General features: G+C 39.5%; 1 protein-coding gene and 1 long non-coding RNA gene across 3 annotated transcripts; one reads left to right on the top strand and one right to left on the bottom strand.

The window, feature by feature from the left end:
* Window positions 1–19,152: 19,152 nt before the first annotated feature.
* On the bottom strand, window positions 19,153–69,247 carry LOC147325218 (chemokine-like protein TAFA-5). 2 transcript variants are annotated; one of them, XM_086299625.1, is made up of 4 exons: window positions 62,024–62,683; window positions 46,254–46,403; window positions 39,054–39,181; window positions 19,153–25,766 (listed from the first exon to the last, which is right to left on the bottom strand). In XM_086299625.1, exons 1-4 carry the CDS (start codon window positions 62,115–62,117, stop codon window positions 25,758–25,760), a joined length of 381 nt encoding a protein of 126 aa, XP_086155751.1. In that variant the 5' UTR covers window positions 62,118–62,683; the 3' UTR covers window positions 19,153–25,757. The 2 variants fall into 2 exon arrangements, with proteins under 2 accessions (XP_086155751.1, XP_086155750.1); XM_086299624.1 differs by lacking the exons at window positions 19,153–25,766; window positions 62,024–62,683 and adding an exon at window positions 68,621–69,247 and having other exon boundaries at window positions 39,036–39,181.
* Window positions 21,945–26,276, top strand: LOC147325219 (uncharacterized). The gene is made up of 3 exons (XR_015130297.1): window positions 21,945–22,249; window positions 24,426–25,728; window positions 25,811–26,276. It is a non-coding gene; the product is annotated as an uncharacterized LOC147325219 (long non-coding RNA).
* Window positions 69,248–72,089: the final 2,842 nt, after the last annotated feature.

Below are 72,089 nucleotides of genomic sequence, written 5' to 3'. Positions count from 1 at the left end.
ATTAATAAATGGATAAATTTCTCAGGAAGCTGAGGATAAACAGTACTCAGTACAGAGCAAATTCAACAACACTTGTTTCTGATAGTTGATGGAAGTATATGAAAAGGGCACTGCCTATGTTTACGTCTGCATTTGGGGTTCTCATCCACAACTCATAACATAATGCACTGGCAAATAAAATAGACTACTCAGACTATCAAGTTTTTGAAGATGTTCTTTCCCTTTCACAGAAGAATATTGAAGTTAAGACAAGGCTCATGCCATGATCCTTGGAGGACTTGCATGGTGCATGAGGACCCCCACTGGAAGCTGTGATCCCAGGGCATGCCAGTGCATGCAGGAGGTGTACACATTGCATGCCCTTTTTTCACCTGAGGTCAAAAAGGGTTTGTTAAACATACAGCCAGCTAGCCACCCACCTGGTGCAGTGACTGCTAGCCACCTGCCAGAGCCCACTTCCTCTCTTTTGACATTGTCAGTGTTTGCAGCAGCTCAACACCCAAGCCTCGTCACTACAGCCCCACCCTCCAGAGTTGACTATGCAATCTACATTGCACCAGCCTGAGTATCCTGAGCAACCTGAGTGGCCTGGGATGCCCAGGCAACATGTGCAGCGGCAACCATCCACTCCACCAGTATATACCATATATTCGTGCATTCGAGCCAGCCCAGTATAAGCCGGAAGATCCTGAACCTGCAGAGTTTCAGAGCCAACAGAACCCAAGTCTCTGTGCCCTGCTGAGGATAATTGGAGGTGAGCTTCCCTTCCTCCAGGACATCTACAGGAAGCGGTGCCTGAGGAAAGCAGGGAGGATCATCAAAGACTCCAGTCACCCCAGTCACAAACTGTTCAAACTACTTCCATTAGGCAGGAGTTACTGCAGTATCCGGTCTCGAACCAGCAGACTGAGGGACACCTTTTTCCATCTTAGAAGGTCTTAGAGTGTCTTAGAATTTGTTATATCTTTGTAGTCCAAGGTTATATTCTGGCTCTGGGTTTTGTAACATTTTAATGTAACAGTTTTGTAATCTCTTTGTTTCCCTCAGTCAAGCCACAGTGTCTGTCTGTTCTGTGTTTTTTCTCTGTATATATCTTCTGCCTTAGTTTAGTTACGTTTCCTGTTTCATTGTGATAGTCTATTGTGTGTGCACTGTGTTGAGTCTAACTTCCCCTTTATGTATATTAATGAATGGTTCCCACTTTGTTTCCCTTGTGTCTCCACTTCCCCTAATTGTCTCAGTCTCCCCTTGTCCTTTATCAGAGTGCAGTTCCTCAGTTTTTGTTCCCTAGTGGTTCCTTGAGCAGAGTTAGTTTAGTTAGTTTTTATTTCCTGTTGGATTTGTATTTTGCCTATAGCTAGGTTTTTTGTATCACCCCCAAATGAGTTGTGGAATCACAGTTTTAAATGTTAGAAATAAATATTTCTAACAAGCGGCACGGTGGTTAGCACCGTTGCCGCACAGCAAGAAGGTCCTGAGTTCAATTCCAACATCAGGCCGGGGTCTTTCTGTGTGGAGTTTGCATGTTCTCTCCATGTTTGCGTGGGTTCCTTCCGGGTACTCCGGCTTCCTCCCACTGTCCAAAGACATGCAGCTTGTGGGGATGGTTGATTGGATAATCCAAATTGTCACTAGGTGTGAATGAATGTGAGTACGAATGGTTGTCTGTCCCTGTGTGTTAGCCTTGCAACAGACTGGTGACCTGTCCAGGGTGTACCCCGCCTCTCGCCCTATGACAGCTGGGATAGGCTCCAGCACCCCCCGCGACCCTGAAAAGGATAAGCGGAAGCGAATGGATGGATGGAAATAAATATTTGATTTGTTCCCCTCATTTACTTATTTCTCTTTGTTAAATTGTATTTTGAAGATCTGTTTTTTAATTTGGAATTCAAAATTGATTTTTGAAATGCATTACTAAATCCATAAATGAATTCAGTAATGCATGTTTAGTTGCACAATTCTTTATTTTGATGCATGTGGCTCTTTTGGTCCTCTATAATTGGTCCTCCCGATGTCTGCATGGAATATGAAAATATGATGTTTGTGCATCATATCCTGCAAACATGAAGCTCCCAATGTCACAGTACGGCTGTGTGCAGGCAAAAGTAGGACCCAAACGCAAACTCACAGAGACAAAAGGTAAACTCAAAAAACACAGCTTTATTGCTGGCGTGGAGTGGGACACGAAAAACAATACAAAATAAACTAAACTGGGAAAACTAAAGCACAAGGAGCCACAGGGAAAAAAAAAATCACACAGCTATGATGGAGACTACGACACTGACAAAGAGAAACACAGGGCTTAAATACACAGAGGGATAACGAGGGAATGAGACACAGAAGGAGGGCACAGCTGGGAGAAATCAGGACTGGACGAGACAGAGACGCAAAACTAGAAACACTCACATGAGGCATGGACCTTCAAAGTAAAACAGGAAGTATCACACAGAGACGCGAACTAGACACAGTGGAGACAGCAACTAAGAAACAGAGACAAACCATAAGGCAGAGGTCTAAGAACCAAAATACACAGAGGGAAATACTCAGCTTTGAACACAAGAGACTAGACTAGAGGGAGTAACAAAAGACCAACCATGAGAACATAATGCACAATGCAGGGTGACAGAAAACAAGAAACTCAAACATGCAAAGACACACCATAAACAGAACAGAGGGGGCACAGAGAGACATGAAGGGCAGGGGAGACTTAACATGGGTTGAAACACAAGGGGGAACTAATAAGCAAATCAACATAGGAGGCCTGATGAGCTAAACATACTATAAACATCAAAATGAACTAAAACTCAAAACACTGGGTCCTAAGACCCAGGATCGTGACACCCAAGTCTTAATGATTTAAAATTAAAATTCTCTGAAACACACAAACTCACACACACTCTGTCATGGTCCCCACGTTTTTGTTTTTGTTCTCTCCCTCTCCCCCCTGCCGTGGCGGTTCTCATTGTGGGCTCCCGCCCCTGGCCCACGCACCTGTGCTCATCATCACACCTATCGCTGATTGCTACAATCAAAGGAGCTTCTTAAGATGGCAGACCTATGCTACTCGTCGCTGGAATGTTGAGCCACCAGCGTCATTCTGTATTCAGCAAGTCTGAGCCTGTAAGTCTTCGTGCGATCTTGTACTAATTAGATTTTCTGTGTGTGTAGATCTTCACTGGACCCGTCCCTGTATCTTTGAGTGATTGAGTGAGCTAGAGGAGCGTTGGAGGAAAAGGAGTGGGATTGTTGCTGAGAGAGTGGAGTGTGTTTTCGGACCCTTCCCCTCGGACCCTGGAGCCCCGGACCCCTCTCCCGAACACTTTGTATGTATTATCAACTGGTGAAATCACTGTAAATAAATGCACTGCCAGCTTTTGCAAAGGTCTCCTGGTCTGCGCCTGAGTCCATCTACAAAACCATGTCACACTCCCTCACAGAGACCCACATGAATTTAGTGCATAATTCAATTCATGTTAATATGTATTCTCCAATGAGAAGCCTGCATTATGTTTGATAAAGTGTGTAGGTATGTATTTCATCATGTTAGCGCTACATGGAGGATGAGAGTTTTGGGAGAAGCTGTTGCATTTTTCATGCCTTTTGCATTCATATAGCCCTCAGCTTTAAGGCCTATACAGTAACCATCTGTTATTAGCAATCGGGACCTAAGGCTAGTATCTGCAGATTGAATGTGTCCAGCAGATCCAGTTTCAAATGCATAAGGATAGGCTGAAAAACAGAGTTAATTTGCTGATTCAGTCAGGTCAATAATTTATTAGATAGACATATTTTTTTAGTAACTGATTATAACAAATATATGGTATATCCACAATATTTGTAGCTGCTTTTGTTTTAATTTCTAGTTGAATGTAATCACTAGGCTAAATGTAAATTGCTAGAACTCTCAAGGAAGGAAAATTTGTTCCCTTACAACTGAGCCAGAATTCTGACTTTCACAGATAGGAACAGTCAGTTAAAGATACTTCTGATCTCAACTCATTACATGTATACAGCAGTCTACAGAATCACTTTCTTCATTCCAACCTCTGGAGCTTGGAAAGACAAGCACCTGGACATCTTTAAGTTTCTTGAAGACGTTTCTGTGTCAAATACTGAGCTTCAGTGAAGATTCAAGTTCCAGTTATTTATATTTCCTATCACCTTAAATCCTCACTCAAAGACAAGTATCTTTGACAGTGTATATATAGGTGTATCATATATAAGAGACATATTGTTTGTTTAATTTGTTGGCAGCACTAAATTTGGCTCAATGCTTACATATATGTGTAAAAAGCAAATGTACGAGCTGTGAAAACTGTTTCTGATAGAATGAAGAGTAGACTGATATATTAAATATTCCTTTATTGGGTGAGAAAATCAGACCATGTCATAACTGCTTTAAGTCATACAGAATAGATATCAGAGCCTTAAACAGGCTGACGTCTGCTAAATGGGTCAAACTGGGCAGAAAGTATCCAAACACATAACATCCTTATAGAATATGATGTAACACTATAGATCAACTTACCTCAGAATATATAAAGCATATAAACAATTACAGCAATATGATGCAACAAACACAGCAGTGCTACTGATCCAAAATACTCAAAGCTTCATAGAACTGAAACAAACATTTATTTTTAGCTCCATTCTGCTGCTGATACATACTTTAGGTTTCTAAACATTAAACTTGTTGCTGCCTTTCATAGTGTGTAACTTGAAGGCCCTGAGTACTTTCTCCCACACTGAAAACACTGGAATGATCAAATTATTTGAACATTACCTAATAAGACAGTCTGTCTATTCTCTCCATCTGTCAGCTGCTGCAGGCTCTTCCTCCTCCTCTTCCTCACACACTGCTGAGGTTTTTTTTTTTTTTTTTTAAATAAGTTGACTTATGTAAGTTAGACTAAAGTGTTTTGGGTTATGGTAGTTTGGAGCATCTCTAGAGCTGAAATAATATTATTTAATATAAATAATTATTTTACTAAAACCTTATAGTAAACCCCAAGTGTGTGACTAATCAGTGATAATTGTTATGACTAAGTTTAGCAAGTGTCAGACGTTAGGAAGTGTGCAAAGCTTTTGTTATAAACATAAAAGGTATAGTTCGGTCAAAAGCATTTTTTATTGTTAAAAAAGTTAAAAAACAATACATAGATGAGTATAATTTTAATATCTGATTTCAAATTTCTTGCATAAACACAGACGTTTGTAATGGTTACAAGTATGGCTGCAGACATACAGCAGGTCATCCACCAATTACAAGGTTGGTAGTTCATTCTCTGGCTCTTCCAGTCTGTATGCCAAAGTATCCTTTGGCAAGATACTGAGCCCCAACTTTCTCTCTGATGCATCCATCAAACTATGAAAATGTGAATGATGGCTAGAAAGCACTTAGGCACAGAAAAAAGTGCTTGTATGAATGGGTGTGAATGTTGTATAAAATGCTTTGAGTGCTCAAGTAGATTGGAAAAACACTGTAAGAGAGACAATCCATTAACCATATTATATTTACATAAAACTTAATGTCGAGATCTGTAAAGGGAGACCCAAATACAAATATGAGAAGCAAAATATCAAAATAAAAAGATGTACTTTATTCAAAAAGTTGATAAGCAAAAGTCCAAATAAAAGGACAAAGAAAAAGGGAACATGGAGTAGAAGAACTCAGACAACCATTTGGAAGGACCACAGGGTAAACAACTAGAATGGAGAGAAAGACAAGACTGTATTTACACAGGGGGCTGATCATAAAATGTAAGAAGTGAAGAATCAAACAGAGGGGAAATTAATGAAGAATAATCACAAAGCATAGGAAAGAAACAAATCCTTAAAAAAAACAAAACATGAAACAACCCAAAGAAATAAATCCATGACATGGAAACTATACATGATGAGAAATAGGAGAATGTCAAAAGCATGGGAAGAAAAAAAGAGTTAGAATTAATTAATTAATTTGTTAATTAATAAAATTAAAAACTCATAGAAAATCATGGCGCCAAGACCACTAAACTAAAAATTAATAGTAGATGTGAATAACCATTTTAGTAAACCAAAATTAAACTAAAAGGAAAAAATAAAAACCACACAAGGAAAGAAAAGTGAAACTAAATACAAAATAACTTAAAACTTTGGAACTAACTTAGGAATATAATGTGCATACAATGTATTTAGTCTTTGCCAAACTGATCGAATTTGTGATCAAAAACCACTACACACTTCTGCATACATGTTTACTGGAGACCGAGATCTCATCATTGGCAATCATGTTTTATCTGACTAAAGATATACGGAAAATAAACCTAAAAGTATATACTCATTCATTAATAATATAAAAAAGCAAAAGTACATTCTTTTAATTCTTTAAAATGATCTGAAATTTAAAATATATATACCGGGTATATGAAATCAAATTTTTATAAAGGATGAAAAATGCAAAACCACAAATATGTCTGAAAATAGTGTATTACATATATAATGCAATTAAAGGACCCTCAAGCAAACAAAATGAATGTGGAAAACAATATTTAATTATGCCATTGTACTTGCTGCAGCTTTATCTTTGACAAGGCTACCATGCAGGTATGTAAAAATGTGCTCGAAAAATATGTGTGTGGATGTATATTTTTACATGTCTATGACAAAAATAAACTAGGGCACAAGTCCTTTCTGAGATTTCAGCAGATCCAAACACCCCACTGAAGTCTCAAAAAGGGCAAAACACAGCACAGTGTGAGGTGTTTAAACCAATAAAGTGATTACAAACACTAGATTCCTGAAGATGATGATAGTACAGAATCACTGAGATTTTTTTTTTTTTTTGATGGGGTCAAATTCAATGAGGGGTGGCAGCGGCACTCTATGCTTTAATCACAGCTGACAGGATGGAAATAGGCTTTTGAAGGACCTGGCAGAGGAGGTGAATCTTCTCATTTAGGTGTCAGATGAACAGTCAGAGGCTGCAGCTGTTCACTATCACAAAGAAGCAAAGGGGAGAAATGCATCATAGTGATGTCACATTGCAGCAGGATCGAGCTAACTGATGAGATCTACTCCCAACTCAGCCTTACTTAAATAAAGGGTGAACACGAGTTTTAACTCACTGTCTGCTCACCAACTTGTTCATGCTAGCATGCCAACATTTGCTTAATACCATCCAGTCATCTAATTCAATATTAGTAGAGTGGCTGAACAGAGTTATTGTAATTTTATATTTTCTAATTACCGGTAGATTTTTTTAATGCCACTTTTTCTTTTTGGTTTTTAATTCAGTTTAGTTTCAGTTAGTTTCCAGAGTGAAGTTTCTCCTTTCAGTTTAGTTTTTTCTTTGAAAATATGTAGTATTAGGGTAGTTTTATTAGTTTCATTGTTAGTTTTAGTCTTTTACTCTTTATGGTATGGAGGTTTTGTATGGAGATTTAGGAAAATCAGTACGGGAAAAACGTAGATTTTTTTAAACAGTTGACTCAGTCAAAGAGACATCCAGGTTCTCAATAAAAATGCTCATCAATGCCCAGCTAGACAAGTTGTAATAGAACAGACACGGAGACATGACAGACTGGGGAGACTAAGGGACAAAACACAGGTACAGGACTACAAATGTATTCACAAAGACTGAACACAGAGAGACTAGACAGACAAAGGGATGTGATGACAGGACGCAGAGACTAGACAGAGACAGATTGGACATGAAGGTGAACAAATATAAACAAACCAGAAATCAAGACCCATACCTACCTACCTTAGTTTGATTTTGTCCCCAAAATCTAGTTTAAATGTTAATTAACTAAAATGTTTCCAAGTATCTGGATTTGAGTTCTCTACTCTGCAATACTTTAAGTTCAATCTATTTTGGCCTCTTACTTGACAAGCTTATTTCAAAAATGTATTTGTACTTTAGAGTTTAATATTTTCATTTAAAACCTGGCTCAGGACTTTTTCACAGGATGTAATGCCCAACAATTGCATTTTTTCTAATTCTTCTAGACTGCAGACCTCCTGGCTCTCCTTTGACTTTTCTTGTCACAGCCAGCTGGACATGGCTTTCATGTGCCCTGAGGAAGAACGTCACATAGTTAATCGGTTTGTGATCGCTAGATAACAATAATGTCTGCCACAGCCATGTCCATGTTTGTGAGTGTCATATAATTAAAATACCATTGCATGTTGAACAGCCACAAAATCCCTCCTTTGGCAAATCTGATCACGCCGCCATCTTCCTCATCCCAAAATACAAACAAAGGCTGAAACAGGAAGTTCCGGTTCAGAGGAAGGTCGCGCGCTGGACGGATCAATCGGTGGCCGCGTTACAGGACGCACTCGATGACGCAGACTGGGGCATGTTCAGAAACAGGGGCCCGTTCTTCGTACCTCGCTAAGTAGGTTAGCCGGATTAGATTGTTGACGATTTCGCGTGATCCTGGATCAGTCGGTTCCCCGAAGCTCATCCGGGACTTGCTGTCATAGCAACAGAGCCGTAAGCGTAAACCTGCTCGGGAGCAGGTTTACTTTATGTAAACAGGATTAGATCGCGGCCACGCAGGTATGTCCGCTTCATTTATACGAAAGCAACAGCGATATTTTTCCACTGTTTCACCATAAATAAATATTATCAATGTAACTAAAGATAATGCAGCACTTGATCCTTTTATTGATGTCACACAGATACATACAGGTCATTTCCTAAAAAAGGGAAATGTACTATTAGCATTCTATTACATGTATGTGATTATTACAGATGTAATTCATATTTCAGAGTAGTAATTGTAAATTACTTCGTGTAATCAAGATGAGAGACCACGGCTATAAAAGCGAAGGTGGATTTGGGAAGCCTGTCGCAGCCATGTCCTGTCCGTATACGCGACCAACCCATTGCGGAAGGTGCAAGATTGATAAGGAGAGTCCTCAGAATTCAGCGTATATTGCGGGACAGACAGGATCCTTTAGCTCAGCGCGACAGTGTGCTCATAGAGAGATATCGATATTCCCGTGAGGGTATTATTTACTTAACCAACTTGTTGACGAGGGGGTGCAGGACCACCACCTGTCTTTTTTTCCTCTGCCCTTTTCTTGGTTGCTGTTATGAACAAACTAACAGAGTATTACAGGCCAGTATTACCTTGCCAAGAGACGCAAAGCAATCTAAGAGATAAATATTACCATTCTGTAGAATACTCCTGTATTCCACTTTTACTTGTTCCCATGTTCTTGTGGGTCCTGTTGTGGCTCTAATGTGAAAGGGGATATAATATAACATATTATAATATAATATAATGCCATATGATATTGGACAATATAGTGTCATATGATAGATCTACCCTACCGCCTACTGGTGTTGGCCAGAGGGGCCGATGGCGCGATATGGCAGCCTGGCTACAACTGTAGCTGCCTCCACCAGTGTGTGAATGTGGGAGTGAATGAATAGTGGTATCGTAAAGCGCTTTGGGTGCCTTGGAAAGCGCTATATAAACCCAATCCATTATTATTATTATTATTAAATTACCTACGAGTTTGATTTGTCAGCAACTTTCTGCCAGCCCTCTCTCCTTGCTTTTGCAGCCTTTGCAGTGTTCTCTTGCGTTTTAATTAAACTCTGAAACTCCTGAAATCCCTCACTCATGAGTTCTTGCTCTGCTGCCGGAAAATACCGAGCACGCCCCTTGGACATTTTCGCCGACCAATCAGCGGGTTGCCGATCAATGTTTCTATTATCGATGCGTAGCCCCTTTTACGACACCCAGTGATGTCACATTCCTGCGTCCAGCTGTAGTAATCGTCAACAGCAGGTGTGTTCGGGGAACCGGATTAGCGAGCTCACGGTTAGCGCGATGATTTGATCTTGGATGTGTCATTTGATCTTGGATGTAGTAAGCGACGTACGAAGAACGGGCCCCAGCTCCGATGATGATGTCAACGTGTTTACGGAAGCGGTTGTGGGATTCATCGGGAAACTAGCGGATGATACCGTGGAGACAAAGACTATCACAACGTTTCCCAACCAGAAGCCATGGGTGGATAAAACCATCCGCGACGCTGCCTACAACACGGGACTCAAGACGGGGGACATGGACCCGTACAAAGCCGCGTCATATAACGTGCGGAGGGCGGTGAAAGAGGCGAAGCAGCGCTACGGGAGGAAACTAGAGTCACAACTCCAACAGAGTGACTCTAGGAGCCTGTGGTGGGGACTAAGGACAATAACGGACTATAAAGCACCAACAACCGGTATGACGAACGCGGCCGTGACTCTGGCAGACGAGCTGAACACTTTCTATGCTCGCTTCGAGGCTGCAGCTAAGGACTCCAATGATGCTAGTGTTAGCGGCGCTAACGGCTGCAGACAGGAAGATACTGCCAGCACCGGAAACGTGCTCGTCATCTCCGAGCATGAAGTAAGGAGAGCCTTCAAGAGAGGGAACACCAGGAAAGCAGCAGGACCAGACGGCATCCCAGGTCGTATCCTAAGAGACTGCGCATACCAGCTAGCTCCTGTGTTCACTGAGATATTCAACATCTCTTTATCTCAGTCGGTGATCCCCACATGCTTCAAAGAGTCCATCATTGTTCCTGTCCCGAAGAAACCCCACCCTGCTTCTCTCAATGACTATCGCCCTGTAGCCCTCACCTCAGTAGTGATGAAGTGCTTTGAACGCCTGGTCAGAGACTTCATCATTTCTTCACTACCAGACACACTGGACCCACTACAGTTCACTTACCGTCCAAATCGTTCCACAGACGATGCCATCTCTCATCTCCTCCACACATCACTCACTCACTTGGACACTAGAAGGGGGAATTATGTTAAAATGCTCTTCATAGACTACAGCTCTGCATTTAACACCATAATTCCCTCCACACTCACCACCAAGCTGGAGCATCTGGGACTCAGCTCATCTATGTGTCTGTGGATCTCCAACTTCCTAACTGGCAGACCACAGGCAGTAAGGATGGGCGGACATGTCTCAGCCTCCACCACTCTCAGCACTGGAGCCCCCCAGGGGTGTGTTCTGAGCCCCCTGCTGTACTCTTTGTACACATATGACTGTGTGGCCACTACCAGCTCCACCACATCATCAAGTTTGCTGACGACACCGTCGTGGTGGGCCTGATCTCTGATAACAACGAGACGGCCTACCTGAAGGAGATTAGGAATCTGGAGAACTGGTGCCAGAGGAACAACCTCCTTCTAAACGTCAGTAAGACAAAGGAGCTGATAGTGGACTTCAGCACTAAGCAGGAGAGGAACTACCAGACCCCCGTCATCAACGAGTGCCCAGTGGAGAGAGTGGACAGCTTCAAATACCTCGGAGTTCACATCACGCAGGACCTGTCATGGTCCTGTCACATCAACACCGTGGTGAAAAAGGCCCGTCAGCGTCTCTACCACCTCAGACGCTTGAGAGACTTCCAACTGCCCTCCAAGGTGCTCAGGAACTTTTACTCCTGCACCATAGAGAGCATCCTGACGGGAAACATCTTAACCTGGTTCGGGAACAGCACCATGCAGGACAGACGAGCTCTACAGAGGGTTGTGCGGTCAGCTGAGTGCACCATCCGCTCTGAGCTCCCTGACCTGCACTCAATCTACAGCAGGCGGTGCTGGACCAAGGCCAGGAAGATCGTGAAGGACCTCAGCCATCCCAACAACAGACTGTTCTCTCTGTTGAGGTCAGGAAAGCGATTCCGCTCCCTGAAGACCAACACAGAGAGACTGAGGAGGAGCTTCTTCCCGCAGGCGATACGGTCTCTCAATCACACCACCACACAGTACTGACCCACACATACAGTTCTTACACACACTGGACATTCTGGACTTTGTTTTCACTTCATTACTTAAATCACGCTGCTGTTATTGTGTATATATTTATTTATATTTCTTCATACATTCTTACATAGTTCTATATTGTGTATTTTGTTGTACAGTTATTTTATTTTCAACTTTAATTTATATATTTTATCTTATTCTTCCCAGTTAAATTTACCCTTCATTCTAATTTGTGTTGTACAGTTATTTCATTTTTAACCTTAATTTATATTTTATTCCTTCCTAGTTAAATTTACCCTTTTTAATTTTCATATTTATTTCCTATCTTATTCATAGCCTTTTCCTTTTTTGTTTTCTTTAGGTCACGAGCAGTTGTCCAAGCATTTCACTACATATCGTACTGTGTATGACTGTGTACGTGACAAATAAAATTTGAATTTTGATTTGATTCTGTGAGAACAAGTCCCACTAAAGGACTGGAAGTGTCTGTTCTGTACCTCATTGCACTGAGACCATTGGTCCTTGGCTCAGTTGATGCCTTTCTACGGTCCCATCATGTCCTACTTTTCTCATTTAATAGCTTGTCCTCTGGCATATCTACCACACTCTTTTGACTGTGCTTGGAGATAAAGGAAACCTTCTTGCAACCACACATACAGATGTGGCGTCCTGGTAGAGCTAGACTGCCCGTGCACTGTTTTACAGTGAACTTAGACTGTATCTGTTGTCAACTGCACCTAGATTGAAACATCATTGAAACAACTAATAATACACTTACCAAAAAAATCACACCATTTTATATAAAATTGTTCATTAATTTCACAATCGACAGGACCCAAAATCTACATCATTGGGGACAGCTACATCCGCCTTGGAGAAGCACAGGCAAGGGAGACCATTGGGACCAACCTAGGTCTGGATGCCCAGGTCCAGTGGTTTGGCTGGGGTGGGATGGTTTGGAAAAACCTGATCCCTTTTCTTCTTCAATGCCTTGGAAGAAGAGCTTTTCCAGGTGTCCTGTTGATCCACTTTGATGACCTTGGCAACATCAAGAGCATCAGACTTGTGTCAGAAGGACTTTCATGATCTCCACTGACAGTTCCCGCAGATTCAAATGATTTTCTCTGCCATCACCCAGCGATGCCAGTAAAGAAATGCCCATTAAAAGAAGATGGACAAGGCTTGACTCTTTGTCAAAAGTGTGATGGCTACCTTCATTCTGTCTGTATGTGGTTGTATTGTACAGCATCCACAGATAAAGCGTAGAAATCCTGACCTGAATCCTGAATAATATTGCCCTGTGTGTGAAAGGCCAAATCCAGTAAGGTGACGCTGGCTTTGGCCTTCCACTAAGCTTTTGGCAGTAAAATATAAATCAGGAATTTTATTTTTTATACTGTTTTTGCTTGTTCTTAAAAAATGATTTTACATGTCAAAATATTTTTTGGATTATTAATCAATCAATCAATCAAAGCTTTATTTGCCACATGCAGGTTGCCCTGCAGTGAAATAGGACCCCCCCGACTTTACACACACAACACAGACATTACATGGGGATACAAGTCAGAGATCGGTAGCGTTACAGAAGAAACACTGAAATATACACTACGATGGGAAAGTACAAGAGTAAAAAAAAGAGACCTCTACTCATGCTGTGCTTCCATGGTAGGACAGCATGAGAACAGGAAACAAAAAAAAAACAACAACAAAAAAACAACAACAAAACACTTGAGTAAAATGTAAAATGTACTCGTTCACTGTAAAAGATAAAAGAGCGGATAGTCCTATATTAAAATCACAGTAAATACTGGAAATACTAATCTAAAATTTTTAATTAGCTAGTAAAAGGTTTTTAACTTTTGAACAATTTCAAGAAAATACAGACATCAAAGATCTGAAGGGGAAAAGCAATGAAGACATGAATTTTTCACTGCATCTGAACAAGGTTATCGCTCAGTCGGAAATAAATCAGACGACTGAGGCGACTCTTTACTTGTCGTAGCTCTTCAATTAATAAAAAGATGAGAAAGAGAGCCATTAAAATTTCGGCATCCATCATTTCCCGCTGTCACCAAAGGGAAAAGTGGTAGGGGCGGGAACAGCTGGTGACGCAAATCTGAAGGCTAGACCTGGCCTGCGTGGTATTTGCCGTCTTCAAAGGGCCGGGTCCTTTAAAGGATGCAGCCTATGAATTGGGACACAGCTAAGATTCCTCTGCTGATGCTGAAGGATGAGGAGCATGTTTGGCCATGTGCACCGCAAGGCACAGTAATTAAACAGGTCACCTATACTGCCTGTTGACCTCATATTACGTTTGTTGTAAATTAAGGCTTTATTTGTTTTGTTTCCAGTTTCACTTTGATCTGTGACAAATTAAAGCGATTAGCACCTCTCCTTTATTAGGCTGTGGAGCAGCGAGCTTTCTTTAAATAGGTCCAATCGCTGTTGCCTCAGAAATAAATAGCCTCACTGTGCACTCACTCTGCCATAAAATATTTTACTTGAATAAAAAAATATATTTTACTGCTTTGTGTGCTAAATTACGGAGCCCCGCAGGGGACATGGGAGAAAAAAAAATTAAGACGGACTTTTGCGAGATCTCGCATGATGATCTGTTAGATATTGCCAACACCATGTCTTTCATGCGAGCATGCAGGTGAAACGTGGGTTAACTTAGGAAGTTAATAAACCACACCTAACCCTTAATTATTATAATTCATCATAAATCAAGTAATATTGATTTTACATTTCCCAGTTGTGGTACAATACAATGAAAGGTCAGATTAAGAAAACACAAGGGGTACTGTAGCAACTGTCTTCTGTCCTAGATCAGATCATCTAGCAGGAAGTAGTATGATGAAGATGTATTATGATATGATAAACGACCCATATAGAACCAGTGAATGAAAAGTCCATTGTGTGAGCTGATCAGTTTGTAGAAATATGATGATTATTAATCTAATGATTTTGGATCTGATTCTGAAGTGTATGGGTGTGGAAACAAATAAGCAAAGTAAGGATGTAGGCAAGAAAAAGGTGTGCTAGTGTGTGCAATTCATTTATCTGTTATAAATACTAATACCTCTGTTTGGGCTTAATTATCTTTTCCCCAAAATGTCTGTGTAAGGCTCTGTTTCTGAGAAACTGTGATTAGAATATGAAAAGCAAAGATCTGGAAAAGATGGCCGTGACACAAATAAAGCCTCTCACAACACAGGTCACATTTTAATTTCATCATGGCAGTGAGGCTGCCTGAGTTTAATAGAGCTCTTTTGAACTTGCCAGATTAAACATTCAGACTCATTTATAGAGAAAGGGAGTTAAATGAAGACATTGGGCATTAAAAGGATATGTCATGTGAAACAGAGCATGTGGGAGGCAGGGAGTGGACCCAAAATGCAGCTGACAGATGAATAATTTAAAATCACAGCTTTATTGCTCGCAAAACGGTGACAAAAAGAAGCAAGATGGAAACACATAAACTAAGCAAGTCCGAGACAGGCAAACTGACAGATGGACAGAGGCTACATGCACCACGAAGGAGGATGAGAACAGAGGGAGACACAGACAATATACAGTGGTGTAAAAAAGTGGTTGCCCCATTCCTGATATCCTATAATGTTTCTGATCATCAAACAAATGTAAATATTAGACAAAGATAAGACAAGTAAACAATGCAGTTTCTAAATGAGGGTGTTTATTATTAACGGGGAAAAAATCCAAACCTACACTGCCCTGTGTAAAAAAGTGATTGCACCTCCTGTTATAACATAAATTAACTGTGGTGTATCACATCTTTGGAAAGCTGAGTTCAATTTCTGCAGCCACACCCAGACCTGATTACTGCCACACCTGTTCTCAATCAAGAAATCACTTAAGTAGGACCCACCTCACAAAGTGGAAGAGACCAAAACATCCTCAAATGGCTCCTCAGTTTCATTGGATCGTGGCATGATGTCTGGCCATAATGCCGCAATCCAAGGAAATTCGGGAACAAATGAGAAATAAAGTAATTGAGATCTCTCAGTCTGGAAAGGACTATAAAGATATTTCTAAAGCTCTGGGACTCCAGCAAACCAAGAGTGCAGTGATGAGGTCACAAAAGGCCCCAGAAGAAGATCAGAAGAACTGCAGGCCTTAGTCGCTCAGTTAAGGTCAGTGTTCACGACTCCACCATAAGAAAGAGACCATTAAACATCTTGATGAGCCTCAAGACTTTTGGGAAAATACTCTGTGGACTGATGAGACAAAAGTTTAACATTTTTGAAGGTGTGTGTCCCACAAATGGGAAATATATTTACACTGCCATACACATAGTAAGGGAAAAAAATATTTGAACCCCAGCTGATTTAGTAAATTTGCACACTAACAAAGAAATGATCAGTCTGTAATTTCATATAATTTCAGTGGTAGGTTTATTTGAACAGTGAGAGACAGAACAATAACAAAAAAAATCCAGAAAAATGCATTTCAAAAAAGTTATAAATTAATTTTCATTTTCATGAAGGAAATAAGTATTTGATCCCTTTGCAAAGTGTGCTTTAGTACTTGGTGGAAAAACCTTGTTGTCTTGGTGTGTCTTGTAGTTGGTCGCATTGGGGGATATACCCACCCACAACTCATTTTCAATGGCCTGCTGAGGGAAGAAGGTTCTCAGCCAAGATTTTCCCATCTTCCCTTTGATGCAGTACAGCTGTCCTGTTCCCTTGGCAGAAAACCCCCCCCCAAAGAATAATGCCTCCACCTCCATGTTTGACGGTGGGGACGGTGTTCTTGGAGCCATAGTTCACATTCCTCCTCCTCCAAGCACAGCAAGTTGAGTTAATGCCAGATAGCTCGATTTTGGTCTCACCTCACCACAACATTTTCACCCAGTCCTCCTCTGAATCGTTGCGATGTTCAGTGGCAAACCTCAAACGGGCCTGTACATGTGCTTTCTTGAGTGTATGACCTTCGGTCCTTCACAGCTTAGTGTGTTACCAACTGTTTTCTCGGTGACTATGTTTCCAGCTGCTTTGGGATCATTGACAAGTTCCTCTGGAGTAGTTTTGGGCTGGTTCTACAAACATTGGTCTCATTATCATTAAAACTCCACGAGGTGAGATCTTGCATGGAACACCAGACCGAAGGAGACTGGCAGTTATTTTATGGTTCTTCCATTTGCGAATAACTGCACCAACTGTTGCCACTTTCTCACCCAGCTGCTTGGCGATGCTCTTGTAGCCCATTTCAGCCTTGTGTAGGCCCACAGTCTTGTCCCTGACATCCTTGGAAAGCTCTTTGGTCTTGGCCATGGTGCAGAGTTAGGAATCTGGATGGACCGATTGCTTCTATGGACATCTGTCTTTTATACGTGTGTGTGTATATAATACATATTAAAATTTTTAAGCAGTGCACCTTAATACCAATTATATTTTCTTTGCTTTTTTGCTTTTCAAATTTGCGTTACACTGGGATGGAAATCTGTTACCAGCTATTACAAGTTAATATTAAATGACACATAATTCAATTAATAACAAATGGCAAAATATTTTTCTCCCTCATTTTTTGTTGACTGATTATTATAAGAAAACTTGCAATAAGGATTCACTATTGACATTGTTCTGAAGTCTGCACACCTGCGAAAGTCCTCAGAAAATAAATTGAGGTTGTTTGCAGACTCAGACTTGCTAGAAATGTGCCTGTGAAGGTCACAAGTCTGCAAGGGCAGCAAAGTCTAGACAGCAGTATTCAGCTCTTGTATGAGATAAAACCCAAGATTTACTGGCTTAATGTTTACAGTTTTCTCCAGCTGCTGCTCCACATAAATACCATCCAGTGATAACTTCCCACCAGCCCTCCCTTTACTTTATTTCACCAAACAGTTAATAAAGAGAATCATCTTTCTGATTATTTTCTGTTCTGTGTATAAAAGTGGGTTATTACTGCTGAGGAGTTGAAGTAGGGCAGAATATAGAGTTAATAAATAAAGGATAATCTAAGAGCAGTGAGGCCTCGGAGAGCTCACCCTACATTCTGCTCAGTATTTTTAGTTCATCTGAACTCTGAAAGTTGCATTCACTCCATGTATTCAGCAGTAAGGCTGCTTTTTGACAGAAACACAGCTAAGCTTGTTTCTGTCAAAAAACAAGCTTAGCTGTGTTTTGCCTGTCAGTCTGAGGGATGAAGGAGGGATCTGTGGATACAAATCTGTATACAAACTAATACGTTACTGGCTTTGTGAAGGTATTTCAAGGTTTTTCTTTGAATATTGGTGGCTTTTACACTCATTTTTAGCCCTTGTACCTGATGATTTTAATAGGAATAAAAAAAACCCAACCCAAAAACCTTTCAGCTGAAAACTTAGTGTACAGTGTTTCCTTGAAATGAGGAAACTAGAAGTCAGAAGTGGCAGGCAAAATCATGTCCTTGAGAAAAATCCTTAGAGATGATTGTAGCCCTTATATCGTGGTTATTGTCATGTCATAACAGAAGTAGTTTGGTACAGACAAGTACTGTTGGATTTTTAATCAATCTGGAAAACACCTGATTGGGAACCGCTTCATTTTTCAGCATGACACGGACCCAAACACACTGAAAATGCAGTAGAACAATATCTGGAGAGAAAAACTTACTTCCATCGATCCATTTTCCTCTTCCCAACTCTGAGATATATTCCCTTCAGCTTCACTCTGCAGCAAAGTTCAGGTTGTTTCTTCCACTTCTACTATTTCTACAGTAACCGTAACAGTAACTGTAATTGTTGTAATTGATGTAATTGGAGTCCACATATGTGGACATCACATTTTGGGTTGTCTAGACCAAAATATGGGTGAACAGCTACCCTGAGGTACCCCTGAGCAAGGTACCGTCCCTACACACTGCTCCCTGGGCGCCCAATAGCTGCCCACTGCTTCACTGAGTGAATGGGTTAAATGGGAGAGAGGAATTTCCCCATGGGGATCAATAAAGTACACTTTCTTTCTTTTCTAAAATACTAAATTTTTTTGCTCTTCAAGGGCCTGATATCCACTTACGAGGACATTATACTGTCAGTGTTCTATCAAAATTTAAAACGAATGTCCCTTATATGTGGATCTCATTTTTCTCAGAAGTAATTTTCACATCTGAAGACAGTATGTTTGAATGCAAAGTAGAAGGCCAGTTGCAATTATAGGTTTAAAATGGTGATAATGACTCCCATTTTCAGACAGACACTCGTGGAAATATTGTGATAGTGTAACATAAAAGTGCCATGACACAGAGTAAACGAATGAATAAAGACCTGGAAAGAAGCTCCTGTCTCACCTCCAAGCACCTGGTAAGTCCCAGTAGAAATTTGATTTGAATATCAGATTTAGTATTGCATTTGATTCATGCAGCATTATACACCCACTACAATTCTAGTTGCTGATTGTGAACATTAGTGCTAGTAATGTGCAGCTCTTCATACAGAAGGAGAGAGGAGGGAGACAGAGAGACACATGAGAGATTATATCCCATTTCCAGCATGAAGAGAAAACAACATAAACCAGAGAACTGAATAACAGCTGACCTCATTCATATACATACAATCATTTAACAAGCCTTAATTAATGGACATAAGTGGATGTTTATCAGCTGTTTTATATGTTTGAAAATGGAAACAGTAATAACATAATAGCAAACTTATTGGTTGTTGTTATTCTGTATATTAAATAAATAACTACTTACATACATAGATAAAAATGCAAGAGCTTATGCTGGAAACAATTAGAAACAATACCATCATCCTGAGAATTCAAGTAAACCCTGTTAAAGGATAAATTCTATTTCAGCCAGGAGTTTCCTTTTTTTTTTTTTACTCTTTGGAGAAATGAGTTGGACAGTATATACTGAAAAACAGAAGCTCATCTCTGAAAAGAAAAACACATTTTTATTTTATTTTGACCCAAAGAAAACAGAGGATAGTCATAAGCTTCCCACATTCATCTTTGCACACTGGTTTGTTGTCCCACATAGGTATTATTGTCAGGGTGCTGGGTCACTGACCCAGCATTTTTGTTTATTTTGCAATCATGATTCTTTTGCTGAGTATTCGCCCTCTGTGCGTGTTAGTCGTGTTGCTGTGATTTGTCTCCTGTGCACGCCTTGTTCCCATGTCTGTTTCTTCCCTGACCCCAGTGTCAAGCCTGTCTGTCTCAGTCTCAGTGTGTTTCCTGTTTTATTTTGACGGTCTCCTGTCCTGTGTTCAATGTGTTCAGTTTTGCTTACCTCGTCTCATTATGTTCGTTCACCTCAGCTATGTTCCCATGCTGAGATGAACAGCCTTTCCCTATTCACCCTTGTGTGTGTTTGTGCCATGTATCTTTTTTACCTTGTTGGATTGTCTGTCCATCTTCCTACCATCTTTCAGGTTTTCCATGCCTCTTGTTTGGTGTTGTATGCCTTATGTGCCATGTTCTTAGTGTTTAGCTTTCTGTTCAGTTTAGTGTCTTAACCTCCTTTTTCCCGTGTGTGTGTGTGTGTGTGTGTGTGTGTGTGTGTGTTTGTCCTGCCTTTAATAAACTGCTTGCCTTTAGTTAAGCTCTGCCCTGCCTTGAGTGTCTGCTTTTGGATCCTCTCTGCAAATACTGTCTGAAGCCACAGCCCGTGACAATTATCCCTATTACCATGTAAATTTTGATAACACTGAAAGGCAAAGACAGAATTCCCTTGTTCTTTCATCTGCAATTAAAGTTTAAAATGAGAAACCTGAAGCTAACATTATTCCCACCTCATGTCAAGACCAATGTTCCCTCTAATTTTTTATTTGTCTGAGCGAACACACAAACTCCCTGAGCGATCCCGTGGACCACTGTGAGCAACATTAGACGTGTGCACTGTGGTCACGCCAGCATCGAATCCATCCAAGTTACATGGTTTATTAAAATAATCAAATTACAGCATTTACATTTCTGTTAGACTACTTTTAATTAACTGCTTTAGCCCACTTACAATGAAAATTAAAAAAAAATCTTGTTCATGTGGCAGGATGAACATTATTCCTCGGTTCAACCCACTTTCAGCCTGGCACGTTAGGGGGCGCTAGTATAAATAGTGGCCATTTGAGCATTCCTGGATCGCTTACCTGTGATCTCCTTTTTGGTCACCTGACTTCCCTTTGGTGTTGTAGAGATCATTCTGAAGCCTCCATCGTGGCTGGTAGGTGTTCACTCATTGTAGTGTGTACATTACCTTACTTGGTGGTAAACAGATATTGTTTTTAGGTCATAGCTGTAGAAGCCTCCTATGAGCCACTCTGCTCATGTTTCATGACGCGGTTTACTCGGTACGTAATTCAATTTTGTTACAATCTCTGCCTTTTATTCTTTTATAGTAATAACTTATTATGCTTTGCAGGAAGTGTGGGCCTTAGTTTTACGCAATGCCACGCTAACTGAAGTGCTGCTGCTTTGCTTTGCTTTTACCGTCTGTTCCCGTTGCGAACAGTATTTACTTTATTCTCACCTCGTGCTGCCACATTCATGACCTGTGTAGTATGTTAACATTATTAGAAGTAAAAATAACTTGAACTCCAATTTTGAAAACACAACTTTTTTTTTTTTTTTTTTTAAATAGAGCTCTGACTTGTATTATGAGTCTGTGGTCTGGGAGAGAGTCCTGTAACCCTGTCTGCCAAATAAAGTATATAATGACCAATGTTGGGCAATTAATTATATAGTTCTTCAAAAAAGTTACTGAGTTTTGGAAACAAAGTTTTTTGCAGCTGTTTACCTAAAAATGCAGCCAAGGTGTTTTTTTTGTTTTTTTTTAAATAAACATTTCGAACTATTTACAGAACAATCAGCTGTTCTGCATCAAATTTGATGCCACACAAATTCTTTGTGCCACTCCAAAAAATTTCTGTCCACTATGAGATAAAGGAGAACAACATGATACCTGCAGGCCTGCAGTGTTGGGGAGTAACGGAATACATGTACCGCCGTTACGTATTTAAAATACAAAATATGAGTAACTGTATTCCGTTACAGTTACCGTTTAAAAAGGTGGTATTCAGAATACAGTTACTTTGTTGAAATAAATGGATTACACTGCGGTACTTTCCTGTTTCATTTTGTCGCGGGTCAGGACTGTTTGGGTTTTGTTTGACAGCTACGTTCTGTTGTTCCAGGCGGCAGCGTTACGGTTGCCATGGTTACAGGGCGACGCTCGCTCTCTCTCTGCGACTGTGTGTTTCCTGGGTGAGAGAGCGCCTTTTCGTTGTTGTTGTTGTTGTTGTGCTAAGCTAACAGGCAGAATGCTACAAGCATAGCTCTAAAGAATGTAGCATCATGGGCAGTGTAGTCCGTGCTGCAGGGAGAATGGACTGCCATACGCGTTATGTGTCTGTGAGCGCGAGGAGGGAGAGAGAAAAAGGGGAGTGGAAAGGTACGAGTTGTCATCGAGGAAAAACGGGAGCTGGAAGCATGTAAATATAATAATAACCACTTCAGCCAAGAAGAGTGCCTGACGAGCCCAGTTGTAAGTAAGCTATTAAGACTCGACTGTACACCGTGTTCGTGTTTTCATCCGAAAACAATAAGTTCCGTTGGAGCAGTCTTTCAACGCCTCTCTCTGTCTCTCGCAAGAAAAGTTGACCCACACAACAAAGTAAAGCTATTTTTCGGCTACGAGCCGACAGGGACCCCGCCGTATTAGTCAGAGGTCCCTTTACTACAGTTCGGAGTCGCGGACCTTCAGTAATAGTAATAAATCACACAGCAATAGTACATTCACGTTGTTGTAAAAAGCATGATAATATATTAAGTAATCCAAAGTATTCAGAATACGTTACTGTCATTCAGTAACGTAACGGAATACGTTACAGAATACATTTTGGGGCATGTATTCTGTATTCTGTAATGGAATACATTTTAAAAGTAACCTTCCCAACACTGCAGGCCTGACAGCAGGAGATGTATCACTCCTGTAACACCTGTAACATTCAGCAGTCGCCTCATTGTTCTGACACACACAACAAAACTATTGACTACACTACACGCTAACTACACAAGATTTGCGCTAAACGTTGCAAATCTCTCACAACTCAAAACACCGCTGTCACTCCTAAAACTTCATTTTTCGACCAATGGGAAAGGGTGGGGTGTTTTGGTTTCGTCTTTGCTCACAGGTGGAGAGCGCTTTCGAGCGTTTTCCTTATAAAACGCCGTTTTTACCGTTTCTCCCCGCAATAAATATAAAGAACGATAGTATTCAGGAAGAAAACCAAACATTGCATTTTTTTTTTATCATAACTCTGGTTTTACGTGGCCTATCAACACAATTTAAAAGCTGGTATAAAGTCCACACACTCCGTCAATTGTTCCGTCTGTCCTGCTCACATCTCCAATGGTTGTACACATTGTCATTAACGTGGCTTCACTCCACATCAGCCACGCCGCTTTGCTAGCTAAAACACTAGCACATATTTACTTTAATTTCAATTCAGGTTAGAATTCTTTTTGTGTGCGTAACACAGACTTTCTCTGCGCAGAGATCGTGCAAACAGTGCGCAATTGCACACGTGCGCAGCTTAGAGGGAACATTGGTCAAGACCCTAAAAATAGTGAATATTGAGATAGTTGCGAATTTGTTCCCTGCACTTGTTATTTTCCATATAAAAGTATTTAATTTGTCACCAGAAGAAAACATTTGGGAAGATAGGCAATTAAACTGCATTTTCTATTTAGTGAAAAAATGGTTCCATAAGGACAGAACAAGGGAACAACAACTTAATTTCCCATTGCTGAATAAGAGTGAGATAAGGCGATGACCTACAGAAACATGGAATTGTTAGAGTTGGTATACATTTAGCTGTTGAAGGGGGAAAATAAATCAATGTCACTTTTTTGTTTATTTTTTGTTTTTGCTTTTTTCTTTTTTTTACTTAGTGTATAGTTGTATAATAACTGATTTTAATTCCTATAAATTAGCTTGCCCAGGTTTGAAACATCTCTTTCACATAACACTTCATATTTGTCTTCTGCTATCTGTAAAGAGCTGGTGTCAACCAGTTTTTGTTTACTACTGTAGATTTATTGGCTTAATGCACAACTTGATTTTTAATGACAGTACGTGGAAAAATGTAGGTAATATTTCATAACTGATGTAAACAAATGATCAGTTATTACTTTAAGTATTACTTATGATATGTAAGTATTTGAAAGGTAACCCATCAGAAAGTGGTCAAAATGAAAACACCTTCTCAGTCCCAGCTTAAAAATAATATAACTGTCAGACCAAGCTTTGAATAACAACAGGTTTCAAACATGAGTCAAGCATGGCTTTCTACTAACATACAATGTATAAAACTGTTAACTTTGGAACTTGAAAATCTATTGTGTTCTTATGTGTTCTGCTCTCAAACAGAAATAGTGTGTGGTATGAAATTCCTTGCTTAACTGAAATCGTCATTGCAAATTGCATGTTGGCCAAATATAGAAAAATGTAGAAGAATATACAATGTAGTCTGGTGGAATGGCCAGGAATCCTCTATAAATCTGTAGTTTGATGGGGTTTTTTAATGAGGGATAGTGACCTGTAACCATCGGGAGCTACTACACTGCATTGTTTTATCTGAAGAGACAATATTATGTTCCTGAAATATCTGATGTTACTTATCCATCCCATCCATTCACTTCCGCTTATCCTTTTTCAGGGTCGCGGGGGGCGCTGGAGCCTATCCCAGCTGTCATAGGGCGAGAGGCGGGGTACACTCTGGACAGGTCGCCAGTCTGTCGCAAGTCTAACACACAGGGACAAACAACCATTCGCACTCACATTCATTTGCACATTCACACCTAGTGACAATTTGGGTTATCCAATTAACCTATCCCCACAAGCTGCATGTCTTTGGACGGTGGGAGGAAGCCGGAGTACCCGGAGGGAACCCACGCAAACACGGGGAGAACATGCAAACTCCACACAGAAAGACCCCGGCCTGATGTTGGAATTGAACTCAGGACCTTCTTGCTGTGCGGCAACAGTGCTAACCACCATGCCACCGTGCTGCCTAATTTAAATTAGGCTAATCACCTAATTTATGTCTAAATTAAATTAGGTGAGTTCACATTGCTGAAGTTCCATGCATTTATCAGCATCACTGCCTCAGTTGTTACCTGCACAATAAAACTGAAATCTTTGACAATTGTAATGTCTGATATAACATAAAAGTGAACCCAAAGAGGTTCAAAATCAAGTACTATAAAAACTGTCTGAGGTTCACTTAGTTCCATTGTTTTAAGTATGCGCATCAGTTTGAACAGTTACTGTATATTTTTCTACTTGTTACCACACTCAAAGTGTTCCTGCCTGGTCGATGGAAATTTCTATCTGGAAAACAACATTTCAAATGTCGACATAAAGTGCAAGTCTTGATGTTTCTATCATAAAAATGTCAGATATGATTTTTTATCCTCTCTACCAGACTGATGTCCAGCACATAGCCAGAGTGTCTCAACAGAAACAACAGCTTCATCTCTCTTCATCCAGAAACACATTTTTTTTTTTAAATAACTCTTTATAACTTTTTTTAAAAACTTTTCTTAGTTAAGCCATGTAGTAGATAATTATACAATATTTTCATTTCTATGCAAAGATATAGTAGGTATAGTGGCATTCTGAATGTCTCATCCCCTCCAAAAACATGTCTTCGTGGGCTCTGTTCATCTTTGGTATGTAAAAATGAAACAGAGTTTTGTGCCACAAAAAAGATATCCATCCAATGCACTAAAATTGCTTTTCAAATCTCTTGGAAAATGAACACAGTCACTGTTTTTCCCCAAAAGAAGTTTAAGCTTCAGTTTCCAGAGTTCACCGATGCATCAAACAGGAAGTGCTGGTGCTTTGACCTGCGACTCTGAAGGCTGCGGTGTTCTGTGATTGGTCTTCAGCAACTGAAGCTGGAGAGGATGGTCCGCTAGCTGATGATGGGTAATGGATGATGGGAACCTGTCTTTCTGGTGAGTTGTAGTTGTTGTAGTTGTCAGTGTCAGGAGACCTAGAGGACAGATTTAAGCAACATTAGGAATATTTCTCTTTTAGGAGACATAAAGAGGGGCCATTGATCAAGAAAGAAATTCCAAGTCTCCAAGTCAACAGACATTCAGAAGTTCTCTGAAGAGATGAGAGAACCTGATTAAAGGATCTCAACAGCAATTCTTGCCACCACAGGGAGAGGACTTGTTAGTAAAACGATATGGCAGCTTGTCAAATTGCTTTTTAAAAAACTACGAGGAACTATGAGCATGAGGAAGACATTATCTGATCTGATGAGCCCAAGACTGAACTGTGAGGGTGGAATTCCAAGATTCCAAGATTTCAATATTATGTTATTACATTACGTTATTTCTGTAATCTATAATCCCAAATTTTGGCGTAGCTTTCATGGGTACCTTTTATCATAACTCTTCAATGTCTGGATTGAAAGAGCCTACTGAGAACCAGATCACAATCTTTTCCTTACCCTTACCTAATCATTACCAAGCAGTTATGGTGTTTAAACCTAACAAAACAGTCAATGAAAATAAAACCAAATACAGCATGAAATCAGCAACTGAATTCCTTATTGCCTGTATAAGAATCGCTGTAACTCCTAAACATTTAATGCAATTCAATACTTTTGTTAGATCATTTCATTGATACTTTTTGCCCTTTTAGTAGATTTTCTGACAGTAAGAAAAGCAGCATCACTAGAATTATGAACTGCTTATAATGCTGAACATTACCAGAATAAATCTCATACAGCAGGCATGCCCCCCCCAAATAAAGGAGAACATGAAACTTAGTGAAAATAGATATTTACTTTGGAAAAGAAGCCCTTTTGTAATTGCTTCTAGCTGAAGCCTCACAACGAAGTGACGATGAAGTAGCAGCGGCACTACTTCTGAACAGCTCTTCTCTGAATTATTCATGTCCATCCTGTTTGACTGCCGCTGGAATTCTAAAAGAGCTGGAGGAATCAGATTACACTGAGAATGATGTATAACTTTGAAATGACGTCAACATTCAAACTGCTCTTAAAATGCTCTGCTCACAGTTGATTACCATCAAGTGAAGGTGCATTTAGAGCATCTGTTGCCTGCACTCAGAGTAAGCATGGCAGATTTCTTGTAGGTGGAGGAGGCAACTGAGCTCAGAAAGTCGTCCTTGTGCACTCAGCAACTGGATTTTCTTGCGTTAGGCCAAAATACACTGCTGACACAATAGCCTTATTACAACCAACTCTTTCCATGAAATTCATCATTTCTGATGGCCAATGAGAAAAAAGCTGCAGTAAAAACTTTAAATGCTGTCTCTTTATCACTGTCTGAAACCAAACAGGGCTACTGGATTATCGCAAAAGTAATAATCAAATGTAAAGGGTGTTATAATTCACAATTCAAAATTGAATGTGGCAAAATGATCATTTTATCTCAGTCATTTTGTTTGCATAATGATGATGATAAACTTCAATATGCTTCTCATAAAAATATTAATTTCAAATTAAAGTTGCAAACAGCATTTATCAGGCCCTCGCTTCTCTGTGCACATCCACTCATGCTGCACTCTATCCATATTACAGGTCGGTTGGGTTGTAGGCGAGGAGTTTCATGTTGTCATGTGAGTGTTTTAAGCCCAACACTAGGTGTTGCTGGAGAATATCTACTAATTATATGCCATGCCACAGTATATCATCTGTGGAACCACCAATGAAAATTTGATGTACATGGGATGATTATCGCCTTCTGCTGATTTCCTGTACCACTACATGGTGCCATAAGTGTTACCTAATATTGGCACATAGACATCTCCAGACTTGGACTTCCGTCAAGCATGTCAAGTTTGGGACAGACTGGATAATGTGCACTTGAGATATAGAATTTTCTATATCTACCTTTGTAAGTTAATCCCTGTAAGTGTCTACTGCTGATAAGCTAAAAACAAGCAGCTGTATTATTTTATGTTTGAAAGAGAAAAGGGGAGAAAAACCCCATAATATTCAGTTTCTAAATTGCATTGTGTCACTTTCACATCCTAAGTAAATGGATTCCCTTCTCTCCAAGGAGAACTGGATTTTTCTCTGAGTGAGTAGACTGTGATTTACTCCTGTCATTTTCTCCCTGTGTGACTGAAAATAGATAAATCCCCCTGCAGGTTGCCACCACATGACTGCCTTCAATACAACACTTAAGGAAACATAAAGGTATATATATATATATATATATATATATATATATATATATATATATATATATATATATATATAATAAACACCCAGCACGCCCCTGCGGGCGGTTTATCCTTCAAGCTCGGGTCCTCTACCAGAGGCCTGGGAGCTTGAGGGTCCTGCGCAGTATCTTAGCTGTTCCCAGGACTGCGCTCTTCTGGACAGAGATCTCCGATGTTGTTCCCGGGATCTGCTGGAGCCACTCGCCTAGCTTGGGAGTCACCGCACCTAGTGCTCCGATTACCACGGGGACCACCGTTACCTTCACCCTCCACATCCTCTCGAGCTCTTCTCTGAGCCCTTGGTATTTCTCCAGCTTCTCGTGTTCCTTCTTCCTGATATTGCTGTCATTCGGAACCGCTACATCGATCACTACGGCCGTCTTCTTCTGTTTGTCTACCACCATTATGTCCGGTTGGTTAGCCACCACCATTTTGTCCGTCTGTATCTGGAAGTCCCACAGGATCTTAGCTCGGTCATTCTTCACCACCCTTGGGGGCATCTCCCATTTTGACCTCGGGACTTCCAGGTTATACTCGGCACAGATGTTCCTGTACACTATGCCGGCCACTTGGTTATGGCGTTCCATGTATGCCTTGCCTGCTAGCATCTTGCACCCTGCTGTTATGTGCTGGATTGTCTCTGGGGCATCTTTACACAGCCTACACCTGGGGTCTTGCCTGGTGTGATAGACCCCGGCCTCTATGGATCTTGTGCTCAGAGCTTGTTCTTGTGCTGCCATGATTAGTGCCTCTGTGCTGTCTTTCAGTCCAGCTTTGTCCAGCCACTGGTAGGATTTCTGGATATCAGCCACCTCCTCTATCTGCCGGTGGTATATATATATATATATATATATATATATATATATATATATATATATATATATATATATATATATACCATATATACATATACACAATTAACAGAAAAGAAATAAAATCCGCCATTCACTGAGAACACGGTGATCCAGGCAGTTGACATAATATAAGTAGAAGCTGAGATGGAGACCTTTACTACGCTTCTTAGATCCAATGAAACAAATACAGACAAATTTTAGAAAGCAGAGTTCTCAGAAATATAAAACTTTCTAAAAAAACCCTCTAAAAATAATCATTAAAACAATCTTGTACTGTTTAGTAGACTTGCAGGTTAGTTATACTTCATTCCTTATTGACTTACAGTGGTCATCTAACATACAACACTAAGTGCAATAATCTTTTCTGGCATCGTTGTATTTTTACTCAGTTGTATATAGCATTCGTATTCTATTTTTATCTTATTGTATATTTTTATTCTATTTTATTCTACTGTATATAGTATATTATTTTATTCTATTCTGTACAGCTGTGTACTGTATTTATTCTTATTGTATTCTAATTTTTGCGTCATAACTTTTGCACTGTCCACTTCCTGCTGTGACAAAACAAATTTCCCACGTGTGGGACTAATAAAGGTTATCTTATCTTATCTTATCTTATCTTATCTTATCTTATACATTACTTCAGCAAACTGTAACCACATATCCTTACATTCAAATGCTCCGACTATAATGTGAAATCTGTATATTGTTTCTTGTGTGTGCCCCTGCAATTTAAACTTGTTTTATTACAAGATGCAATAAAACAAGATTAAATCTACAATCTTCATGTCTTAATAACATAACAGTGTCATCTGTAGCTTGCACCTGTAAGTGACAGAGATGACAGATATGAGCTTAACTATGTTACACGCTAGTTTAAAATACATTACTGCTCTACAATGTCATATACCGGCTCCCGTCATTAGTGTCTGTGTGTTTTATCTGCCATTTCCATGATAAACACCACAGCTGAGAGTAAACTGGAAAGCAGGCAGCTTTTTTCCCAACATAATTGCTTTATGATGAATTGTGGCTGGTGATGACAAATAATGAGCTCTGTTTCTATTTATTTCACCTCTAAAGCAAACACAAATCACAACTTATCCCATTAATATTGAATAACTTATAGCATCTTAATTCACCCAACCAACATATGTTTAAATCCTGCTGAGATACAGTGGGGCAAAAAAGTATTTAGTCAGCCACCGATTGTGCAAGTTCCCCCACTTAAAATGATGACAGAGGTCAGTAATTTGCACCAGAGGTACACTTCAACTGTGAGAGACAGAATGTGAAAAAAAAATCCATGAATTCACATGGTAGGATTTGTAAAGAATTTATTCGTAAATTAGGGTGGAAAATAAGTATTTGGTCACCTCAAACAAGGAAAATCTCTGGCTCTCACAGACCTGTAACGTCTTCTGTAAGAAGCTTTTCTGTCCCCCACTCGTTACCTGTATGAATGGCACCTGTTTGAACTCATCATCTGTATAAAAGACACCTGTCCACAGCCTCAAACAGTCAGACTCCAAACTCCGCCATGGCCAAGACCAAAGAGCTTTCGAAGGACACCAGGAAAAGTATTGTAGACCTGCACCAGACTGGGAAGAGTGAATCTACAATAGGCAAGCAGCTTGGTGTGAAAAAATCAACTGTGGGAGCAATCATCAGAAAATGGAAGACATACAAGACCACTGATAATGTCCCTCGATCTGGGGCTCCACGCAAGATCTCATCCCGTGGGGTCAAAATGATCATGAGAACGGTGAGCAAAGATCCCAGAACCACACGGGGGGACCTGGTGAATGACCTGCAGAGAGCTGGGACCAAAGTAACAAAGGTCACCATCAGTAACACACTACAACGGCAGGGAATCAAATCCCGCAGTGCCAGACGTGTTCCGCTGCTGAAGCCAGTGCATGTCCAGGCCCGTCTGAAGTTTGCCAGAGAGCACATGGATGATACAGCAGAGGATTGGGAGAATGTCATGTGGTCAGATGAAACCAAAGTAGAACTTTTTGGTATAAACTCAACTCGTCGTGTTTGGAGGAAGAAGAATACTGAGTTGCATCCCAAGAACACCATACCTACTGTGAAGCATGGGGGTGGAAACATCATGCTATGGGGCTGTTTTTCTGCCAAGGGGACAGGACGACTGATCCGTGTTAAGGACAGAATGAATGGGGCCATGTATCGTGAGATTTTGAGCCAAAACCTCCTTCCATCAGTGAGAACTTTGAAGATGAAACGAGGCTGGGTCTTCCAACATGACAATGATCCAAAACACACCGCCCGGGCAACAAAGGAGTGGCTCCGTAAGAAGCATTTGAAAGTCCTGGAGTGGCCTAGCCAGTCTCCAGACCTCAACCCCATAGAAAATCTGTGGCGGGAGTTGAAAGTCCGTGTTGCTCGGCGACAGCCCCAAAACATCACTGCTCTCGAGAAGATCTGCATGGAGGAATGGGCCAAAATACCAGCTACTGTGTGTGCGAACCTGGTAGAGACCTATAGTAAACGTTTGATCTCTGTTATTGCCAACAAAGGTTATGTTACAAAGTATTGAGTTGTATTTTTGTTATTGACCAAATACTTATTTTCCACCCTGATTTACGAATAAATTCTTTACAAATCCTACCATGTGGATTCATGGATTTTTTTTTTTTCACATTCTGTCTCTCACAGTTGAAGTGTACCTCTGGTGCAAATTACTGACCTCTGTCATCATTTTAGGTGGGGGAACTTGCACAATCGGTGGCTGACTAAATACTTTTTTGCCCCACTGTACATCAGTCCAGCTACCCTATATGGACACAGGTATTGGGCTACAACTCTGAATCTTTGAATTCTGCTCTTTTTAGACCCATTGGCACATAAAATGCCACCCTTGCAACAAGTCAGTTTCCTTCCTCCTACATACTCTGAAATCACCTATTAGTGGTATTATTGCAAAGTGGAAGTCTGTTGGACCATCTCAGCCATGAAGTGACAGACCATTAAAATTTACAAAATAGGATCAAAGAGTGCTGAGACCCAAAGTGCATAAAAGTCACCCACATTCTGTTGACTCAATAGTTGCAGAGTTCAAAACCTTATCTGGCATTAACTAGAGATGGACCGATCCGATATTACATATCGGTATTAGTCCGATACTGACCTAAATTACTGGATCGGATATCAGAGAGAAATAAAAAATGTAATCCGATCCATTAAATATCAGGAAAGCACCTCACAAAACTTGCAACACGCTGTAGCTCGCCTCATAACCTTAGCACTTCGGAGCAGTATGCATCACGTGATAGAGCGGCTGTGGCCTGCCAGACCTGTCAGTGGTCTGGTTGAGCATTTGGAGCTTCGCTAGCAACCCGGCATTTCATCTCCGACAAAGTTATCCCCGAGAGAAGTAAAGCAAGTGTGTAAGTCCATCTCTGAATGTTTGTACAGCATTCCCACGTTAAGCTTAACAACCGATTTATGGAGCTACTGCCTCTTCTCTCTTTCTCCCTCTCCAATCATGAAACTGCTTAATGATCAGCTGATCGGCTTTTCTGTCGCGAGTCCATCTCTCTTGTTTGTTTTTGGCCCACTTTGCACCAGAAAGAGGAAACCAGCGGCTGAACAACAGCAGCACGTTTAAGCTTGATAAGCTGTTGTTAGAATATATTTAATATTACTTTCTACACCAGGATCCTTTTCTACTAGGGGTGCAACGATACTCGTATGGATATTGAACCGTTCGATACAGTGCTTTCGGTTCGGTACGCATATGTATCGAACAATACAAAATTTGTAATTTATTTTATCAACTTTCCTTCTGATGATGCTGTCTGTGTTGAGCGCTCAGTGAATCTGCGTTCGACTACTCTGCCTAGGCTGCACTGTCAAGCGCAGATCCACTGAGCGCTCAACACAGACAGCATCGTCAGAAGGAAGAGCGCAGGGCAAGCTAGCGAGACAGAAGTTAAGCTCTCCTTGCAACATGGAAAATTGAACCTCCCCCACCCTCATTCAGATCTGGCGTTTGGAATTATTTTGGTTTTCATGTGACGTATGACCCTGAAGGTAGGCGCGTCATTGACTAAAGTAAAACAGTATGTTGTCATGGTCGCTGTGTGGCAGGCAGGATGAGGACCCAAAATGCAAACTCACGGACTCAGGGGATAAACTCAAAATGCAGCTTTATTGCTGACAAAAGATAATAGGAAAAACGAATCTGGGAAAAACTAACATAAAGCTCACCAGGAAACACAGGGGGAATCACACACAGCATGAGGGAGAACGCGACACAGAACTGAGGAAGACGCAGACATAAATACACAGAGGGTTAACGATGGAAGTGGGAGCACACGGGGAACACAGGTGACACTGATAATCATAACAAGACACGGCAGGAGTGAACGCAACACTAACGGGAGACGGGCAAAGTAAAACAGGAAGTACAGAGGTTCAGACAGGAGGAGAGAGAGCACGGGGAAAACACCGGGCTGGGGAAAACATAGAATAAAACACAAAGAGAGACGAGGGCTCATAAATACACAGAGGGGCACACAGGGGGTAAGAGTCACGAAGGGAAAACACTTAGGGAACAACACAACAGGGCAACTCAGGAAACATGGCCTAAATAAGGAACGAAATACAAAAATACATGAAAACTAAGAATACTGGGCCCACATGGCCCAGGACCATGGCATATGTTGGATGTGCCACGCACTAGTGTGTTAGCGCAGTTAGCTCGTTAATGTGTTGGCCGTTTAGCCCCACGCACTGAGATTTGCCGTGTTGTGGCGTTAACGTCATTTCAACGAGATTAACGCTGACAGCGCTAGTGGGAACACAACGAATATGACTGCACATTTACACCGACATCATCCTAGTGCAAAGACAAGTGGAAGAAGACAAAAACAACAAGCATGCATGCTACAAACTTTACCCGAGTCATTTAGACAGCCGTTAGCACATGATTCTCCTTATGGGGACCTGATATGTTTAATATTGTGGCGAGCTCAGACAAGGTGGAGACGGAGGTGTCGTTTAGTCTTGCTTCCCGTGAGCTAGCCTGGGAGCACAGCCCTTTATTGACATCTGCAGAAGAACACTGCCGCTAGCTAACTGCTCAGCACGGCAACCGCACAGCAACAACAATACACAGGGCGCCCTCTGACCCCGGAAGGACACACCGTCGCAGCGAGAGGGCATCACCCGTCACTATGGCAACATAAACAAAACATAACTGTGCAAACAGAACCCCGAACAGCCCTGACCCGCTACATAGCCCCCAACTAAGGGGTCAGTCGTCCCCGACGACCCCATTACCCCACACAAAGTCCTGCAAATGTCCAGGTGCCTTCTTCTGGCGCACCGGCCGGTCACGACCGGCGGGGAAAAGTCACTAGGGTCAGAACATGGGGTGCCACCATCATCCCACTTCTGACACCAATGTGGCGAGCTCAGACAAGGAGGAGACGGAGGTGTCGTTTGGTATTGCTTCCCGTGAGCTAGCCAGGGAGCACAGCCGTTTATTGACATCTGTAGAAGAACACTGCCGCTAGCTAACTACTCAGCGCAGCAACCGCACAGCAACAACAACAACACACAGGGCGCCCTCTGCCCCTGGAAGGACACACCGTCGCAGCGAGAGGGCGTCACCCGTCACTATGGCAACATAAACAAAACATAACTGTACAAACAGAACCCCGAACAGCCCTGACCCGCTACATACAATATGCTGCTGAGAATATAGCCCAGAAGAAGCGTATAGTATAGCTTTTATTTTGGAAAGAGCCATTTCTCTGTAATAAACTCTCTTTTCCAAAGATGAGTGATTCCTCAATCAGATACAGGGCTTGCAAAATCGCTAGCCCGACGTCTGTTTTACAAATTTGGAAGATCCCAAGAAGTTTCTCTAGGTATGTTTGTTTTTTGTAAGCATGTTTGAGATAAATTAGATAAAAAAAAAGCTTTCCGTCTTTCTCCAAAAGTCCATGATAATATAATATAATATAATATAATATAATATAATATAATATAATATAATATAATAAAGATATATTAGGTAGTTTTCCCCTCACTCACATTCCTCCAGTTCAAAAAGTCTACATCTGTTGGCTTAAAAAAAAAAAAAAACCTTGTTAGAAAGAAAACTTTTTCCTCTGTGATCTGAGGGTAAAATTATGGCTGTAAAGTAAAAGTTCCTCAATGGAAAAGGTTAGAAATGAGAATATTAGAGGGGCAGCTCAGGTTGAGCAGTTAGGACTCAAACTTAGAAAGGCAGGGTTGAGACGGTCTGGGCATGTGCAGAGGGCTGGATGTTGAATATGCAGCTGGTAAGGAGGAGGAAGGTTTATGGATGTGCAGGAGTGAAGGAGAACATGGAGAGGGTTGATGTGGGATGCTTGATGTAGAGATCCCATCCCATAGCAACAACTGTAATGCCAAAGAGGTCATTTCTTGAAGACGTTAAGCTGTTAATTTTCATATTTTTTCTATTCATAAGCAAGATTAGACAAAATAAGTATTAAAGATTAAGTTTCTGAAAATGTCGTAGGTTTCACGAATGGTTATTTCATTACACATCATAAAGGTAAATATGTATTGTATGTATGTAAAATTCACCAATAAGCAAATTTTACATCTAAATAATTGATAAAGAAGAAGATAATTATGGAAAAGTCAAAAGTGAATTTTGGATAACAGGTGGCATTAGTTACACTAAAAAAAAAACAAAAAAAAACTACAACAATAAATGAAGAAAAACTCTCACTGCTAAATTTATTGAACAGGTCATTGTCTGCATTTTAAAACTGACCTCAAAATTAGGACACATTTTAATACATTATTTACTGTAAAAGTACAACAGTAAAAGTTTCTCACACCATCTACAACTGCCTGTGCTTCATTGGATATGCAGCCTTTCTCTTTCATTAAGCATCCACAGTGCTGCACCTCAGTCGGCAGCCTTTGAGCCTCTCAGCTTTTCTCCTGTTTGGGACTGAAACCTGTACGACTTCTGCTCACTTCATCTATGGCTCCCCTGCTGCTCTGTGCAACCAGCAACCTAGGTGTGGCTAGGCAGTCTGGCTAGGCAAAATTACCTTTTTATACCAATTTCTATATGGTCAAAATGACATTGTCATCTTTCTATCCCTATTACCCCCAAATTCACTATATAATGAATAATTCAATTTTTGAAAAAGTAATGAAACATGAGATCATGGAGTTTAATTGCAGAGAGTTACACTATTTTTAAAATGGCCTCAAAATGACCTCCGTCTTGGTTCTTGTGTTAAATATTTAAAACTGTGATGTTTCTCCTTTAAACTGGTTTAAAACATCTGGAGAGAAACAGAAATTGACATTTCTATTGTAAAAGGTTGAAAAGCAAATTTAATTTGAGGCTTATCTTAACATGGTCATGAACTCCAATAGCTAACTGGCAACATTTAACATTTTTAAAATCAGAGATATTCTGAGCATACTTTTATTTTTCTAAAATTAAGAAGGGGCTTTAATTTTTTAAAAGGTTCATAGCATTAACAGTTTCATATTCTTTAACTGTAAAACATGTTTATGCTCATCTAGATTTGCCACAAATTCTATTGAGGTGCTTTAAAGTGTGCAGATCTGAATAATTGTTTTGTTTGCTTAGCATTAAAAATGTGGTCAGGGGAGCGGAAATTAAAAAGGAGGTTGTTTCAACTTTTCTTTACTGTAGCCTTCTCATTTACTTGAATGGAGAAGGAATTTTAAGGATCTTTTATGGTTTTTCCGGGTTTTTTATTTTATTTTTAAAGGCATAAAAGGTTTACTGGAAAAAATGACAGCATTGGTGTAAATAGTGTATCTACAACAAAGGTGTGGAAAGCAATGGGACAAGAGTAAGAAGAGAGACAGATTAAAATCAGTGTTGAATGAATTTTCTGGCAAACATTACATGTGAGTACTGAAAGCTGAAATATTTTGCCTGCAATTGTCTGAAAAGGAAAAAAAGACTGAACAGCATTTGTTGAAATTACTGTTAAAAATGGAAATAATTACAAGAGCTATAATTAGGAGCTACGGGGCATCAAAAACTAGAAGGCTTTGGTCTTAAATTATTTTGTCTCCATGGTACTGAATGACATTACCTCAGGAAAAGTTGAATGAACCCAACAATCATACAACGAAAAACTATCATGGTGCTGAGTCTTTGACCCATTGATTTGAAATTTATTGTGGACGCATCATTCTTCTTTTATTTTATTTATTTATTTTTTTACAGTAAGAGAGGATTTATGTTCAAGCTCTTTGAACTTTTTTGAGGTTTGTTCCTCCTTGTGCCTCTGAGATTGTTATCTATTGTCACAGGCTGGGTCTCTGACCCAGCGCTCTGAGTTCATGTTTGTATTTGTCTCATTTTGTTATGTGATTTAGTTTGTGTTATTTCCTATCTGCCTTTAGTTTAGGCAGTTATTGTTCCTGGGTTTTCTATGTTTTGGGGTTTTGTATTTATTCATCACATATTAGGTCTGTTAAGTTGTGTTGTCATGTTTTAGTTTTAGTATTTCCTGTTTTATTCTGACAATGTCATGTGTTCTTTGTTTATTGTATTTAGCTTTCCTCTCCTGGTCCTGTCATTAGGTTTATGTCTGTCAGCTGTTTCCCCCATGTGTCTCCACCTCCCCTGATCACCTCATGTATGTATTTAAGCCCTTTGTTTTCTGCATGCCATTGTCAGGTCGTCTGCTCATCCATGTCTCATCTCCAGGTACCCATGTCAGTTCACTATGGTTAAGGTTTTTCATGTTTTGTTATTAGTTCACCCAGTTTAGGTTATTGTTTAGTTTTCACCGATGCCCTATTATTTTGTACCCTCGTTGCTAACCTCAATAAACGGCTTGTTTTGTTAATCCACACCACGTTTTGGTCTGCGTTTGAGTCCTCCTCTGCAACACATACGGTCTGCCCCAGTCAGACCGTGACATCTATATTTCTGGTTCATGGATTATGTTTGTCTCCCTTTGGTTCCAGTCTGTATTTTTATAAGGTTATGTAGCCTTTTGTTATCATCATCTTTCCCTTTCTGTCTCGTCAGTCAATCATGTCTTCATGTTTATTTATTGCCTGTCACTGTATCACGTTCATATGTTTTATTACTGGTCTCAGTCTTTGTTACTTCCTGTTTTATTTTGATAGCCCCTCATCTCGAGTGGATTGCGTTTAGTTTTGGGTCCCCTTGTCTCGTTAATCAGATTCCATTCAGCTATGTTCCCTGGTGTTTCCCTGATGTGTATATATTGTTTGTAATGTAGTGCCTTGTGGTTGTGTCTTCCCTTGCAGTTTGTGCTCTCTGCTGTGAAGTTTGGATTTTCCTTGTTTTGGACTTTTTAGTTTAATGAAACTACCTTTAATTTACCCTTTGTGTTTCTGAATCATGCATTTGAGTGCTGCTACTTAACCAGCCTTGTTAAAAACTCGATAAACAGAAACTTAATTTGTTGAACCAGGTTAATTTCATTCTGTTACAAAAACATGGGTAAAAGTAGCTGAAGATTGTAATGAATTAAACAAAAAAAACCTGAACAACACAAATTTAGATCTTCATTAGACCAATGAACATTCAGATGGGAAGAATGAAGTTATATTAATTCAAAAATGTTCCCTGTTTTAACTCATTATTGTTGGGTTTTTTTTTTTTTTTTTTTTTGTTTTTCCCCCCCCCCCCCAAGTTTCTGCTCAAGGATTGTTAATATAATTCTCAAAATTACTTTTGACAAGACTCACGGTGAACCTGACATTATATTTTTCATGGACAACAAAGCTGAACTGTGTATGAAATATGGGAATTTGTTTTTCATAAGGTATTTAAAAGAGAAAAAAATTATAAAATGATTACTCCAAATTACATCTGTTGGAAGGCTGTTGACAACTGGGGGGAAAAATAGCTCCTCCTTCACAGTAAACTTGCACCAATAAAGACTGCACACCTGAGGTAGGGTGTACAGCTTTCTTCATTCTTACAATTTAAGTTCCCATGTTTGGAGCTTACTTAAACTCTGTGATTCACAGTTTTGTAAAAATAGGATGACTCCTTGAACAATACAACAGGTTTTGCTTCTATACTTTCTGTTACTACATGCAGCTAAAGTGGTGAAATCAATTTCCAGTATGTTTTGCAAATATGTTCAAATCACCATTTTTTCAGTGGTAAGTGTGTTTGTATTTGTCAGCTAAGCTTGTTTTCTCACCGTGGTGGTTTTCACTCTGCCTCCTGGTTGAGTACAGGTCCAGCCTGACTGATTGACCAGGAGATTACAGCCTTCATCCTCTAAGCATGGAGTCATCTCACACCACTGTCGACTCGTGATGATACGAACTGAGGAGGACGACAAGAGGAAGAAGAGGTAAGTATGCTTGAGCTTCAATTTTAAGTTTTTACGTTATTTGTGTTTTTTCATCAGCATCTTATGGCTGAACAACCCCCCCCCCATCTCCTTTATCATAAATGATGATTTTATTCTTGTTGATGTTTCTCCTTTTACTCCTACTGTTAATAATGAAGAAATAAGTGCAGATACACAACTGTATTTGAAAATTCTACATAATCTGTAATCTATATTACACTCCGAGTTTGCAGTGTTTGCATAGAGTGTAAATAATTGTTGAACATACCAAGCTACTCATGCACAGTCTTTACAGAACATTGACAATTTTATTAAGATACACATACAAAATATAACAAGAAATACCAAGGGCTTTATGGTAAACATTGGTGAAATAACCCTTTAAAACAATGTTGCAGCAGATGTAGAGTAACAAGGGTTCTGTGATAGTTAACCTCTGTCCAGCATTTTCAGTCAGATGTGTGTGACTCTGGATCATGTCGAAAGAAGACCATCAAACATCTGTTATTAACAGCTGTATGTGTTTTCAATTAAACACTATAAGTGGACAACACAAAATAATTTAATGTTTCTCATTATGCAAAGGAAATGTGAGGAAAAGGTGTCAAGGGTAAAAATAAATAAAGATGAACATTAGTCAGACATTTACATGCACTCATCATGTGCATAAATATCATGGTAATTTGGGCCTTACCAGATGATCAGAATGAAAGGCAAAAGCAGTCACTCTACACTCTACAGCTAATGACATGTGAAAAAGTTTTCAAAGAAACTGGAGTCCAGTTTAAAACTTTGCTCATAATTCAACAGCTCGTAAAACCATCTTTAGCAGCAATAACTCAAAGTAACCATTTTCTTTACAATGTCATCATTGAGTGATAGAGGGATTTTGGTCCACTCCTCTTTACAAAATTGTTTCAGTTCATTGAGGTTTGCGTCATCTGTTTAAATGCAACAATATTTCAGTTGGGTTGAGGTCTGCACATCGCCTGGGCCATTTGAACACTTTGGTTCTTTTTTTTTTGTAGACATTCTTTTCTAGATTTTATTGTGAGGGTTATTTTTTTCTCTCTCTTGGGCATACAACAACAACAACAACAACAACAACAACAACAACAACAACAACAACAACAACAACAACAACAACAACAACAACAACAACAACAACAACAACAACAACAACAACAACAACAACAACAACAACAACAACAACAACAACAACGGTTTAACCTAAAAATCCCCCCAATCACAATCTTATTAAATATCCTAAAGGTCTTAAAGGATGTGCTGCTAATACTATTACAGTAGATCTTTAAGAGGTCTTGCAGAGTGCATATCTGGACAAGTGAAAGCAGCTGTGGGAGCATGAGGGTTACTTACCAGGCAAGTGGGTTTAATGTTGTGGCCAATAAATGCAACATAAAGGTAATCTAATGCAGTGTGCATAATTAATGTAGCATGACATAGCATGAACAAAGCTTATGACATGCCATATAATATATTCTAATATATTATGTAAAATAGAATGACCTGAGTTATCAGCACTATGTGGAAAACACACACACACACACACACACACACCACTTCACTTGCAGGGATATTCCTGCTGTTTGAAGTGATTCTTTACTGACCCAGTCTTTCAGTTCTTGCTCTCATTCCTGGCACTAAATTACACACACTCTGAGCCATGTCTGGGGAAACACAAAGAAAATGAAAGACTGTAGAGGCCTGTAATACATAACCTGGTAATCAGTTCGCCCATTGGAGCAGTGGTGTGATTGTGATAGCCTGTGAGTCCCCAATTATCAAACCAATTTCCTACTGAACAACAGTAGCATTGCTCAGCCATTCTTACATCCCCTCACACCTCTATCCAGATGGAGAGATCCTTCAGGAGGAGGAAACAGTTCAGCTTCAGCAGCTCATTTTTATTGAAAATCTTATTATTAGAATTTAGGTTTAGGAAAAATTACAAAGATTAGTATGGTTGTAATTTAAAATATAAATCTCTATAAAGATTTCTGGCCTTTGTTGGAAATGGAGTATATTTTCTTGTTCCTGGTATCATTAATAGGAATAAATGAAAAATCATTTGTTGTCATATTGAATGTATACTAGCAATATCATCTGTAGTGTGTAGGATGACTTCGCCGCCTTCTTGATTTCTAAAGTTAAGGATAAATTGGTGGAAGCGGAAGGAAAAATATTGCACAGAGTTCATTGAGGAGTTGAGATGGGCTCTGAGTGGTTACCACGATCGTGGCTCAAGAGTTGGGAGTTCGCCTTGTAATTGGAAGGTTGCTGGTTCAAGCCTCGGCTTGGACAGTCTCGGTCGTTGTGTCCTTGGGCAAGACACTTCACCCGTTGCCTACTGGTGGTGGTTAGAGGGCCCGGTGGCGCCAGTGTCCGGCAGCCTCGCCTCTGTCAGTGTGCCCCAGGGTGGCTGTGGCTACAATGTAGCTTGCCATCACCAGTGTGTGAATGTGTGGATGACTGGATGTGTAAAGCACTTTGGGGTCCTTTGGGACTAGTACAGCGCTATACAAATACAGGCCATTTACCAGATGACTGGGAAAGTACCCCTGAAGTGCTGAGGGAAACACGGTATTTGATGTATCCTCTGGAAAAAGGAACAAAGACAAGCAGACTTGGTATGGTATGACCAAACAAAGGAAAGGATCTGAAGGAAGAGGAAAAAGCAAAGAAAAAGTCGATTAGCCAAAGAGATGAAAAAAGTAGACAAGAGTACTGGGAGTTTAGGCGTATGGGAAACAGAGAGGTAGCAAAGACAAAGGAAAAGGCTTATATTGAGTTGTATGTGATGTTGAGGAGTAAAGGACTTGTATCAAGCTGGAAAAGATGTGCAGAAGATTAGGGTGATTAACGATGTGGCTATTGAGATGAGCAGTGAGAAGACTGTGTTAAAAAGATGGAAGGAGTACCTTGAGGAGCTGATGAATGAAGAAAATCAGAAGAGGATGGATGGAGGACAGTTTCATGGTCCATAGCTCCATGAATTTGGAAAAACTAAGTGTGAGCTCAGTCGTGCTCCTGACTTAATGCAGCATCTTTGGATTTTGACTCTTACTCTTGAAAAAACCTTTTTTGGTCTCAGGATCATGGGCAGAGACCAAGCTGTCAGCACTAGCATCTGTCTTTGACATGAAATTTGGGTCAGTTCAACATCAAAGTTGACCTCCTCACAAGTTTAACGTCCAAGATGAAATTGTACGTGAAGATTTCCACAACTAGACTTACAGAAAGTGATCAACACAAAATTTGAACATAATAGGAATGCTTCACTTAGAGGTTTGCTTTTTGTAAGTTCAGTAATTTGATAATAATCAGACACTGTATTAGAGCCTAGTTATTTAAATCTAAAACATGAATTGCTTTCTAAATATCTGCTTACTATTATTATGTCTGCATTGTTTTAAAAAAAAGGGGGTTTCAAAACTTTAGATTTTTAGATCAAAAAAATGATTGAATTTCTTACTAAATTTTTGTTTAAATTAGTAGTTTTTATTTCCTCATGTATACCACATTCCCCTGAAAGTCTCTTAATGTCTAACCAATAACAACACAGGATGGATGAATGCATTTCAAGGTGAATTACGTTGCAGAGTGTAGAAAACAGGAAAGAGACTTTGAATCAATAGTGTGAAATGGAGAATCAGTGGATTAATAGCATGTATCGGTAAGTACCCGAACACCTGTGAGCGCTGCATCACTACTCTGACAAATTAATGACTGCAATGCAGATCCATCCACCACCGCCAAGCACAGTTCATTTATCCAGAAAGTGAGGAGGCCATTTTGTAATGACTTCATTCATCAAAGAGGGTGACCTGAAGGAGGGTTGCTCCTTTGTCTCTAGAGAATGAGACAATCCTACAGGAAAGAACACGTTAGGACTGAAGTGCAAATGAGGCAAACAAAAAATCCGTGCTAAACTTTAAAGTGGACACATCGACAGTACACTGAGAAAGGGTTTTTTTGTTTTGTTTTGTTTTTTAATTTGCTAGAAATTAAAAAATCTGTGCTAAACTTTTACGTGGACACAGACACCAGTTTTAATAGGATACTGTGGTGGTGAAAGGTATGTCATCACCTGAGTCTCTGCTCTGGAGCAGGTTTTCTTGAAGTATTCCACTATTCACTACAGGGATGCTATTAGCAGGTGATGGGCAGTGTCTGGTGTTAAAAAATATAGTGCTCAGAGGTTGTTTTGTGTGAACACTGTAAGGAATCTTTGTTTGTGGTCTCAAAGATGTCATGCTTTTTCATTTTTAACTTGTAGTTCTATTCCTGTTAACCAGTAAATAATGAGATAAATATCTAAATTTTAAATAAAGTTGATTTTTAAATAAAGTTTTTTTCCCTCAAGAACTGCAGATATTTTTTTTAACCTAAGATTACAAGAGAAAATACAAACTTGCGCTTTTGCCTGCAGTGTGAACGTAGCCAGAGAGACATGACTGACTGGGGAGACAGAGGGAACATGGAGGCAAGAAATGAAATGTGGAGCAAAGGGAGGACACAGAGACCGTAACTAGAAGCTAAAAAACACAATAAATTTAATATGAACAGAAAACCATCTACCAAACTCAAAACCATGAATAACAATAATCAAGGAATACAAATTAAAACGGATACAAAACGCCGTGACAAAAGAGGAGACAGCTACTGATGAAATGCAAAGAAACTTTGGGCTTTATCCATCTAGGCAGTGACTTTCTGAACTCCACATTCAAGAAGACAATTGGAAGAGTGAAAGCTTCACTTATGTTTTCTCATAAAATAGAAGTACTGGACTGATCTGTTGTCTTAGAACAGGGGTGTCGAACTAAAGGCCTCGAGGGCCGGTGTCCTGCAGGTTTTAGATTTCACCCTTGGTCAACACACCTGAATCAAATGATTAGTTCATTAGCAGGCCTCTGGAGAACTTCAAGACATGCTGAGGAGGCAAATTAGCCATTTGAATCAGCTGTGTTGGATCAAAGACACAAAACCTGCAGGACATCGGCCCTCGAGGCCTGGAGTTCGATACCTGTGTCTTTTTTTTTGTATATTCCTAGAAAAACAATTATTCACAGTATGTTATATTATTTTAGTAAATATCTATTGGAGACCTATTCCAACAAATTTGAAATTAAATGATACCCTGTATCTGAAGTTCTTAAGCTAGTAAATACTGTCAAACAAGTCCTTTTTATGTTGACAAACTACCAGTTGTAGTCAATCGCGATGACTAAAGAGAATTTAATAGGCATCGTCAAATTAAAAATCATTGTGGAATCTTCAACACCACTTATTAAAAGACTTAACTGAATGCATATATACAGATTTTAAACGTGTATGTATACTTTTGACCCTGTATAGATTAGAGAAAATCCAAAATAAACCCAAACATGAGCAATACAAATTTAAAGTAAATAAAGATGCGTGCTGTAAGATCATTCCATCCTGGAAAAAAAACAGTTCAAAGAAATAAAAGTCTCAAATAACTATAATGAGTTTACATAAACTTCTGACCACAACTGCACTTTTATTATCTAGTATTCTATTAGACAGATGCAGCCAGCCATAGCAAACAGATTTACCATAGCATGCTCTAAAAATAAATTATACAAATACAATAAAAAACAAAACAAACAAAAAACAGGAAATGACAAAAGCAAATGCTCAAACAAACATAAACAAATGTAAACATAATAAAAAATATAGAAAAGTCAAATCAAAGATTATAGATAAGCAAATAAAAGTAAGATCACCAATACTGTCAGAGCTTTGCTATAAAAGCACGCTCATCTTGTCATCCAGCTAACCCTTCATATGTTATAGCTGTAAATTTAGTACAGAAATTTGTATCCAAACACAGAAACATGTTATTCCCATGAGTTAAGTTATATCCTAGAAAGCGGATTCTGTTCATCTGGATGTGGCGTGCTCAGTGGGAGACATATTTCATCACTCATCCAAGTGCCTTCAGCAAGCAGTACTTTTGTATAGCGCACTGTTATGTAATGTTACTTCTACACAAGAAACCAGTTTTTTTTAAGTTCATTTGTAACAGCTAAAAAGTTGTCAAATTAAACCAGGCCAACGTTTCTGTTTGTTTTACTGTTTGCTATTCAGCCTCAAAGCTTTTTTTTTTTGGATTCATTTGTATTATGACCAAAACAAATGCCACTGCTAATATGAGGTCGGTTTCACGATCATTGACATATGTGTAACCATTGATCAATAGCAATGAGTCTCTGTGGCTTTCAAACTCCAAAGCTTGATTGAGCAAAGAGTTATGGAAGCCATTTATGTGAAAAGGTAACATCCATCTTGGACCAGAGGCCGAGGCCTTATGGTTCAGCAAAGAGAGCATGTTCAGAGTCTGCTGGCAGACGAAGAAAAGGCTGTCTTCCTGCCGGAGCTCTGTTCCCACAATCTGAAAAATGCATATGTTACCCAGTTCCAGTGACACGGAGTTAGTCGATTGGAGTAGGTAAAAACCTCTCTCCCCTGTCTGAACAAAAATGTCTACACAGATGGACACATTTGTGTACACAAATTACACTTAATGGTACATCTTTTACTTACTTACAATGCTATGATTGGACCCATTCCTCAACTCTCTGTGAATGGTTCTCATTGCCATTGATCACTGGGCATATAAATTTGCATATTCATACTCACAAAACTGACCTCACAGCGCATTGTTAGTCATGGAGCAAGTTTTGGTCATCATGTAACTGTGCTGATTATAGGGTTGGGGAAACCTGCAGTCAGCTGAGACTGAAGAAGACACTAAAAACGCTGAGTCCAGATGAACATAACCAACTTTTTGGGATTTCCTTAGTTCATTTGTGGTAGCCAAAAAGGTGTTAAATGAAACCTGGCATTTTCTACCTCTTTTTACAGTTTGATATTCAAAATGTAAACTTTTTTTCCTGATTCACTGATTGTCTTATTTAACATAATATATTTTTATATATTATTCATCGTATTCACCAGTCAGCAGCAGTCGTCTGAGGACAGTGAGGATCTTACCATCCACACAGGCTGGTCTGGCTCTCGTCGTACCAGCAATCTGTTCCTTCTTGCAGGCGCAGCGAGCTGTCTGCCGTGCGATGGTCCTCCTGGGCTGGCTGCTGTCACGGTCCAGAGTCACAATCTCACAGGTCCCTGCTACCAGCTGGCCTGAGGGAAGCGAGCAGGAAAATCCCATAAACTTCATCGGTCAATTTAACTTTGATGACAATGTTTTACATTCTGTTTATTTTAATGATAATTGTACATCTTTAACACTTTATTTTCACTGAATACACTCAGCTTCCAGCTTAAAGTTTCAAAGCTAAGAACATCTCTAAACTTGTTTCCTGAACATGACAGTGACTTCAGGGTACTTAAATGATCTGCACAGTCACAAGCTCAGTCACAAGCTCTAAGTCCAAGAAAGCATCTTTGGGATATGATGGAATAGAAGATTTGGCTGTACAGTTGATGAATGTGAACCTTGCTGCATCTATGCCGCAAAGAATTAAGGTAGTTCTGAAGGTAAAAGGAGTCCCATCTGGTACGAGCAAGTGTACCTAAAGAAAGTTACTGGTGGCTGTATAATAATCAGGCCCCATCTTATCTTAATGACCTTGTAGTACCATATCACCCTATTAGAGCACTTCGCTCTCGCTCTGCAGGCCTACTTGTTGTTCCTAGAGTATTTAAAAGTAGAATGGGAGGCAGAGCCTTCAGTTTTCAGGCCCCTCTTCTGTGGAACCAGCTTCCAGTTTGGATTCGGGAGACAGACACTATCTCTACTTTTAAGATTAGGCTTAAAACTTTCCTTTTTGCTAAAGCATATAGTTAGGGCTGGATCAGGTGACCCTGAATCCTCCCTTAGTTATGCTGCAATAGACGTAGGCTGCCGGGGGATTCCCATGATGCACTGAGTTTTTCCTTTCCAGTCACCTTTCTCACTCACTATGTATTAACAGACCTCTCTGCATTGAATCATATCTGTTATTAACCTCTGTCTCTCTTCCACAGCATGTCTTTATCCTGTCTTCCTTCTCTCACCCCAACCGGTCGCAGCAGATGGCCGCCCCTCCCTGAGCCTGGTTCTGCCGGAGGTTTCTTCCTGTTAAAAGGGAGTTTTTCCTTCCCACTGTCGCCAAAGTGCTTGCTCATAGGGGGTCATATGATTGTTGGGTTTTTCTCTGTATCTATGAAGCGCCTTGAGCCGACTTTAGTTGTGATTTGGCGCTATATAAATAAAATTGAATTGAATTGAATAATCATATCATGTCATGATTTTCATGTGAGAAATGAGCTTTCAAGCTCCTACTTTAACATGAAGGCTTTGAAAAACATTTGTAGGGACCCATACAATTTGCCCATACAACCCCTCACCCCTTCACCTATGTATAATTAATCCTCAGAAACAAAATTAAAGTGCCTTTATTACAATAACACATTCTGTCAATTTGTTATTTAAATAAATATTTCTCATGAAAAGGAAAAAATAGAGAGCAGTGGAATCGAATCACAGTAGAAGATTAAAGCCTTGGGATTTGAAGAGGTTGGGTGTATGTGGTTTCTGTGGTGACTGCAGCAGTCCCCCCTGCATGCTGATGAACTGTCATCAATAGGGCTATGGATGGACCATCGCCTTTCCAGAGAGGTCCTGACTCACAACAGCCAGGAGCTCAGAAAAGAGAAAACAAGAGGCTCCGTTCAGAGAGGGGTCAGCAGGGTCACAATATGAAAAACAGCAACGACAATAGAATAGCAGCAGTGCCCACAGCAACAGCCACAAAAACAAGGGGAAAAGTTCATTAAAGATGAGGCATTTTCAAAAGGTTCAGCAGCATTACTCCCTGGGCAGCTGGTCATTTTTGTCAACAGGCATGTCTGGAAAACACCTTTGTGGACACAAATTTTTCCAAAAGAACAAAAGAGAAAAACAGAGAAGGAGATGTTTGTTCTGCCCTATGAGGTTTTTAACAGCTGGGCATAGAATGGGAGGTCAGATATCCACGGCACCTTTGAGGGACCTCCTGAAACGTAATAATTAATTCTTGTATACTATCTGTAATATGTTCTTCTTCATTTATACCTGTTCTTTATGGTTCTTTTGTGATCTATTTATTTAATTTATACACTCATTATATTCGTCATGGGCAGAATGGTGGCACAGTAGTTAGCACTGTTGCTTCACAGAATGTTCTTGAGTTTGATTCTAACATCTGGCGAGGGCCTTTGTGTGAATCACAGAAAAAGTTTCTGGCACAACTTCACCTACTTCCAAGGTGCATGGAGAGGATGAAACAATTCACAATGCAGGAACTCCCGCAACGCTTAAGGGAAGAGGAACAACTTTATTATGTGACCAACGCTTTTCGGCTTGTGGCCTTCATCAGGGTCATAGTAAAACATTGTAGAAGTTTGCTTAAATAAAAGACAGGGAACAGAAAAAAAATTCAAAATAACCAATCACATCTTCATAGATAGATAAGATAATGTATAACAGGTTGGTATTTGGTTAAGTCACACCCAAGTAAACATACTGGACTAGATCATTAATGATGAAGATAATCATCAATAATAAGGGACATAATCCCCAGCTGTCTCAAAATAACACGTGTGAAATACATAAAAAGAATATTATGAATATACAAACAAAAAAAAAACATGAAATGGTTACAAATGACAGCATTTCATAAAAAAATAAGGAGGTTGGTGCAGCAGTTAAGAAACAAGAGGAAGTCATAACATGAAAACACATTTGTGGAAAGGTCCTCATTTATGTCTCTACAATGTAAAATCTCTCAAATGTAGACTTAAAACGAGATGTCTAGAATGCTACACCTTCTTTTGCTGATAAAATAAATATAAATAAATAAATAAACATTACCCATGCGAGAATATTGTAACTGGGAAAAAATAATAATAAAAACATTAAAAATATAAAAAGGTTTAAGCTCACAAAAACTCATTGATAGAAAAATCCTCATTCACACCTCTAGGGTGCAGACTTTTAAAACGGAATATCCAAAATGCTTCTCTTTTTTTCCGGATAAAATTAGTATTACCACCTCTTTGGTTTAGTTTAATTGCTTCAATGCCAAGAAAAAATAAAGGTGAACTTGGATGTTTATCATTGAAGCGTCTTGCAACAGGGTTGGTTAGATCATTCCTCTTGATCGAACTTCTGTGTTCATTAATTCGATCTTTTAGAGGGCAGGATGTTTCTCTTATATATATTTTAATGCATGGGCACTGTATCATGTAGATTACATTTTTAGTTCAGCATGTGATAAAGCCCTTTATTGCAATGGTTTTGTTACTTATAGGGTCTTTGAATGATTTTACATTTTTGGTGTATTGACAATTAATGCATGACCCACACTTGAAATTACCTTGTACGTTATGGCTTATTAGGATTTTATCTGAAGTATTAGGGTCCTGGCAAGCTCTATCTTTAATATTCCTTCCTCTCCTATAGGTTATCATTGGTGGTTCCTTATACAGGGAGTGCAGAATTATTAGGCAAATGAGTATTTTGTCCACATCATCCTCTTCATGCATGTTGTCTTACTCCAAGCTGTATAGGCTCGAAAGCCTACTACCAATTAAGCATATTAGGTGATGTGCATCTCTGTAATGAGAAGGGGTGTGGTCTAATGACATCAACACCCTATATCAGGTGTGCATAATTATTAGGCAACGTCCTTTCCTTTGGCAAAATGGGTCAAAAGAAGGACTTGACAGGCTCAGAAAAGTCAAAAATAGTGAGATATCTTGCAGAGGGATGCAGCAGTCTCAAAATTGCAAAGCTTCTGAAGCGTGATCATCCAACAATCAAGCGTTTCATTCAAAATAGTCAACAGGGTCGCAAGAAGCGTGTGGAAAAACCAAGGCGCAAAATAACTGCCCATCAACTGAGAAAAGTCAAGCGTGCAGCTGCCAAGATGCCACTTGCCACCAGTTTGGCCATATTTCAGAGCTGCAACATCACTGGAGTGCCCAAAAGCACAAGGTGTGCAATACTCAGAGACATGGCCAAGGTAAGAAAGGCTGAAAGACGACCACCACTGAACAAGACACACAAGCTGAAACGTCAAGACTGGACCAAGAAAAATCTCAAGACTGGTTTTTCTAAGGTTTTATGGACTGATGAAATGAGAGTGAGTCTTGATGGGCCAGATGGATGGGCCCGTGGCTGGATTGGTAAAGGGCAGAGAGCTCCAGTCCGACTCAGATGCCAGCAAGGTGGAGGTGGAGTACTGGTTTGGGCTGGTATCATCAAAGATGAGCTTGTGGGGCCTTTTCGGGTTGAGGATGGAGTCAAGCTCAACTCCCAGTCCTACTGCCAGTTTCTGGAAGACACCTTCTTCAAGCAGTGGTACAGGAAGAAGTCTGCATCCTTCAAGAAAAACATGATTTTCATGCAGGACAATGCTCCATCACACGCGTCCAAGTACTCCACAGCGTGGCTGGCAAGAAAGGGTATAAGAGAAGAAAAACTAATGACATGGCCTCCTTGTTCACCTGATCTGAACCCCATTGAGAACCTGTGGTCCATCATCAAATGTGAGATTTACAAGGAGGGAAAACAGTACACCTCTCTGAACAGTGTCTGGGAGGCTGTGGTTGGTGCTGCACGCAATGTTGATGGTGAACAGATCAAAACACTGACAGAATCCATGGATGGCAGGCTTTTGAGTGTCCTTGCAAAGAAAGGTGGCTATATTGGTCGCTGATTTGTTTTTGTTTTGTTTTTGAATGTCAGAAATGTATATTTGTGAATGTGGAGATGTTATATTGGTTTCACTGGTAAAAATAAATAATTGAAATGGGTATATATTTGTTTTTTGTTAAGTTGCCTAATAATTATGCACAGTAATAGTCACCTGCACACACAGATATTCCCCTAAAACAGCTAAAACTAAAAACAAACTAAAAACTACTTCCAAAAACATTCAGCTTTGATATTAATGAGTTTTTTGGGTTCATTGAGAACATGGTTGTTGTTGTTCAATAATAAAATTATTCCTCAAAAATACAACTTGCCTAATAATTGTGCACTCCCTGTAGGTACCTAATAGGTTTGGGTCATTTTGAAGTATATGCCAGTGTTTTAAAATGATTTCTTTAATGGTTCTGGTTTTTGGTGTAAAAGTTGTGCAAAAGACAAGGTTAGATTTAAGTTTTGGAGATTTCTTAGTTGCTAAATAGAAATCCTTGCTTACTTAATTCACCTTCTCTTCTGCAGATCTTAACCACTCCTCTTTGTATTTTCTTTCTTTAAATTTGTTCAACATTGTTCTTTGCTCTCATTATATTCATCTGGAATTTCACAGATACGTTTGAGTCTAATCAATTGGCTTGAAGTAATGTATTCCAATCAGTGGGTTTAGAATAGAGACAGGTGGATAGAGATTTGTCTTTTTTTGTTACTTTTATGTCCACAAAGTTAATTTCTTCAGTACTGTAATTGAGGATGAAATGTAAGCCTGCAAAATGTCCATTAAGGAATTCTACGAACTGTAGTAATATAGAGACTGGTCCTTTCTGAGCGGTGAAGTTTGCATGTTCTCCCTGTGTTTGCCTGGGTTCTCTCTGGGTACTCTGGCTTCTTCCCAACTAACCCCACTAACAGGCAGTTAGTGGGGTTTGGTTAATTGGTCATTCTAAATTGCCCATAGGTTTGAATGTGAGTAAAATGGTTGTTTGTCTGTCTCTCTGTGTTAGCCCTGCATCAGGTTGGCGACCTATCGGGGATAGGCTCAAACCCTCCCCAAGGACCCTGATAAGGATAAGTGGAAGAGAATAGATGGATGGATTACAATCATCACATATACCCATTTTATCAAAAAGAAACACAAACATATTTAAGAAATCACAAGTACTAATTGTTTATTTAGTTACATGAAGTGCTTTCAAATGTCTGTTTCTGTTTCTGTTGTCTTTGATCATTCATATAGTTGTTATCAGTGTTGAGTAAGTTACTTTAAATTAGTAACTTAGTTACATTACTAGTTACTTCTATCAAAAGTAACTCAGTTACTTCAAGTTACTCGTTACTTTCAACGTAACTAGTTACTAGGGAAAGTAACTTTGGTTTTAGTCAGAATTCTCTTGTTAATGTGTTTCTTCCATAACTTTGCCAGTCTTCTAGCTTGCTTACTTGCCACAAGTGCACTGTGCCACCTACCAATAGAAAAACAAAGTGCATATTTCCACGAGAGAAATCCCACGCCTGGACCGTCATTGACTGCTGCCATGATTCTAGCCTACGTCACAGCGTCATGTGCGCTTTTTACATCCAACACAAAAACTGCAGTCGTGGTGCTTTCGATTGTAGTCAGAACTCGGAAATTCTGCCTTCCGAATAGGAAGATGTAGGCAACACCAGACTGCAGATGAGCTGCATACAGGGCTGGACTGGGACTATAATCGTTCCAGGCATTTTGACTAGAGACCGGCCCGCCATTATGGGAAAAATCATAAAGCCTTTGAATGAAAATAAACACTGTTGTGACAGTGATGTTCCCTGTTTTGATGGTATATATGTAACAATCTATCAATCGTTTGTTGTAAGATTCAGATAATTATTTTTTAAAAGTGAGACATTTTAAATGAGAATAAGAAAGAAAAGTATTTTTTTGTGCCCTCCTTTCCCTGTTAATGCCCTACTTGGCCCCCTGGCAAAAGCTTTGCTAGACCCGCCCCTGCACAATTACCAGCTGTCAGCTACGTAAAAAAAGATCCTGGTGTTATTTGTCTCTCAGAAACAGTTCATAACTTCCCTTCAACTCATTCATGTCAGCTAAAAGATAAACCTGTTTATAATATAAACCAGATAAACCACTCAGACCAGCGGCCGCCTCGGGTCTCTCCTCCTGCCTCTCCTTTCCCTCATCCACCTGCCATTCTCCACCACTTGCTAATGTTACTGAATCTGTGGAAGCTCCGCGATAGCCACCACACGAAGTAACGAATAACGAGCCTATCTAAATCCCAGTAACGACTAACGTGTTCCTGATTTTTGCATAATAACTAGTTACCGTGCTCGTTACCACAATAATAACGTAGTTACTGTAACGCGTTACTTAATAACGCGTTAGTCCCTACACTGGTTGTTATGGAGATAATATTCAGTTGCACATGTCATTTTGTATATTTAAATTTACATGATCTGTCCTTTAGATCTGATTAACTTGATGGCAGCCAATTATCATGCATTAAATATGCAAAAAACAAAAAGGGCTTTTTTTGTGTGTGTACCTAATAATTTCCTCTGAATGGTGACTGAGAATCTTAGATCCATCACATCTCAGCCACCTGGAATTAGTGTTCCTTCTGATCAGATGTTCAGTTGTTATAAACATGTTGGTTGTTTTGTACCATCCAGTTTCTATCATCTGCTGAAGAGTGTCCATTTTACAGCTTTCACAGTTCAGTTGTTATAAATGACTATTCCTTTGCCCCACCAAATCCCTGGATCACCTAAAAATGACCCCACATGCCCCTGCAAGCCTTCTCACAAGGCTTCTTTACACTGGCCTTCTATAAATTTTAGGGATCAGTTTAAGATTTTGGTGATCACTTTTCTGTAAGCGGTCTATGCAGTTTTAATACTATTTTTCATTGAGTTTAAATAATTCGAGAACAGCTTCACAGCCTCTCTCAGAGGCCACTCTGTCCTTCAGCTGCTTTTGTATTCATTCTGTCATTCTGTGGTTGGGGCTGTTTGAAATACTGGCTGCTGGGGTGAAAAGCCTGTCAGACTGAAACATGGCAGAGTGTCAGAAGTGGTTGGGAGCTCAGAGGTTCTGAAGCAGCATGCAGTGTTTGCTGTCAGCAACGCCTCGATGAAACATGAATAAAGGCGCAGTGCTGTTGTTTCTATCAGCTCGGAGTCATTGCTGCTGTCCGTCACAGAAGTAATCACTCAGGAGGATTAATGTCTTTGTGACAAGGCATACTTTCTCCTCTTCAAAACACACAGGATCCTTTAAGTGCAGGAAAATGGCATTATCGAAACAATAGATGAAAACATCAAATGAGCAACAAAAAGTGTCAGTATGCAAACAAATTACCCCCCTAGTGTAGAGAAGGCTTGCTGTATTACTTCAACTTTGTTAGATAAAAAAAACTACAACATGCTTTCTCCTAAAGTCTTTTAATGGCAGGAGCTCACCCCTCAGTTTACATATAAGTCACAAGTCCACTTGTTTCTGTTTTTTTTTTGTTTGGTTTTTTTATTCCAAATGTATGGTTCATTACCAGAGTGCAAACTCAGAGTGTCACACTCAAGAGTGAGTCACCACATACAATAATATTGACATTAAGAGTGAAGCTGAGGGCTTGCACTTAAAACACAACAGTATATACTAATAAAACAGGAAATTCGAGAAAAAAAACCCCACACCATGTGTCTCTAATACAAGCCTGTCTTTAAATGGAGTTGTGACTTTCTGTACATGAGGTTCATACGGGGCTGGTTATTATTTGAGGACAGACACTAATCAAAAGATGCAATGCTAAAACTCTGTGCTGATGAAACACATACAAAGAAAACAGTTTCATAAAAGTGAGTCTAACAGTAACATGATCTTTCCTAACACTAACACTGCACACAACTTTGTGCTGAGACTACACTTTTGATGAAGTTCAGGTGTGCACACAGGTGTACACACAAGTGTTCACACAGGTGTGCACACAGGTGCTCACACACACACACTAAATTGGGCTGCTGTTGCCTCTAAAAATATCTTGCATTATTAGTACTCTGTGCTGCTCAGTAACATTGTCATTGTTATTTATGCTGGTCGTTGCCGTGGTTTCTCTGCTGTTTTTTCCCCTCAACAGGTGTTGAGAAAAAAAAAAGTTTCTCTGTGTTTTTCCTCTTCTCCTCTATTTTTCTCTCACTGTCTTTCTCTTAACTTTCTCCCCCAACTTCACTTTCTTTCATTTATTTCCTTTTCTGTTTCCTGGGTTGTAATAATCCAAAACAAAAACTCCTAATAAAGTTCTAATAAAATATGACCATCAAGTGGACCATTATAGTCAATGCCACTATGCTCCACTTGTGAAAGTAAATCTGTTTGGCGTTTTTTGGCCTTCAGACAACAATTCTGATTGCTACACTGGTGGACAGGCCAGGGGGGGGAAATGAAGTTCATAATTACATATGACAGCCTGCATTAATAGCACTCCAGCTATCTCTCTGGTGTGACCTCCCGCTTCTGTTAACCTCAAGGCAGCATGGAAACTGATCACTGCCTGAGAGTTACCATGATAGTAGTTATGACACTTCTCCCTCTTTCTCCTCTCTGTATAAAATCAGGTCTGTAAGATTTGTCAAATCACTGATTTACTTTCCGGTTCCAAAAGGCCAAAGTTAATCTTGGGGAGATGACATTTCTCCATCGCTTTGTTTGCTCTCATACCAACAAATGACACTAATACAGTTAGAAAGTAAGAAAAACTGCTGTCTGTCCGGACTTTCTTTCTGACCTCAGGAATTTTTTCCATCAACCTAATTCATTATGTTTTCTTGGTCTCAGGGATTTCTCTGGTTTTTGAATTTGATATTTTAATTTTGATATTATTCCAGTCATGTTAAACTTCAGGTCTGATTTTTAAAAAATCCTGCTCATTTAATTATCATTGCAATCATTAGTTTTAGTTGAATTTTGATTGTGAATTGTGATTTTGAATTTAAGTTCCTGTTTGTTAATTTCTCCACTGGAAAAACTCTGTTCAAGTTTTACTTTAAAAGTGGACAAGAAAAATAACCTTTTTGTCAAGACATTTCACTGTAAGAGGCACAGTTGTAGCTGAACTTAACAGGACTAAAGCTGACATTCAGCATCATCCTTTGTTTTACAGCAGTACACTTTCTGTGCAGACTACGTGCCAGTGGGTCCTTCCTCTGATCTCTGCTGTTTCTCTCTGCAGTGAAACACTTGTATGATTTTTACTCCACTGTTTGGCCAAACGAATCGCTTTAAACTCGGCTGTAGCAGAAAAGCTCAGATTACAGGAAAATAATAACAGTTACAGGACATTGTTTTTTCCACTTGTATTGCTGTTTCCTTACCAGTGGGAGCTGACACACAATCTATTCATGGAGATGACAAAAGATAAACTGACACCCAGTGGATATGACCTTTTATTATCTATTGTCTTTTTTTCAATTTCCCTGCAAATTGAATTGTTTACCGTAAGAGGGAAGAAAGAAGAATAATGATGAGGGTGAAACTGATTTTGACGTGATAAAGCAGCTGTCTGCTGGCCCTCTGATGACAGTTAATGAGTCTATTATTGTGCACCAGGAAACAAATTCAGAATCCAGCAACGGGTGAGATGGAAGTCTCTAAAGCAGCTTGTTCTCAGACGGCAAACTAGCAAACTATCAAAGAAGTCAGAGGTTGTGTTTAACATGACGTAGAGCAACTTTTGGAGAGGAAGTATTAAAACAAATCTACAGAGACACCAAACTGTTAACTATTTGTTTGTTTGTTTTTTACTTCTTTTTCCTGCCTCCTGTCTTTCTTTGTCTTTTCTTTCCCCTTTCTTCAGTGTAATGCGTGGTTAGCATTACTGTGGAAATTTACAATTACTTTCATTGTGGGTATTTTGTATGTTTTTTTTTATTTCCTGGATTTATGATTGCTTTCACTGCCCATATTAGTTTCACCAGTGTTCTATCACTCAATGACCTCTCTGTGTATTTATTGTGGCCTTTACTGTAGATTGTATGTTTGATGCTTGATATTTGCCACTGTGGCATCAAATATCCATTAAGCTAATCCATCCACACAAGCTAATAAAGATTTCTAGCAAAATGCATTCATAAACTGTGCAGAACAATGCACAGACACAGAAATCTGCTTATGTGTTCAAGGTAACAGAAGGAATGTCTGTTATTATTGTTATTATTTCCAATTTTAATTAATGACACATTTAATTGATACCTTTGTTGCATCTATTAGGTAGACCATGTAAGTATATTATTAAAGTGCAATGTTAAATATCAGGGAAAACTTTGATTTATAAATATGAAATGTAAAAAGATAAAATGAAATGCATAACTGAAATAATTACATAATTGAAATACAAAAAATATTACTACAATATTATTATATAATATTATTATTATATAATATTCAGCAATATATTATTATTAAAAATTATTATTTGCTTTTTTTAAATATAGAAGCCCATGGATAGTGACAGCGTCTGCTGTAACAACAATCACAGAAAGCATGTTAGCATATGCTGCACACATGTGACATACAACCAGCCAGCTGCAGAGAAGCTACATGACCTGCGAGAACATGACAGAGTGTTGCATGTGCAAAAGAGTGATGTACCACATAGCGTTGGCATCGTGAACATTGGTATTTCAGAAATAAACCTCTCGTTTTGATTGAGTGATGAGACTTTAACCACCCACCCTTCAAAAGAAGCTGCCATCGTCAGTCACATTCAGTGTTGCTTCCAAATAGGATTTTTTTTTTAAGGTTTTGAATTGTATATTACCCTTTCTTAAACCCTGGAGTCCGACTCCTCTATTTTGCACAGGAACATATAGTTTAACTTTTTTAAAACGAATGTTTTCAGTTGAGCTCGTGTTTCTGCTGAAGACACTTTTATTTTGGAAATCAAAGCTTGTCAGTGTTTTGTGCACACACGGCAACAGATCCTATCTTGTCTAGCTGAGCCAAGGGGGTTTTGGCTTTTTTTTGTCACACTTCCATGCTTACCGCTGAATCACTCGCTGATGTGCCTCCTCCAGACCCATTTATTCAAATCCAATTACACTCTCTGGAGCTTTTCGCTTTCTTAATTTTTGTTGTGTGTTTTTTTTCCTCAGCTGATGATTCCCTCTTTCATTCAGTTGCTGTGTTCATAATTCCCATGAATATATGCTCAACTTAATGGAGCATTGAAAATTAATTTGGGCTCTGAAGGTTCCTTAGTTAAGCTTTCAACACCGCAGGCACAACAGCGTGTCTGCTGCATAACAGGTTTGTTTCCAGGATCTAAACGAGCTTTATGAGCAGGCAGATAAAAGGAAGGAAACACAAAGTAAACAGACAGCATAAGGAAATTAAACTTGATCTGCGGTTTGTCTTCATTAAAGTGTTTCACACTGTGATGATCAATGAAAAAGAGACAACCAAAACAACGTTCTACAACTGATCTTTTATACTGTGCTTTTTTTACCTTGTGTTTTGATGTCATGTAAACTGGCAGACCGTTTTACAAAAACGACTCTGCAGAATCATTGCAAACGTGCAGCTGCTCACTTGACTCTGTTTGAGCTATGACTGATGAATTTCAATGAGCAGCTGCTGGACTTTATGATTTTCCTCTCTTTGCAGCAGCACTGATTATCTGAAACATCTGCATATGATGAAGAAACTCGGAAGCAGCTGCTGAATAAAAACAAACAAGCAAGTTTCTGCTTCATGGAGAGCAGAGGGGATTTTATTGTTTTCCTGTCATACATCAGAGACTGAGGAGAACTTTAAATGTGCCAGTGTTATGTTGCATCTGGCTGCCTCAGAAATGCATATTCTACCTGAAATAAAAACAGTAACATCTATGAAACATGACTAATTCCAGGTATCACCCACAGTGTGAAAGAAGTCTGGTATCAGATCAGAAATGTCAAAAATCACTTTCACAAAGAGCCAGAGTGGAATTGTCACATCAAGGACAGTTTCTTTTCGAGGCTTGTACTATGAATCAAGCTCAACATACCGAGGCCAGCTTTCTGTTACGTGAACAGCAGCGATCACATGACTCTGGCTCAACTTGGGTTTCCTTTGTGCATTCACATTAAAGAGGTGGTGTTGTAGTATCTGACCAACCACAATTATTGATAAGTGTACTGGCAACAAAGTGGCTGATTTTTCAACACAAAATAAAACTAGATGAAACGCACAATAACTGAAAACAACACAACAGTGTGTGAGAGAAGAAAAGCACTGTAGTATTAAATGTGTGTGCTTTAAGCACATGGATCAGTAAAACTGGAAATGAGATGCTATAGTAAAATGGCCTGTATTTAGTATAGTATAGTAATACACATTAGCCTATTTTAAGTCATAAAGGAAAACTAGCAAAAATGCTGACTTCTGTGAGTTACTACTCACAGCTTTGTCATTTATATACAAAGAATTATAATGGATTATAAACAAGTAGTTCATTCTCTTCCACCTTTCCTTTTCATGGTCGTGGAGAGGAGTGGAGTTGGGGGGGGGGCTATCCCAGCTGTCTTAGGGCGTGAGGCAGGGTACACCCTGGACAGGTCACCAGTCTGTCGCAGGGCAGTAGAACCATAAGACTGTTTTAAATGAATAAAGTTGCATATAGAAATATATATTCAATACATCACACAGAATGGGAAATAGACTTTTGACTCTATTAAAAAATGTAAACCTTCCAACTCTCACGGTTCTTCCAGGAATGGAGGTACAACTTTCTAGAGAACTGATCAGCTGATTTCTAATCTGAAACAAGTTTGCTGCAAGTTAAGGTTACCATGGCAATGGACCCCTGTAAAAAGAAATACTGAAAACTTAGAGATGGACGATCCGATATTACGTATCGGTATCGGTCTGATACTGACCTAAATTACTGGATCGGAGAAATAAAAAATGTAATCCGATCCATTAAATATCAAAAAAGCACCTCACAAAACTTGTGACACGGCATAACTCTGCTCATAACCGTAGCACGTCGGAGCAGTATGCCTCACGTGATAGAGCGGCTTTCATCTGAGGAAGTTATCCCAGAGAGAAGTAAAGCAAGTGTGTAAGTTCATCTCTGAATGTTTGTAAAGCATTCCCACGTTAAGCTTAACAACCGATATATGGAGCGACTGCCTCTCTCTCCCTCCCCTTCCTGCTGCTACTTCAATCGGGAAACTGCTTAATGATCAGCTGATCAGCTTTTCTGTTGCGAGTCCGTCTCTCTTCTTTGTTTTTGGCCCACTTTGCACCAGAAAGAGGAAACCAGCTGCTGAACAACAGCAGCACGTTTAAGCTTGATAAGCTGTTGTTAGAATTTAATGCCGATAGGGCATTAACAGGGAAAAGGGGGCACAAAGACATACTTTTCTTTCTTATTCTCATTTAAAATGTCTAGCTTTTAATAAATAATTATCTGAATCTTACACCCAAAGTTTTAATCTGATGTAAAATGTATAGAAGTCCATTACTCTATATAGTAACTGTTAAGTCTAATATACCCTACACACAAGGCTGGACTGGGACAAAAAATCGGCCCGGGCATTTTGACTAGAGACCGGCCCACCAGGATAAAGATTTAAAATGTGACGTCATTCAGGGGTAAAACCGCAAAAGATTCTGGGAACTTGTGGCAAGAGGTACTAGCGCACGCAGGCTTTCAATTGAACTCAGTTACACAGCAATAAAAAGAAACCCAAAAAAATGGCAAGAAGCTGTTGTATTATTAACTGCAATAGCCGGTCGCATGACAGCCACGGGAAGCCGACGGGCAAAGAGATCGTTTTTTTTATCAGATTACGTCGTTGAAGAGAAATTTTTTAAGCCATGTTTCCGAAGTAAGAGCCGACGGATGGTCTGGATATACCAAATTCTGAGACGTTTAATAATAATAATAAACGTCTCAGAACACTCCAGCTCACATGTTCGTCTGCTCCAAGCATTCCCACAAAGGTCAGAGTTTTGTAGTAGTTAATGCGTCATTTTCATAACATAATTAGTGACATAGGTTAAAAGCAAGTCTGGCGCTGAACAGAAATTGTCGCGCTATGCTCCTTTATTTATTGTGCATAAATAGTGAATTGTCCTGACACAATATTGCGTTTCGCTTCTGTTATTACCATGGTACATTGACAAAAACATATACTTTTATTCACAGGGTAAAACAGGTTTTTGTATCACTAATTGTCCAGTACGATTACAACATACAATATTATTGTCACTGCTACATTTCTGTAATGCTACCAGAAATTATTTCCACTACTAATTAATTACCGTTGAGCTCAAAGGTTATATTAATAAACGGTTAACGAATGTGTATTTATGACGACGATTTGTGAGACTGGTAAACTTAACCTTTGTTCGTACAATGGTCTTTCATTCTACACGGTGCATTTCAAGGTCCTGTACCCATCCGTCGGTAAACTGTACCTGGGCTTGTTGCAGTGACCTGAAGTTACTAAACTTCATGAGTGTATGTGTTGTGATGATTTCTGATATGAGGTTCAGTTCTACAGTGGTGATCGCAGGGTGTGCACAGGTCAAGTGCCACTATGACCCTCCAGAAAATAACGAGGACAGGGGATGATCGTTCAGCTCTTTAATGGCAGATTTAGCGTGGGTGTGGGTATGTGTGTGTGTGTGGTTCTACAAACAGAATGGAAAATAGAATACAAATTACAATCAAATTATAGACAACAATAATCACCATATAACATATTACAGCCACATACTTGTCTTATAGGCCCTAATACTAAGCTGGCGGCTTTTACTTATAGTCTGAACCATATTTGACAACAAAGAAAATAAACATCTTCCCATCACTTAACTCTTGTGCCCCACTCACTTATGATGCCAACTAAAGAAGGCAATACACATAACAAATCACCAACTTAAACTGAACTCAGTTTGGCCTAGGCGAACTTAGCTTAGCTTAGCCTGCTTAGCTTAGCGATAACTTAGCTGATAGAAAATGTACAAACAGAGGACGTCCAGAGCAAGAAAACATACAGGCTATCCTTCTTACACAAGAAATATCCTGTAACTCACCAATCTTATGGACGCACACTCTCATTGAACCCACATAAACTGCTCTCGAGCATAACTTGTGATTCACACTGCCTTCATGAACACCATTTTCCATCCCAGTCAAACATTACTCACAAAACGGCCGCGCCCTCTAGTGGCGAGGCAGAAAACTGCATCACAGTTCTGCCTTCAGAACAGTATGCACTCACTCCAAGAACCGTATAATTATAAATATGAGCGTGGTGAAAGTTGGGCAGCACGCTGACGTCTTTTGTCCACTCTGTGTGCTTGTAAGGGTCTGACCCTTTCACTCATTTGATTTTTCCTCGTATCTTTTCTTTGTCTTTTCGTCGAGTCTGTCTTTGTACGGACCGGCATTGTTCTCCTTTTGTTTTGTACATTCCTTTTTTGTGCGCCAAAGAAAAAACAAGAAGGTATTGGAACCGGAGAATGAACGTTTTGCGGTGCTGCAAACGCTTGCATTTGATGCGGTACTTGGATTGTTTTGCCACGAGTTCCCGGCATGCAATGCGCGAAAATCACGTGATTGCTAAACAAGGGGGAGGGTGCATCCGGCCTCCTCTGCTGTAATTGGTCCAGCCCAGAGTCAATCATGACCAATTGGCCAATCCAACACCTTTCATACCTTTTATACCCTTCCTAAAAAAAAAAAAAAAAATCCATCGGCCCATAAAAACAAAAAATTGCCAGCGGCCCACCGGGCAAATGCCCGGTGGGCCCGATGGCCAGTCCAGCTATGCAAGTTAGTACTTTTTCCTTTGGGAAAGTACCATCGGTAAATTCTGCAATTCTGTTGAAGAAAGATGTTGAATCTATTTAATTATTCTTGAAAAATAATTTATTTCTCTGCATTTTTTTTCACCCTGCATCAAATTAAAGTTGATTACATAGATTAAGCATCATGAGGTGGAGGGTGGGGGGTGGCTCCCTATTTTTTATTTTTTTTTGCTGGGAGTTTGCAACCCTATTAGTTAGGTTGCTTAATATTTCTCTAAGTACTCTTTAAAATACCAGAATAGGGAGGATGGAGTGGGTTTAAGTTTATTAGATTGATCAGTGTTGCTCAACTATGAAATACTTTGGGTGCAGTGTGTTTTTTACATACAGGTATAACAGAATAGCTTTAGTGTTGTTGTTTATTTAAACTTGAGTATGAACTTATACAAAATGCAGCACGATATTAAAAAAACAGTTTTATTGATTAAAAACACTATATCGGATTCATATCGGTATCGGCAGATATCCAAATTTATGATATCGGTATCAGTATCGGACATAAAAAAGTGGTATCGTGCCATCTCTACTGAAAACCCAGGGTTAAGCTTGAACTTAACTTCATAAGGAAAAGTCCTGCTTCATAGTACAGTCATCAGGTCTGCCTAAATCCCTGAATCACACACAACTAAAAGAAAATCTTTAATCAAAACAAGCTAACTACCATGCAGCTAGTGCAAAATCATGAAAAGGACATTTTTCAGGCCTTTGCATTTTATTACATAAAATACATCCGGGTGTAAAAGCAATACAACAAATTGTTAAAATTTTACCCTCAACCTTTGAAATCTTATGTGGTTTTTACATACCACACAGACTAGACTTCTGGTGTGAAATTGGTTCCAAGAAAACATAAAAACCTTGGTAAACTTTTCCCCTTCTCAAAAATAAAGTCTCTTTGCATTTCTTTCCCCTCTTCAAGTTTTTGTCTTTACTGGTGTGTGAATTCAAAACAAAACCCAAATCTCTTACAGTCACAGGCCTCTCGTTACACTCAATAAAACAGTGCTCAGTTTCCCACCTCTCTTGGGAAATTTGCCGTTTAACAGTCATCCCACAAACCATAAGGTCTCCTCAGCACACACTCAGATGTACACTACAGTGTTAATTTCCTCAGTCACACCATAAAGACTGTGTGCTCAGCTATAACTGCTCAGCACACCAAACTGCACACAAATCATAACTGAGCTCTTCTTTATTAAGCTGGCTGTAACCTCTCAGTCTGTGTGCAAGAGAGCCTCAAGGTCCCAGCAGGCTACCGCATAACAAGAGAGAGGTGGGATTAGTGAATGTACAACACCTGTGCCGATCAGCCCTCCCTCAGACCGCTCCCTGAGCAAAAACCACAACCTGCCACTATAATCTGCCTTTATGATTAACTTTGTTTTTTGTTTTGTTTTGTTTTTGCTGTTTTTTGTAGCTTAGGGTTGGAGGCGAGTCTGTTTTAATCTGGCATGTCCGTGGGGTGGGCATCATTTTGCAGACAACAGTTAGCAACAATAGTTATCTCAACACACTTTGTGGTAGAAAAACAATATTAAACAGAGACAAGACTAAATTAACAATCTCCTATGAAGGCACTTGGTGATGGTGGTAAGAAAGAACTGCCTTGTAAGAGGAAGAGGACACCAGAGGATTGCATAGGGTAAACACAATAACAAACAGGACATAACACAAATTACAAGCAAGAGTAGATCAAATTTAATGGTGTGCAATAGTAGCACAAAAGGGGGAAGTGGTCAAGCCCAGTGCATTATGGGAAATCACCCAGTCTCTTGAGCCTACAATAATAACAACTTAAGCTGTGAACCTAATCCCAGCACTATCACCGCCAATGACAAAATATTCCAAAACAGTTCTCTGGAAGAGAAAGTCATAAAGGTAGAAAGAGTGTCTGCCTGGTTTCACAGGATAAGGGGCTTGAGCTCAACGTGGGCATGAAATGCTTGTACTGTCCATAATTTAAAACATAAATGTATTACAGTTTTCACACTGTATGGTCTAAAAAGTGGGCTCAGTTTTGTTGTGTCCTGGCAATAGCAATTACAAAAACCAAGGAAAGACTGTTAGCTTTTACTCCATGCCTCAAAAGTGGCAAGTGGTTCTTCAACACTGGCTAGCTGGAAAAGTGACCTGATGGATGTTAAGACCTACAGTAGCTAAAGATGAGGCCCTGAGAAAAGTCATTAGACCTACCAAGACACTAACTAATGCTACCCTCACTGTACTTTTATTATCGTTGGAATCTTTTTCAGTTCACTCCACAAGTAAACAAAAAATAAGTTCACTTCAATAACTGCAGATTTTATGTGCAGTATTAACCAAAGATGAGAGAACTGAATATGTTCTCACTGTATTCTTGGCTGATGCAAATTGTTATAATATCAGTTCCAGTTTTTGATATTACAGCTGATGATGTCGTTGAGTGTTAATGCAGCTTAACAAAACACTGATTATAATACATCCAGATGTTTCTCTCTGTTTTTCTGCAGGTGAACATGATGCAGCATGACTGTTAGTATGTTAAAATATAAACTTTCTCCTGCAGATTTTCCTCTGCAGAAGCTGCTGATGAAGACTTTTGCAATCATATTTATGGAAAGCCTACAACAACATGGAGGCTGCACTAGGCTGTAGCAAAGACACTGTGCTGGCACAAACTGTATTAAAGATGCATTTTTTAGGCTACATCGACAAAATGTTTGCTCATCAGCTGACCTGTTCACTAGATCTGGCTCCTTGCAACTTTGTCCACTTTTCCAAAATTAAAATTGCTCAACTTACTGGACACGATCCAGCTTACACCATAGAGGCAAAAGACATTGTTTAATTTTTACTGGCCCTTTCTGATCACAACTTATTAACTCATTTTCACTTTTCATTGGAAACGTTTGAGCTTATTAATGTTACTGCTCTCTTGGTATCCCAAAGGAGGGGCATGTTCAACACTGCAGAACCCCCTGATGAGGTGCTTTTTGCAAACTAGTACTGACAACCACAGAAAAATCAGTGCTGCTAGAGATGGAAGCAGAACAGGTTGATTTTTTTTTTTTTTTGTTCTCTTTAAAGTAAACGCTGTGGTGCTTTTCCACTTGGATCACTGAGCAATTTAGTGAATGCAAAGTACGAGTGGAACTCCAACACTAAGCTGGAGCATTGTGTGTGTGGTGCTTCAGGGACAAGGCTTCGTAAAAATGCTCTGCACTTCCTTCTTTTCTTTACTATCCACCACAGAACAAACCTGAACACTGAAATTTTCACAGTGTTGGCGACATTTCAGCCAGATGAGTCCGGAAGGAAGTTACAAAAAGAATTTCTCTACTACTGCAGTGCTGCTTGTTTTGGCAAGAATCACTCAGCTAAAGATGTAAATAATGCAATGTTTCAAGAATGACAATTATATTTATTATGTTTTACTGGTGACTGGAGTTTGTAAGCAGTACAATTTATTTGTTAGTGCAAACAAAATTAAGACCATTGTCTGTCCTTTCTCTCCCTCTCTATCTATCTATCTATCTATCTTCTTACTATAATGATCATTATGTATGTTTGCATATATGTACACTATTTCTTCCTCAATGTGCAGGCCAATCTCCACAAAACTGTTCGTGAATATTGTCACACATACAGCAATTATTCAAATCTATAAAAAAAAATTTAAATAAAAGATTTATTATAATATTATATTTGTATAAATCATCCCCCTGCAAATGCAACGTTTTATTCTCTGTTTGTATTTTTTTCCACAGGTCACGTTCAACAGACATCGCCTGCACTTAATGTCACGATCACCAACATCTGTATCCGTGACAGAATTTTGTTCTTGTCGCCACTACATATGGAATAAAGACAGAGCGCTGTAATTTCGAGTAATAATAACTAAAGTAACTTAACCTTTTAACTCTTCAGAACTCTTCAATGTCTCTTTTTACACGAGACATTGTATGTTGAGTTCGGCTTTTGAACCAGCTGCTTAAAGTCCTCCTTTACTACTATGTAACTGCATTACTAATTTCCATGCACTATTTTGTTCTTCCTGTCATATTCAGCCTAACGAGAGAGTTTGATGGAGTAATTTATATACTTTTAGGTCACATACCATCAGCTGCTTGTATCATCTCTTCACATGCCGTCATAGCCTGGTTGTACTGTTTCCACCTTTGGCAGGAACAGTTTTCTCGCATATTTTACAAAGCTTTGTGCTTTGTTAGCAATTGCTGATGAAACTCCTGTTTTCCTGACTTTGTCTCCTGTCACGTGTATTATGCAAGTAAACACTTGGCATTGTTATAACATTGTAATATGACACTTTTATGTCACGTAAATACTTCATATTATCACAAATAATATCACGAATAATCTGATATGATATATGACATATACTGATATAGTGACTGCTAATAAGAGATAGATTCTTCCGACTATCTAGACTACAATATCTGAAGATCCGTTTAAAGTGAAAGATCTCAGAGGCTATAGGAGAATAGAAAAGGAACATTATCAAAGATGAAGAATTTGATAAGTAAAGAAAATAAGGGATCCACCAGCAATGACCCTGTTATAAGAAAGTTGCAGGGGTCTCAGAGGATGAGTAGCAGTATCTAAACCACTTCTTAGGTGGGGAAACAAGATCAAATGCTTAAAGTAAACTAAAAAAAATAGATGATGGTAATATGATGGTTAGAGGTTAAATGCAGTCACAGAGCAGATGAATCCAAGACGAAGTTAACAGGAGAAAGAATGACAGCACACAGTGAAACACGGTACAAGGTTACTGAGTCCTCCAGAGGAGCAAATTAACTCTACCCTCATTGTGTGAGTACCACCCCCCTCAGAAAAGATCAATAACTTCATTCTTTTCATTGCAAATAATAAAAAGCATCAGAAAAACATTTGTTTTCCCGATTGTTGTCTTTTAGAGTTGCAAAGAGACTTTTCTAGTTCCTGCTTGAATCTAATCAAATTTTGGTCAAGTTTTAATTTCTAATCATAATTGTAATAAAAGTGTAATGCCCCTGCATTGAGAGAGTGGAGCTTAGCACAAGCCTAAACCCTGTGTACCGGCGGGGTCACATTATGTCATATATTTTCTTAACACAACAGAGATCAGCATACAAATATCAAAACTACTTTTTAACAAGGATTAAAAATAGTCCAGAACATTAGTAAAATAAACACTTTGTATTATTGTGTCTGTTACTGATAAAACCTGCACATCAGTCTAGAAATGAAACACTGCAATAGTAGAGCGACCAGACCAACAAAATAAATGTCACAATTGCTAAGAATGAAGTTTAATAACTTGCCATGACATTCATTAGATTTCCTTGCACGGTCTGTGTACAGAACCGTACAGTCGCTCTGTGTGTGGCACGATGGATAGACAGGTAGAGTGTTTCATCTCTGAGATTGTTTCTGATTGCTTCGGTTTCCTACAGCGAAAAACATCGAAGCTCTGCTGGAGCTCAGACTGCTTCCTGAGCGCCTTATCCCGCCCGGACGTCCCGACCAGGGTCCGTTTCTACTGATGTTGATTCATTTGTTTTACATCTCTGGCCTTAATTTACCATATCATCATCATACCGTAACCATATCACTGCTGCACAAGCGCTGCACAGACGACTAAAACCGCGGGACTGCATGCACAAATGCACTTCCCTGTTAGTGTCTCCGGGTACTGAAACCACAGAGACAGAAACCTTTCAGTACATTTTTTCCCATATTGTATCTGACCTGTTGAAGCACTCTGGCTCCTAAGTTTGACCACAAACATACACAAGCACATATGTATGTAACTATGTAACCAGAAAACAGAAACACTACCTTCCCTCAGGATTTGGCTGTGGAGGAGCAATAGGAGCAGGAAGCAGACCGCGGCGGCAGTCAGAGCCCAGGCCGGCCGAAGGAACTGCATGAGGTGAAGAATGTGTGGGCAAAAAACTCCAAACTGTCCTCAGGCTAGTGCCTCCTCACGACGCCACATCCATCCACATTCGACCAAGAGGAGGACAGAGAGAGGAGACACCTCTCATCTTCGAGATGTGTATTCACAAACGGGCCTGAAGTGACAGATCTTCAGTGGAGGAGATCTGGGATCTGAGATCCACTACACGAGAAATCACAGGGTCCTCACAGAGCTCCCCGGCGGTTTCTGCGGGCAGCAGCAGCTTTTGATGTGGGAAGTCCTCCGCTGCAGAATCACAATCCAATAAGCTTCAAACTAGAAGTTTTCCAGCTTTAACCTGCAACTTACGGCTCGGTGTCCTTTGGATCCATTCACTAACTCGTCCACGTAAAATCCGCCAAAGATTAAACAACAGACACCGGGTCCAAACCGAAGCGCCTCGGGGGGCATACTTTACGCTTCTCCGCGGGGTTTGTGATCCTGGTCGGTGCCTCGGTGCTTGCCTGGCGATAAGTGATGAGCACGGAGAAGGATGAAGAGCAGGTAATGTGTGCAGGTCTGTGTACACCCCCCCCCCCAACCACACACACACACACACACACACACACACACACACACACACACACACACACGCTCTCGCTCTCTCTCTCTCTCAGTCACATACGAGCTGACGTCACACCAGTTACCAGTTACAAAGACCACTATGGAGGAAAATAAAGCGTGCACAGTATTTAAGACAACCAGACTGAGTGAGGCTACTTCATGATGGACAGGAACGGAATCAGAGCGTCCCTGACCTCCGGGGAGGACTCTGACGTTTGTGTGGGGTGGGATTAAATTGAATTTATCGGTCAATAAATTCAGATTCATGAATAAAAAGTCTCATCACTTGTAAAAGATTATTTTAAATTACTGCTATTATTCCATTATTGGTATTTGGTATCTCAGTTTCCACAGGACGCAAACACAACCTGGAAACTGAAAGCGTCTTCTTAAGGCTTCAACTTGTTTTAATAATGTATTTTTTTTGATAATAAACAGAACATTTTTTTATTCATCATTTATTTTATTTTTTTTGATTTTCATTGAAATAAAAAAAAATATCACGTGTTCAGAGAAATTAAGAGGAATCTCCATTTCAAGTAAAACTATTTGCAAACCTACTTTAGTTAACATTGGCATGTTGGTATTTTTTAAATTGCAGAACAAAAGTACGTTTACAGTATCGTCCTTATTTTGTTAGCCTATATATACGACAGTAAACACATGAAAAATAGCAGAAATGTCAGAAATATGTTTTCGTGTATTTATTTATTCATTATACATTCATTTAGAGCAGGGGTGAGATGTTTTCCCAGGGGCCACATGAGCAACTGTGGACTGTCTGATAGGAAAGGCTTCTCGTGTGAATTGCTTTGGTAAACATTATAGTTGGAATGTTCTGCGAAGTTTCGGCGAGCCTTCAGGTCCACCGCTCAAATTAACGGTCCTCGGCAGAGTCTCCAGCCGGAGCTGTCGCCGCTCCGGAGATGTTTAGTAGTGTGCACCGGTAGCTGCCACAAGCTCGAGCTGTTACACTGCTGTGTTAAAAGTATGCAGTGTCACACAACTCGTGGTATTTTACAAGCCGTTTTTAGCAGCTGGTCAATGTATTTTTCATCTTATTAATTCCCCCTTTTTTTTTTTTACAAGTGAATAACTTGTCACTGGCAACACTTCAAGCTCCTCCCCGCCGATCTGCTCCAGTAAAGAGGAATCATGCTCCTAACTCTGAATCACTGTCCATACCACTGCTGCTAATTATTAATCACCTCACAAATATTAGCATCCATCAGCAATCAGTATACAAGAAAAATACTTTTAAACAGATTTAAAAGGTAATCAGTTAAATATAAATACAAAAGTAGCATATATAGGGTTAAGTACACTGTAAAAAAATCGTGATATAAAAGTATTTTACTGTGTATTTTACAGTTTTGTACTGGTCTTCTAGAATATCATTAAATTCACATAAATAGACTGTGATTTTACATTTCAAATGTAAATTAACGTAAAATCACTGTTTTAGCCTGTTTTAGCCTGCTGTGTTAGGATGGACAGCTACAAATAACAAGTATAGCCTAAAAGAAGACAAAAAATAGCTTAAAAAGATACATAAAATCTTTTTTATAATTGAATTTTTCAACTAACTCGATGCATCGTTGCACCCCTGATCATGTTGTGTCATATGAACTAATAATGTCGCTACTATAATGTCGCTACTGATCAATTACATTTTAAAACTTGCTAAAAAGGTCCAAGGAAGTTCCTTTTTCTCTTTTTAAGGAGAGGTCAGTACCACATCATGGTTTTATTAAGTGATTAGTTTCAGTTAAATGACAGGAAACAGAAAAAAACAAACAGCAAATTATTAAAACAAACATCTGTAATGAACACATATACATATACCTATATAGACAACACAAGAACGCTACACTGCAAACCTATTACAGTAAATAATTAGTGAAAGCTATAATGGGAAACAGTGCAGACAACCAAATTTCATTGATTTAGCTGAGCTCATGAATCACAAAAGTGTCTTCATAACTGGGGAGAAAAGAAGAAAAACAAACAAATATGAATGTTTGTGAATGAATGATTCTATTCCACTGAGTAAAGCCTGAAGTTATCTCGGGGGAGATATTTTATCAAATAATTTTTCTTATATTAAGCAGCAATATTTTTTTTTTCCAAACTTCCAAACTGATAAATATCACGCAGCAACGTTTCTCCTTTGTGTTCAGTATTTAGAGATGAATGAGGACTAATAAAACTGTTGGTTGATGATGGAAACATTTGAAGACAGTAACAGCAGTGCATCAGTTTTTCAACCTCTCTGAATGAATCCATCCAGCTGATTGATTGCTCAGCTTCAGAGGCTCCAGGTTGCTTTCAAAGACTCTTATCAAAGCTCTCAGCGTCCTGTCAGACAAACTCCATCAGAGCTGCCCTACTGCTCTGATGGAGATCCGTCTTCATCAGGTCACGCTCTCTGGATTTCTGCCGGCAGTGATTATTGCTGATGTTTTCCTGCCATCGGTTAGCTTTCCACAGAACTGTCAGTCAGAGGTGTTGTATGAGATGAATCTACAGAGAGAGAGACATCAACAAGAATGCTGCCAGGACCTATCTGGTGTGTGTAACAGCACAGGAAATGAAAAGTGTCTGACAGAAAAGGAACTGAGGAGATGAGGTCAATCAAATCAACCAGAGGTCTAAATTCAACCTGTGCGCAAAGGTTCTGTCTACTCACCAGAGAACCTAGATGCTGCAGAATTAAGTTTTCATTTGTATGAAGGAAACAAATCTGGCATGGATTTTTCCAAAAAGACCATTTTTTCACTGTCA

The sequence above is a fragment of the Aulonocara sp. 'chitande type north' Nkhata Bay genome, linkage group LG7 (assembly GCF_057382095.1).
Source record: "Aulonocara sp. 'chitande type north' Nkhata Bay isolate Kocher_YH1m ecotype deep benthic linkage group LG7, A_spYH_male_GT1.1, whole genome shotgun sequence".
Taxonomy (NCBI): Eukaryota; Metazoa; Chordata; class Actinopteri; order Cichliformes; family Cichlidae; genus Aulonocara; species Aulonocara sp. 'chitande type north' Nkhata Bay.
This window is presented reverse-complemented; position numbering and strand designations above follow the sequence as displayed.

Excerpts from the sequence above, each read along its gene's own strand:
- LOC147325218 (XM_086299624.1), bottom strand. The coding sequence starts at position 68,711 with ATGCAGTTCCTTCGGCCGGCCTGGGCTCTGACTGCCGCCGCGGTCTGC. Across the intron at positions 46,404-68,620 it reads CAGCCAAATCCTGAGGGAAG|GCCAGCTGGTAGCAGGGACC; the intron begins GTAGTGTTTCTG and ends CGCTTCCCTCAG. Across the intron at positions 39,182-46,253 it reads CAGACCAGCCTGTGTGGATG|TTCGTATCATCACGAGTCGA; the intron begins GTAAGATCCTCA and ends CGTCCTCCTCAG.